This window comes from Micromesistius poutassou (assembly GCF_964030765.1).
Source record: "Micromesistius poutassou genome assembly, chromosome: 13".
Taxonomy (NCBI): Eukaryota; Metazoa; Chordata; class Actinopteri; order Gadiformes; family Gadidae; genus Micromesistius; species Micromesistius poutassou.
In genome coordinates this window covers 10,988,750-11,060,838 of record NC_140283.1, presented here as the reverse complement: position 1 = coordinate 11,060,838, position 72,089 = coordinate 10,988,750, and the positions used below count along the sequence as shown (strand labels likewise).

At 42.5% G+C, this 72,089-nt stretch overlaps 3 protein-coding genes across 4 annotated transcripts; 1 reads left to right on the top strand and 2 right to left on the bottom strand.

The window, feature by feature from the left end:
* Positions 1 to 3,727: 3,727 nt before the first annotated feature.
* cry2 (cryptochrome circadian regulator 2) lies at positions 3,728 to 15,787 on the bottom strand. 2 transcript variants are annotated; one of them, XM_084476742.1, is made up of 13 exons: positions 15,517 to 15,787; positions 14,776 to 14,884; positions 13,907 to 14,049; positions 13,197 to 13,381; positions 12,970 to 13,058; positions 10,114 to 10,251; positions 9,837 to 9,962; positions 9,460 to 9,645; positions 9,081 to 9,232; positions 8,411 to 8,613; positions 7,811 to 7,891; positions 6,189 to 6,892; positions 3,728 to 5,140 (listed from the first exon to the last, which is right to left on the bottom strand). In XM_084476742.1, exons 1-12 carry the CDS (start codon positions 15,672 to 15,674, stop codon positions 6,198 to 6,200), a joined length of 2,265 nt encoding a protein of 754 aa, XP_084332868.1. In that variant the 5' UTR covers positions 15,675 to 15,787; the 3' UTR covers positions 3,728 to 5,140; positions 6,189 to 6,197. The 2 variants fall into 2 exon arrangements, with proteins under 2 accessions (XP_084332868.1, XP_084332869.1); XM_084476743.1 differs by having other exon boundaries at positions 6,249 to 6,892.
* Positions 15,788 to 16,705: 918 nt separating this feature from the next.
* LOC311356890 (transmembrane protein 263-A) lies at positions 16,706 to 20,024 on the bottom strand. Its single transcript, XM_084476744.1, has 3 exons — positions 19,856 to 20,024; positions 19,270 to 19,369; positions 16,706 to 18,635 (listed from the first exon to the last, which is right to left on the bottom strand). Exons 1-3 carry the CDS (start codon positions 19,859 to 19,861, stop codon positions 18,355 to 18,357), a joined length of 387 nt encoding a protein of 128 aa, XP_084332870.1. The 5' UTR covers positions 19,862 to 20,024; the 3' UTR covers positions 16,706 to 18,354.
* A 9,199-nt stretch (positions 20,025 to 29,223) lies between these two features.
* On the top strand, positions 29,224 to 66,005 carry LOC311357865 (SH3 and multiple ankyrin repeat domains protein 2-like; the record flags this gene model as incomplete). The annotated part of the gene is made up of 28 exons (XM_084477886.1): positions 29,224 to 29,412; positions 31,077 to 31,280; positions 31,514 to 31,585; positions 31,854 to 31,962; positions 32,228 to 32,271; positions 32,677 to 32,754; positions 33,245 to 33,412; positions 34,678 to 34,794; positions 40,405 to 40,482; positions 42,498 to 42,564; positions 43,714 to 44,113; positions 48,842 to 49,026; positions 49,784 to 49,897; positions 50,323 to 50,404; positions 51,926 to 52,008; positions 52,559 to 52,683; positions 53,309 to 53,444; positions 53,712 to 53,798; positions 54,170 to 54,193; positions 54,684 to 54,808; positions 55,007 to 55,121; positions 55,518 to 55,829; positions 56,487 to 56,601; positions 57,123 to 57,286; positions 57,834 to 58,103; positions 58,224 to 58,617; positions 63,909 to 65,054; positions 65,474 to 66,005. 28 exons carry the CDS (start codon positions 29,224 to 29,226, stop codon positions 66,003 to 66,005), a joined length of 5,535 nt encoding a protein of 1,844 aa, XP_084334012.1.
* Positions 66,006 to 72,089: the final 6,084 nt, after the last annotated feature.

Genomic DNA, 72,089 nt, shown 5'->3' with positions numbered 1-72,089 from the left:
CTACCCCCCACCAGACCCACCACCACAAGACCTACCACCACAAGACCCACCACCAGACCTACCACCACCAGACCCACCACCAGACCCACCACCACCAGACCCACCACCAGACCCACCACCAGACCTACCACCAGACCTACCCCCCACCAGACCCACCACCAGACCTACCACCAGACCTACCCCCCACCAGACCCACCACCAGACCCACCACCAGACCCACCACCAGACCTACCACCAGACCCACCACCAGAGCTTCCACCAGACCCACCACCACCAGACCCACCACCAGACCCACCACCAGACCTACCCCCCACCAGACCCACCACCAGACCCACCACCAGACCTACCCCCCACCAGACCCACCACCAGACCTACCACCAGACCTACCACCACCAGACCCACCACCAGACCTACCACCACCAGACCCACCACCAGAGCTACCACCAGACCCACCACCAGACCTACCACCAGACCCACCACCAGACCTACCACCACCAGACCCACCACCAGACCTACCACCACCAGACCCACCACCAGAGCTACCACCAGACCCACCACCAGACCTACCACCAGACCCACCACCAGACCTACCCCCCACCAGACCCACCACCAGAGCTACCACCACAAGACCTACCACCAGACCCACCACCAGACCCACCACCAGACCCACCACCAGACCCACCACCAGACCTACCACCAGACCTACCACCAGACCCACCACCAGACCTACCACCACCAGACCCACCACCAGACCCACCACCAGACCCACCACCAGACCCACCACCAGACCTACCACCAGACCCACCACCAGACCTACCACCACCAGACCCACCACCAGACCTACCACCAGACCCACCACCAGACCCACCACCACAAGACCTACCACCAGACCTACCACCAGACCTACCACCAGACCCACCCACCACCAGACCCACCACCAGACCCACCACCAGACCCACCACCAGACCCACAATAGACCTACCATCATTCCTACCCATCACCAGAACTACCCAACACTGTGACTGGACCCATCAACCACCAGCCACCACAGGACCCAGCTGTCAGTCTCTTCCCAACCCAACCTACCCATTACATCCCTATGTCCTAGGTTGTTTTGGTTCCTTACTTTACCTGTTTCTGTGCCCCTTTGTGGACTTGGGTTCCTTTCAAATCATTTTGGTCATGATCTTTAGATACAACTAGACTACAACCAAATAAGCTTGATTGGATGGTGTTGAGTGTAACCCTTGATTTGATATCAACATGAGCTATACATTCTGAGTCATGATGTGAGCAGTATAGCTAGGTATTTGTAAAACTGCTTTCAGTTTCAAAGTTCATTGACAGCATGTCCTGCCAAATGGGAGGTCAGAGATGCTATTGTACTACAGCATGTGAGAAAATAGAAACTGCAGAACAATCATTTGTTCTCATGTTTATCACACCATTCAACTTGACCAATATCAATTCACTGGTTTCCAATCCAAAGATAATAAATAAAAAAATGTTTCCCATATGGTTAGAAAGGATAAAGAATGCCTGTGCAATAGTCTTGTAATATCTTCATTGCATGAGAGTATTTGTATCTTGATTAGTATCTGTTGTCATATTTGTATGTACAAGGCTGATTTTGTAAACCTCTTTAATCTTTATGTTGTGATGGGTGATTCTTCGTGTTAATAGTGTTATAATGGTCTAATGGATACATGATATGGCACAGAAGACATTTAGCCAGAGATACATCACTGCTCCTGCTGTCTTCTCTGAGAAAAGATTCACTCATCCACACACTCACTCATGCATGTGTGCACACAAACACAAGCACGACACAGACCCAAACACACACACACACACACACACACACACACACAAACACACAAGCGCACACAAGCGCACACATGACACATGCACATACACGCACAAACGCACAGCGATCATCATTTTACTGACAGACAGCAGAGTGGTCTTGCTGGGTTATTTTCAAGACAGGATTCATCTCGCAAGCCCAACAGACATTTCCCGAACACACACACACACATACACACACACACACACACACACTCACACAATAGACCAAATGGCGTCCCACCTACAGGATCTACTGGTGATTGCTGAGCTGTCAGTAAACAGGCTCCTACCTGGGAGCGGGGCTGGGCCCGATGGGGGAAAAGAGCCAGGGTGGTGGGTCTCTTTGGTCGTCGTGTATCCATAATAACGCTGGGCGATGGATGGCTCCACCCTTAACATAGATGGTAACGCAGTGTCCTTCCTCCGGCTCCTCTCTCCTATATATCTCTCCTTGCGTTTTATATTTCAGGTCGTTTCGGGGTGTGCCTCTGCCTGGACGAGGCCCTCGCCCAGCTCACCTCTCCCTCTCTCTCCCACTCCCTCCTCCTCAGCATCGATCAGCTCTAAAGAGATGAGCAACACACAGACGCACCCTCCTCACCGCCTCTCTGGCTGCCCATTGGCCGCTCCGTGGTGCATCGTCATCATGTTCCTCACGGGAGAGGGAGGGAGAGTGAGAGAGAGCGAGCCGGGGGCGAGCGGAAGAGAGAGAGAAGGAGAGAGGGGGGAGAGAGAGAGAGAGAGAGGGGTGGGGGGGGGGAGAGAGAGAGAGAAGGATAGAGGGGGGAGGGAGAGAGGGAGGGGGAGAGAGAGGTTAAATAGAGACTGGGGGGGAAAGACAGAGCATGCACAGATTAAGAAGGATAGAGAGGAATGGTTCACGGCAGACAGAGAAGACGGGAGGAGGGATGGGGGAAGTCAGGACGGACCAATCACAGAGCGGCATGACATCATCAGCTCATCTGTCTGCGGCTTACATTGAGTGTGGCTAATAGATGCCTATATCTGGTGTATCTTGTGCAATATTCTCTCTGTGTGTTTCAGACGTTTTCCTAACAGTGTATAACATTAATGGACGCTGCCATGTGACAAGCTCATGTGTACGTACACATTATTTGGAGGCCAAGCTATATAAATTGTTTGTATATATTGTTGCTGGTCTAAAAATGGAATTGATGTATTATTAATGTGAAAATAAGCAATGAGCCCACTCTAAAAGGGGTGCAGTTACATGGATGTGCATGGATGCAGCACACATAATGCAATAACAGTCTTCTTGCAGCAGTTATCTTTCAATATTTAGATTGTTTTTTCTGTGTGGGAAAAGTCTTAATGAACTGAGTAAATAATTTAAATTCATATTGAACGCTAAAATTATTAATGATAATGACCACAAAGAGTATATGCCCGATGTTTAGTCACTGTAGCCACAATGTTGCTAAGTAGCACTGTCCAAAATAAATCAAATGGTTTCCGCCAAACCGTATTGCACCATCTCCAGCCAAATTCCAGAATCTCTCAGACACTGCATTTTGGTAAGCTTTAGCTCAATGAATGAGAGCAAATCTTTGTTCTTAAAGACAGTACCTCAGCTGCCTTATCTTTTGCAATGCATGTTCTTAAGAACTTTTCACTATAATTTGCATATTTCATACAAAGGTTAATCAAAATCCACACTAATGGATACATTAAACTCTTCACAGAAAATATGTTTTATATTGACTGGTTCAGTATTCATAACATTTTATTAGACAAATGTTACATTCAATAAATATTTTTCTTTTTTAAATTCAGTTTAAAATTAACTACTTAAAACATTGAACAAAAAAAACACACAAAACAAAAGTACTACAACCACAATTTTAATGCAAAAGTACTGCACAAAACAACACAAATAGAACAAATAGTCTTATCCAAATGACTAAACAAGATACACAATGTAAGTTAGAATAATTCATGTACACAAGCATCTGATGAGACAAGGGAGGTAGTTGGTCTTTGTCCCACAAACTACTTTTGAGCAACCAAACAGTAACTTTCTTATTGTCTCCAATAAAGTGCCTAATAATATACTTTTGCATCCACATTCATTTATGCAGACAATGCTGAAAGTGGTTTGGTAAAATAGATTATGGTGTACATATACTCTATTACATACACCTGATCAGGCCAGTAAACTAAAAATACTCCCTTTGTAAAACATGTATGGCTATTTACAAAGAATACCAAACAAAAATGGCTTTCATATAGATAGATGGATATGGGGGTCAAATAAAGGATATTTTCACAATTAAACACCAAATGCAGATAAAGAAAAAGACCTCAAACATACTACTGTTGACGTTAAATATTTTCAAATGTGTTATCAAACTTTGGTCAAGGTAGTCTTTAGAATAAACATACCATGATACAGTTGAATTTAATAGTGTATGTCTGTGTGTATTTGCGTGTGTGTGTTTACAGATTTACAAATAAATGTTTACATATAATCTATCAAGGTCAGAAATACATTTGAAAATATAAATAAGTACAAGGTGAGTAAAGTATTCATTTTAGATACATTATGAAACAGGCTGTGGTAATACAACAGAAATCCTTTTCTTATTTTACTGATAATAATTTAGACAAACATGTTATCTTACATAAGACACTCAGTAAAAGGTGAGAACTGTCACTGGCAACTACTGAGCGATAGAAAATAGGTTTCTGTTACCCGAGAGCTCTGGATGTGCAGCATTAACTTTTAGCTGCTTAGTAAATATACTTTATCGTAAATACTGTCTTAAGATAAGCTACATTAATAGTCTGTGCTTATAGCTTCACATCCTATAATACTTACATACTAAAGAGAAGCAAAAAGCTTGCTTGTGATACAGAATATTGCCAATGATAAGACAATGTCACCTGCTTATTTCAGTCAAACATTGTCACCATAATACCATTTCTGGCACTATATAAGCACTTTTTGAGTATTCAACCTGAATAAGATTAATACATTTTAATTGTATGGCTATGGAAACATTCCCATCAATCACCATAAGGGTTATTGATTCAAACTATTTACAGTAAACAATTCCAAGTTAAGAACATTAAAAAAGTCCAGATTGTCCATCAAACATAACCGGCTACCCATTCCTCAGAATGTGGCTGATGTTCAATGCTCAGCATTATATTTATTTCAATTATCTGTGTGTAAATCTATATAAAAAGGGCAACAGGAGCTACAGTCGACCTAGCTTTTTTCATATTGCAGCATCTCTCCTTTTGAGTGCTGCCCTCACATTGGAATGACCTACAAAACACAAAAGCAAAGTCAACAAAACCATCAAGAGAATTGTCAACTCTAGAATATGTGTAATTAGCATTTAACATTGAGAAAATAAATAACGTCTAATAAAAAATGAATTTGATATCATAAACAGAATTGTATTTTTTTTTACTTCCAGTATGCTTCAGTAAGTTTCAATAGATTTGCAAATTGTGTTTAGTCATCACACGTTGCTGTTTGGCTTGTTTGGCTTGCTAAATATGTTACACATTCAATTACAAATTAAATAAATATGTGAAATAGTTCAATCAATTCATGAATGTAACGCTGAGGTCATCATCAACCTGAAAGCGGTGAGAGAGCAGAAAGGAGCAGTAATCATTAGGCTGCACACCACAACATCAACTACAGTTTTAATATATACCACCAACTCTGCATAAGAAGAGAATAAGAAATGGATTCATACCAGTATCAAAATGATTTGCTTCCGCAAAAAAAACTAAAGCCAAACAACCACATTCATTGTTATTAAGTATTAACAAGCAAGGGTTGATTTTGGATGACTATTTAAGATTCAAACCTCCAAAGACAACTCCAAACAATTAATTACGATACCAACTGTAGAAGCTAAGAATTAAATTCATGACCAATATCAACTATAGAGGCTGAGAATTTAACTAATTATCACTATCCAAATGTAGAGGCTAAAGTTCAATTAATTATCAATGCCAACTGTAGAGGCTGAGAATTATTAAATCATTACCAATGCCAACTGTAGAGGCTGAGAATGACTAAATCATTACCAATACAGACTGTAGAGGCTGAGAATTATTAAATCATTACCAATACCGACTGAAGAGACAGAGTTAAATCATTACACCAATACCGACTGAAGAGTATGAGAATTAAATAATTACCAATACAGACTGTAGAGCCTGAGAATTGAATTAACTACCAATATCCACAGGCTGAAGATGAAATTGATTACCAATAACAACTGTGGAAAATGATAACTCTGGAGAAAGTGAGAGACAGACTCCCAGACATTCAAACACATCCATTGCCTCATTACCTCCAACTATCACTGCTGATCATTTGGGCTGTCCTGGATCATGTCCTCTTCCATGCTCACCTCCATCCAACACTCCTCTCCCTGGTCTCCCGCTCCGTCCATCGCCTTCGCCCCGTCCACTGGGGCTGCCGGGACCCAGCCCAGGACACCACGGGCCCTCTGGCTGCGCCGGTGCTTGCGGGTCTGGCCTTTCTTCCTCTGGCCCAGAAGCGGAGCGTGTTGGCCCGCTAGCGTCACCGGACGCAGAGAAAGAGCTCCGAACGGGTTTGAGACGGGACTGAGGTTTGGGAAGGGCACGGTGGTGGCGGTGGTGGCGGTGGTGGCGGTGGTGGCGGTGGTGGCGGTGGTGGCGGCGGTGGTGGCGGCGAGGTTGGATGCTGGGTCTCTGGCTGGGGTTTGACTGGTGGTTGGGTTTGAGGATAGGAAGGGAATAGAAGGAGGGTGGAGGAACACCGCAGCGGGTACATCTATGGATAACTTGGTTATGGCCGCCGTGGGGGACAGGACGGGGAATGTGGACGTGTCCGTAGAGGTGGAGGCGTAGGCCTGAGGTGGTGCTGCAGGGCCGACGCCCCCCTGCTCCCGTGTGGATGTGGAGAAGGTGTTTGCTGCAGAAACGTTGAGGCCTGGGGCAGGAGAGGACATGCATGCTCTGGAGGAGTCTGGGACCAGTGGGCAGGCCGCTGGCTCATGGACTGGAGAATCTACGCAAAACACAGCATCATAGTCTTAAATGAGCCCACAATACACAGAGTACATGGGTGAGCTTCAAATGAATAATGTTTACATCGGTGATGCATCATATTATGCAGCAAGAACCTGAAGCAAGAAGTCAGGTTATTCTGTCTTTTAACAGGTTGATTTTACATGTGCATAGTTGATTGTAGTTGTTAAGAGGGTATTCTAGTTAAGAGTGGTGGATTCTAGTTGTGAGTGGTGGATTCTAAGAAGAAAGATTCTAGAAAGGGGAAGATTTGGGTTCACATGCTTGGGGTTGTTTTGGGACAACAGGCTGTAGCTCAGGAAGTAGAATGGTTGACTTGTAACCGGAAGGTTGCTAGTTCAATACCCGGCTCCTTCTAGTGTAGCTGAAGGCTTAAGTGTCCCTGAAGACACCAAACCCTACCTGCTTCCAACAAGCTGTGTGGTTGACACCACCGTCGGTGTGTGAATGTGTTTATGAATGGTTGTGAGTTGCTTTGGACAAAAGCATCTGCTAAATGCCCTTAATGTAAATGTAAATGTTACAAAAATGCATGGCGATGCAGAATTAATTTTGTTGTGTTCGCTGGAACAGTAGTCTGTGGCATTAGTTGTTTGGCGGTCTTCCCAGCTGTTCTGTGTTCCAAAAGGGTGAGGCCGTTTGTGGTTTACCCTGCTTTTGTCCTTCCTGCTATGCAGCAGGTCAGGTTCAGAGCTTAGTTGTTATGGCATGTAAACATGTAACTTTACTCCAATCTTTGGATTTGGAAGTTCCCTGGACACATGACTGCTCAAGTCTAATTCAAAACAAAATACAAGAGATATCCTTCTACCAAAAAAACGAAGCACATTGCAGAGGTATTAATGTTGACGCTCATGTCAGTTATAACTGGTTGGAAGGCCAAGATGCAGGTCCTTACCGGGACCACTGCTAGTCTGGGACTCGTCTGTCATCGGTGGCTCCGCCTCCTCCTGGATGGTTGGCACCGATGCAAGGAGACCTGCAACACAGACAAGATAACAAATACATCAATAGAACTAAATAGAAAATAGAAATGTAGCTTAAAAATAGTTAGTGATTAGCTGTTACAAGCCGTTTTGGAAATCTTCCCCTTATAACATCATAAGGGGCAGAAAGTGGGCATGTCTATCAGCCTTCCCAGTGGACTGTAGCAAACGTTGCTGATCTATCCGTCACACATCTAGGTGGACACGCCCACCTGTGATGTCTTAAGGGGCAGATTTCCAAAACGGCTTGTAACGGCTAATCACACCACACCTGGTGGCATGTCATGGCACCTTTAAGCCTTCACAATCATTAAGATGTATGGTGTCCTGCTTGCAAGGCCCCCCAACCAGGACAGCAAAAGAGTTAAGGTATGAAGAAAACAATTTGCATTACATCTTCTTTTTATTGAATAGAAATGTATGATCGTAAGATACCGGTTTTACTCCATTAAAGACAAGGCGGTCGGTACAGTTGACATTAAATGAGGTTAAGGATCCACTATGGGACTTACTGAGGCCTCTGTAATGGGACAGTTGCTGGTAGACCTGCTTCATCCTCTCTATGTTCAGCCGGCTGGCCTCGGCGTGGTTGATCATGGGTTTGGGGTAGTCCACGCCCACCACGCAGTGGGCGGCCTTCTGGACGGATAAGGGGGCGTTCCAGGGCTCATAGATGTAGCGGTTTGGGTAGTCCTTCAAGATTGGGATGTAATGCCTAAAAGAGCATTGACGTTTGAGGTTCATGGTTTGCTAAATGAATTATTTTCATCAACTCAGCATTGTTAAATACTTGATTCTGATTGGTAAATATTGTTCCAAGGGTGTGCATTATGCCTTGCCTTTCCACGGTTCCAAATCAATGCACAACAAATCCAACGTTTAAAACATCGGTCAAATATAAACAAAACAATAATGTTATAGATGAAAGCTAACTAACTAATATCTCGACTGTGGTATGAGTGGAATAAAACACCTCAGGGTGTTCAGATATTGGAATAGAACATACTTAGTCATACATTATTGTCCAATAACAGGACAGCCTGCATTGGTTTATTCCTTACGTCTTCAGCAATCAAACATACCCTCAAAATACAACCGTACATTGGATCAAAGATCACTTACGGGAAATGACCATACAAATTGCAAATACTGAAAAAACATGGGTATTGGCAGGAGAATAACCTGATATAATCTCCTGATGGATCCGTCCGCCGCCCAAAGCCAACAGGACAGTAGCAGTGGAAGAACTGCTGGAAGAAGGCACTGCATGAAAGCCACATCCAGCTGCCAGCGTTCACGCTCCAGTCAGCATCTAGTAGCAACTCCTCAAACACCTAGATTCATACAAAGACAACCAAAAACAACAACCGATTCATCTCTTGTGTGTGTATTACCTTGCCATAATTCCAATATATTTCTGTGAAATAACTATCTCAATTTATGGAGTCATTGAGTTAAGTTGTGGCGCTTTTATATTGCATCAGAACTGTACAGGGTTCGAAGAGTGTGGTGAAAGTGGCTCCTAGAGTTAAGCAGCTTGACCATGCGTCTAATGATGTACCTTCATGCCGCTCTCCCAGCTGATCCACAGGTCTCCCCGGGTGAGGAAGCAGGCCACGGCGTGCCTGGCCAGGTGATGGATCCAGCCCTCCTGCCGGAGCTGGGTCATGATGGCGTCGATCCAGGGGAAGCCCGTCCGTCCTTCGGCCCATTTAGCCAGCGCTTCTGGGTTCTGGTCCCAAGGTATCTGGGAATATTATGGCTGAATAAACTTCTGAGCAGCAATGAAGTGGTTCACCTTGGTTTATATTTCAAGCAGATATTTAAATAGATATACTAACATTAAATGGACAGTCGGCTGCATTTCTGGTGTTTATGGGTTTGTCATAAAAAGATGCATAATTAATAACCCGGCTCTGACAGCAAGGGTTTCCAAACCTGGACACAGATGGGGTTTCCTTCCATGCGGTCAAAGTTTGGGTTGATGGTGGCCGCCGTGTAGAAAAACTCTCTCCACAGTAGCTGTCCGAACAGGGACAACGGAGGACTGCAACGCTTACGCAGCTGAGAAAGACAAGAGACAGTGAACATACAATGTGTACAAAACGATGAGGAATTATGAGGGTAAACTAATAAGTCTGAGTCTGAATATATGGGGGATCATCCTAGACACCTCCCTAGAGGTGTGCATGCGTTTGTGTCGATCGCTTGTTACCTTCATGTATAGTTCTCTCAGGTTGTAGTAGAAAACCCGGCAGGACAAACAACCGAAGCGCAGGAAGGGACTGAGGCCCGCCGGACTGGCGAATAAAGAGCAGACCCCCCGAGGGTGCTCAAAGTTTGCCACCCACGCCTGCAGAGACAGAGATGTGGACAGAATCAGTCACAGGGTTGTTTCAACATTGAAATTTGTTTGACAGTCGCCTAGATGATTTTATGTTTTGCCAAAGCAAAACTCCAGTGCCAAAGAGAGACTTATAAGAGAAGGTGTCAAATACAATCATCTCTGATTTAATTGATTATGGGTGCAATGTGGGTTTTTGTAGCTGTAAATGCAAACTAAACAAAGAAGGATTCTGGGTAATGTGCCTCCCTTCTCTGGTGACGCTGACGAGCAACCCCCACCCATTGTTGGTTGTGCGTGTGTGGATCAGGTGATACGTTTGGTTATTTTTGATGAAATGACAGTACAGTATAGCCATAGTAACTTATGCAATGAGTACGAATACGTAAATTACTATTAAATTGTTGTCAAACTCAGTTGAATAATCAGTGTGTCTGGTGGATTACATTTTTTAAATGCAGAAATTTGATGGGGAGAAAAGAGGTGAAGGACGGAGAACGAGAGGTGGTTATGGTTATGAATAGCATCAAGGACCTTATATTTGTAAGCACTAAGCCTAACCCATGAGAAGCCATAACAAATGACTATTATGTTATTATTATTTATAAATAGGGACATTTATTTAAATGTTAAGTAGGTGGAGTACCAGGGCCCCGTTTCCCGAAAACGATGGATCCATGCTCGTACGATCCATCGTACGATGGATCTCACGATGCATCGTTAATTTTAGGGGAGCGTTTCCCGAAACTCATCTTAACATGAACGCGCGTGCTCTGCTCTTACGACGTCGTAGGATTGTAGCTGTCTACTGACACGGTGCTGAAATGGGCTCCGTAAGGGGGAGACGCAGGAATGTTGTTGGATTAAACTATATTTTGTGGTAGCAAAAAAATATCTCCCCATCAAGGCCAACAGCAGAGTAGCCTACGAAAAGAATAGACTAATATGAATGCTACAAATATTAAAACACAATTGATTTGGTCTAGGCCGTCATATGCTATATCAGTCCTAATCCCGAACGCACCGTGCGTACATTGTTTCACGGCATTTTCTCCCCTGAAATAATTCCATATTACAAAAATTAAAAAAAATAGCATGTGTCTGTGTGACAACTAGGCCTATAGCATTTATTTAAATGTGCTGAAACATGCTTTGCGCCACAAAGAGGGCAGACTTTCTCTGATTCCTGCATTCCGTTTCATTCATTCATTCAGTGATTGACACGCCGCACACCCTCTAGAAACTTTGGTGTCAACATTAAAAATGCAACGTTTCATTCATTCATTATCATTCAAACGCAGAGGCATTGGCACGGCTATTGCTGTTGCTGGTCTAGATCGATTCCTGCCCATATTGTTGGGCAGGGGTATGATGATGCGGGCAATGTAAGCGGGAATGGCACGCATCGATTCGCAGCACAGTTTCCCACAACAGTCTACGTTCACTGCAGAAACCACCCTCTCAACTTGGCGATTGTGCACTCCACTAAGGTCAGGGATGTTCGTAACTGTCTAGACACGGTCCAATAAATAGTGAACTTCATCACAGCCTCACCGACGCGCCTACAGTGCTTTATGGCAAACAATCGCAACAAAAAACGCCTGCAGAAATTATCCGACACCCGCTGGTCTCAGCATGATTCATGTAGGCTACAGTATGTCTTCTGTCATTGATCAATATGAGGACATTTTAACCACAATGGTTGAATTTAAATCAGAGGGAGACAGCAAGTGCCGCTCGCAAGCGACCTCCTACACGAGCAACGGAATCATTTGATTTTATTATATGCCTTGTGATAGGGTTGCCTTGTGACGTGGCGTTTCATCGGTAGGCCTACATTTCTTTTTGGAATTTTAAATTGCTGCAATAAGTTATATTTTTGTTGACTTCTAACATGTCTCTGTCTTTGCTGTTTAAATCTAACAGTAGTCTACGAGTAATATATATGCGGGAACCACTGTTTTTGGGGTATTGCGAAATAGCGCCAGCTGGACATTCCGTGGTATTGGATGACGTGTTTTAATAAAACACATCCAATACACGGAATGTCCAGCTGGTGACTCCACTGAGGCTATAGTAACGATGCATCCTAGTGCTTAACGAGTACCCTGTAGGCGTCGTTAGGACGTCGGCTAACGATGCTTTCGGGAAACGGGGCCCAGGACCTCTCAATGAAACTGGTCAATTTCAGACCACTGAAACTGCCTGGTGCTTTCAATGTTGTAACACAACACTTAATACAACACTATACAAGCTTTGTTAATGGGGTTTCATTTACTCAAGAATAATAGATATTTCTGTTGATCAAAAGTTAATAGATAACAGGAAAATGCATTGATTTCTGTTAAATAAGTCTCATTGGCTTTATTGCACTCGGACCGATCATGCTTACTGTGGTGCGTAGTCATCCCCAAAGGCCCATTCTGAGCCAGGAAAAACTCAGAGTCAGAGTACAATTTCGATGCATTTCACAATATCAGCGAGTAGGAGTGTCACGATAACTTAAACTAGCCAAGGTATCACACTGCCCAATTGTAAAATAATGCAACACAAGTTTAGATGCGTGAGTGTGTGTGTGTTGTCACGACAACACGAGAGATAGCACGTAAATGCTACTGCTAGGATACTAAGCTTCCAAAAGACATTAACCACAGGAAAAACGCCTTTTTAGGATAGATGTCAATCTAACTCAATTTAAGGATAGCCTGTCCTTAATGAGTTATTTACCTTCCGGTCCAAGTGTTTGTTGAGTCTCTCCAACGCCTCAGACTCGCCCCCTTTCCAGACCGCGGGAGGCAGACCTTCCGTTTTGAAACCTGGCATGTCAAACACACATGCAGAAAGATAACGAGAAGCACTTAGGATAACAACGAAGAAAATAATGTTTAGCGGTAAAAGGTCAAACATTTGTGTCAGAAAAAGCTTATTTCTAACATTAGGAGGGGCCTTCTTACCCAGCTCTTCCAGTGAGGGTACACTGTAATGTTCATCGTGGTCTTTAGCTATGCGTGTTTTACACCTCTCCATTTGCTGCGGGGTGACGGTAGGAAGGGGCCGTCTGGGCAGATCTAGTCTGTTCACGATGGTCTGAAAACGCTTGAAGGTCAGCGGAGGACTGTTGTTGTTCATCTCTATAATCCTGTGAAACATAGAAATATCTTTGAGGTTATATTTTGTATAGGGTTAGTAAGTGTAAGTGTTACGCATGTGCGCTCCTAGACTAGTGGGGGTCAACCTAAGCCAACTGCCCAACTACTACACTAACTAAAAGCATTTTCTTAAACCCCTTACTACTATCTGAGATACTGAAAAGTCGCTATAAAGACGCTTTTGCCACTTAGGACAAAAGCCTCAGCTAAATAAATCTAATGGGACATTTTGCCAACAATTAATTTGAACACATTTATTACGTAATGCTAATTCACATATGGCCTTATGCTATATTCTATTTATTAGTAGGATCCTCTTCATGAACACAATAAATGAAGGCAGAATGTATACTTATTCCGACATCTCACCAGTAGGATGTTTATGTATTATGCGATTGTTTAGACAGGTGTATGCTTGGCAGGGGCAGGGGACATTTGATATGTACTCTCGTTACATGTCTGTGTTTTGCAGTCAGCTCCAACCGTTGCATAAGATGCATGTAAGTCACACAAACCTGTCAAGGTTGTAGAGGGTGTGCAGGTTTCTGACGATGGTCTCAACGCCAAACTCATGAGCCACCTTGATGATGGCCCCATCTCTCTCTTTCCCATAAGGCTCTGGGTCATATTCAAATGTCAGGCGGGTGACATTCCACTCCTTACAAACAGAGACAGAGATAGAGAACACAAATGTAGGTTAGGGATAGGGTCAGAAAGATTTATTGGGTGACTTATAGGGAATGAACTAGAATAAGTGTGTGGATTTTTCAGAATATAGCGAATACAACAATATCCCAGATAAATATTAATAATTAATTGAAATGTTATTTTGGTTAAAGCTAGGGTAGGCAAGTTGGAGAAACCAGCCAGAGTAAGCTTGATTTTTAGTATTCATTCATAAGTATTCAACTGAATAAGTCCCACCCCTCCCTTCACGCCTCCGCCAAAGCCCCTAATACACGTGACTAGCTTGCTAGCTTTAGCAACAGGTCTGCCTAGCCTTGTGGAAGACTGCGGTCATGCTTGATAAGTACATGGGCTGAGTGTGTGTAGGTAGCTGTAAGTAGAGGGACAGGTAGGCCAACCAATCATTTCATGAAGGATGATTTAAATGATTGGACTGGCTACCTACGGCCCCATGTTCCAGATGTATTCATTTTTTTGGACAGGGCATTTGATTTATTGATTGCTGTCAGGGTGTTAAAATAATTTCAACAATTATACCAAAAAAATGCTTCCCAAATAAATTGCCTACCCTTGCTTTAAGAGCAACTTTGCAAAGAAAGGGCTGTCTTCTTAATCTGTCTTTTCACAAATATGAAACCATTATGAACACAGCTACATCATGCCAGGCCGCTTATTAATTTGTGATCATTTGACAAACCTTGAAAAGCCTTGGGAAGACATCCGTGGGCTGTCCTCTAACCACAAACAACCTGGAGTTGAGTTTCCTCAGGCTGTTGTCCAAGTCCTCCAAAGACTCCAATAGAAACCTAAGAAAACACATACAGCTATATTGGGATATATGGAAATTTATGTTTACCAATGTTAGACTTCTAATTTATTTGCTCAATCAATGTACTGCTGAATGTTAATATATAACTAGATGGTCATCGATGATCAGCAAGTGTCTGTGTGTGTGTGTGTGTGTGTGTGTGTGTGTGTGTGTGTGTGTGTGTGTGTGTGTGTGTGTGTGTGTGATTTATTACAGTAACGGAAATGGGTATAATGTAATATACTAGCAGCATGTAATGTAACAAGTCGCAGCATGTTTTTAAATCAATTCAGACATGCAATCAACCCATGAAAGCTAAGTTAATATTCTTAACTCACTTCATTTGTTTTCCTTATTTCATAATGCATGCCATTTAACATTTGTTCAATTACTATTTTTCAATAACGTTACGTTTCAACACGTTAACATACAAAATATATAGTGAGGCAATGGGTATGCATCTAGATCAGATAATTTAGCAAACTGATCCGAGTGGAGTGAGCACATTTAGATTATCGTTACACAAAATGATTACAATATGATCTCAGTCGATCGTATTTAAAACGACATTTCGAGTTGGGCAGCAACTACGGGACAGCAAAGGAGTGGAAATCTTATAAAAGCACAGACCTCCATCGGTTGACTCCTACGTTAGCGGAGCCAGCAAACCACGGATCCAGAATATAAACACAACAAACAGTGTCCGCTCCATTAAGGGCCTCCTGCAATGAAGGATTATCGTGCAAACGCAGCCCTTTGCGAAACCAATGTACAGAATTCACCACCATGATGATTCATTAGTCCATCTTCATAGTACAAAGGCAGAAACGAGCGTAATCAATCAACTGACGCCGTAAAACTGAATAATAAAATCCAAAACACGCACACGTCAGACTGAAAAACTTCCCCGGCTGTCAGTGGATGGCAGCAGCGGGCGAGAACATGTTTGGGTCAACGTCATGTAAGAGGTGTTTCATAGGGCTGTTCCGGTCGCTCCGCTCATTGGCCAGAATGTGAACGTCATCATTAATTTATATCAGGCTCGATGTGCATTGGTTGCTGGCACATGTTTCTAAAGAGTGTCACGTTGTTGTTGTTTTTTTCTTTTTTTCTTCTTATTGATTGAACGATGAGCAGCACCCATTGAATGCTTGGAAAAAACAAGTCGTTTTATTGTGTGCCTCATGGCTGTTGTGTTCATTGAGTGATCTGAACAATCGATTCTAAATAAATGTATACTGCTCTTCAATTAATTCAGAACGATGATATATTATAAAATGTTTAATGATAATTATAAAAAAAAAACGTTATTTTTTTTTAGCTCAATGTATTAGGAAACGTTCTGTTTAGAACTTAAACAATAATCACATTGGACCATTATCCTTATTACTACCCACACATACACATATCATCTGTTCTACATGATCAATGGGAATAATCTACCTGAAAATAGATAATCTACTTTAAAATAATTAAAAGAAATACAAATGTCCATCACTATTTTGCTACTACAGATTATTTTGTTTATTATACTCCCTCAAAGCTTATTTACATTTTAATGTAATCAGTTCTTGAGTCATATGCACCTGTTTATCTAATTTATATTAAATTATATCTCTAAAAGGTGTAAATTCTAGGATGAACACCAAGCATTTTAATAGATAGTAGAGGTAGAATGGTTTAAAAAGAGTGAAAAAAAAAGAGTAGAATGGTTTAAAAAGGCCAAAATTTGTTTGTCCTGCAAGCTAAACTACTCTATATTTTGGTCCCAGTCTCCCACCCAAATAATGAATGACACGTGACAGAGAATACAGCAGTTTTTACTTTATAGAATACAGCATAACTGACCTTCTGAAAAAATAGTTCTATAATAGACAAAAACAGCCTGAAAGATACACGAAAAAAGAAAGAAAAGGAAAAATTGGATTTAAAAAAGATTACAAAACTAAGATATATAGCTGGATGAAGGCCACATTGGGCCTGAAACTTATATATATAATATAACTACCGACATTCACAGAGAAATCAAAACAAAAGCAAAAAAAAAAATCTATGGTAAAAGGGTTTGGTGAAGCTCACAATAGTTTCAGATTGAGAACAACATGCAGATTACTACATTGAGCTCAACACAGCTGAATGATATGTAGCATTTAACTAAGATGTCACATGGATACATGGTGTACTGACACAAGTTTCTTCCTACATTGGCATACATACATGAAAGCAACTGGACTGAATAGAAACGTCAAGATTCTGTTTGAAAACTAAATTTACGAAAAACAATATGAAAATATGGTAACAATTTAGGATTATTTTATGGTTTTACACATCTTATCGATATATTTGTCTTTAGTATTGTTACAAAATTTCGGGAAAATTCATCCAGGTAAAAACAAATGATAATCTAGTACTATTGCTCTCAGCTCACTCGAAAACACACAAAATGAAAAAACTCTCAAATAATATCCTCTATTATTCTATTCTCAAATTATTTTTAAATAAATGAATACAAACTAATTGAGTGATTTTTTTTTCTTTGCAAAACAAGTTTTGAACAAAAACAGCCCAAAGGGATAACATATTATTTGGGGTTTAGTGATGTGTACACACTCCAGCTCAAACCAGTTCATGTTGCAGCCATTAAAAAGGTGTACTTCACATTAATCCAAGACCACATCAGATCGTTGTTGTATCACAGTTTGGATCATAATTGGTTGTCCAGTAAATGAATCAGATCATTTAAATACTATTCTAAGAATTATAAAAAGATTTGAAAGCGACCAATCCTGGTGGAATTCCACTTCGGAATTGTCTCTCCTGTTCAAATGGTCACTGATACTTATTTCCTTGAAAGGAGGTAAATTAACCCACATTTTTGCTTCCATCATCATGGATGAACTGTGAACAAACACAAATCCTTATCACAAGCCATTGCACATGGCACACGTTTTATGCATAAGAGGTTTTAAGGCCAATTTAACTGTTTCAAGGTCATTTCAGGTATGGCTGAAACGTTTTTTTATAGGCCACATCTTAGAGGCGAAAGCAGGTCTTCCAAGGACTAAGATAAAATAAGGACTCAAGTGTATAAAATTAATTTATTATGTATATCTATTCATTTTTAAAATAATTAAGTATCCCTAAACCCATATAAAATAGTTGTTACACTGCTATTTTCCATCCAGGGTTTCTATTATATTTTTGTCAGGAAAGAGATCATTTGTAGTATTTTTGACCAACTATAGACCACTACTGGCTTATTTTTGGATCATTTATCAGGAAAATGCATTTTCACTTCTCCTTAGCATGAAACATCTCAAGCTCCAGCTACGCACATATCAATGATTTTTTTTCACCCATCAGCGTCCCAACCTTTTGTACATATGCAAACAAAACACGCATGGAGAAAATGCACAAGCGCTACACACAAACAAAAAGAAGCGTTCCGCACGCACTCACAGTTGTTCATCAGTCAGCCTTGTCCTTCTTTTTGGTCGTGACTTTGCTGGCAACAGCTGACCCCACTGCTCCGACACCCCCCGTTACCATAGAATAACTGCCTTTGACCAGACCCACGCCAGCCGAAGGCACACTGGTCACTGCAGTCTTGGTGATCTGGAAACTTTTGGTTCCAACCCAGGCCACACTTCCGAGTGTCACCCCCACCACACTCCGGGTCATAGTGAATAGGCCACCTCCCACTTTCCACAGGACTCCGCCTTCTGATTTGGGATGGTCTTTTTCACCGTCTAAGAGAAGAAGTCAACAAAATGAAGAGGGGAGAATAGTTCACTTTAATATGAGTATATAGTGACTATTTCTGTATCACCTCACTTAAAGATTTCTAAGTTGTGTTACATAGGTCCATGGTTCCAAATGTGTACTTATGTGTATACTAAAAGCCCAGTGAGTTGGAGGAACTAATTCAGTGAAAGTATAGGGAACCCAAAGTCAGTTTCACTCACTCACTCACTCACTCTCTCGTGGGAACAAGAATAGAGCTGTGTGTGATAGCCGAACAGAAAGAAAACCATATCTTAAAGTTAGCAAGAATACAAAAGTATGCAGTAGTTGGCAGTTAACTTGGATAATTAAAAAATACATAAGATGGCTAGAATTGTTGCAATGGTGGATTTGCAGGGAACATGTTGTTCTTTAGGATGAAACTTGATGATGGTATACATTTGAAGACATCATCTCTATTCAAAATTCACATTGTAAAGTAGTGTTGTCTTCCGAGTTCAGTCACAGCCAAGAGATATACCTACCTATACGGCAGAACAACATTTGCCCAGAGAATTGCAACAAAATACACCTTTACACATGCACGTGTTTTGTATTACTAGAGTAGTTGTATGAAGGAGGAGGGAGCAGGTGTCTCACCCTCTGGGGGACCGGAAGTCTCTCCCTCATGCTCCTCTGTGTCAACGTTGTCATGGTGTCGGGAGTTGCCCTCTTCATCTATCTCCTGCTCTGTGAGGACCTGATAGGGAAAGAGTACCGATGGTAACAAATTGCAAATATTACAGTTATGATCAACATATCTACTCCAACTATGCTGTGCCTTTCATTAACTGCGGGAACTAATCGTGTATTTCCGCTGCTGCTAACGGAAATAGCACCACTACTAGTTAACCACAATAGTAAACAGCCCTGACCCTAAGCTCTCAACCAAACCCTAAAAGCTAGCATATGCTCAAGTACCATTTTTAAACGATGGAAAAAAACAGCAGAACTATTTCAGCCTAGTGTTTGTATGTAAAACCAACGTACGACTCGTGAACTTAGTACTACTATGCCCTCCTAGACCAAAGCTTGATTATTTGAATATTTTAATGTACAAAAAATGTTTGCAAATGATCAACATGACAACACACGGATATCGAAACGTTGACACGGTCATCATCAGACATGTCATGAGCCTTTTCAAAACGGACTGTCACAAAATCCAACCCCAACCCCCACTCACCTTCATATCATTCACTCGAAAACTACTTAAAAGCAGACAATTCGTCTTTGATAGCTACATTTAAAAAGTAAAGTAAAATCTTAAACTTTGCTTTTAGAATGATATATTTATCTCCCGCGGCGAGTAATTCTGCAGCGTTTCCCTTGCATAGTACATAAGATGCTCTATCGTTTTCCTATGATCACAAATCCTAGAGGACGTGACGCAATGTTTCTATTCTTGGTGTTGGTTCAAAGGCTCTACAGGGCTGCAAACAGCGCCCTCTATTGGATAATAAATATCTTCTTCTTCTTCATGGTGTTTTATGGTGGTTTGCATCCCTATTGTCACACTACCGCCATCGTTTGACCTAATGTATAACTTTTCCAATCCTCTATATCTATAACAAAAAACATTAAAGTGTTTCCTAATTTCTGACACTCCTTCTCCTAGACACTAGTTGATGTTTCCAATAAATCTGTAATGTGATTTTTAATATTTTACTCATTACAACCACCATGTAACCATGTTACCTTGATATTATGACCTGCTCCTTCCTGGTCCTCTCCATTCTTTTCACAATCCCAACTCAATTCATTGTATTGAATACATGTATACTTTTTTATTTCTCTGCCCTAACACTGCTGCCACTTTTCAACTGCTTGCCTCCACACAATTACCTTTTACTTTAGGCTTTGAAAGTACAATCTCTCCATTTATATATTTCCATTATTATATTGTGTTCTATTGTACACATTCTTATGGCACATAATGTGTGCAGGAACCCACATCAAACAGACATCTTGCTTGATGGTTGTTGAATATAATGGGGTTTACAGTCCTGTCCACAAATGATGATAACACCTGAAAGGATTTTGTAAAAGCAGGGTCATGGGGGAGTTCAGCACCATGGAGAGACACCATGGAAACTAGGTCAGGTCATTTATCATCATGCATCTGCTCCTTGATTGCCGATGAAAACATCTGCCAAACGTGAGCCAACCAACATTTCGCCAGCTACAAAGTCAGGAATCTCCCCCTGCTCTCGAGAGGATAGGGGAAAATAAAAGATGGAGAAGACTATCGGAGGAAAAGGTGAATAGCTTTATGCCCCTGCTCCATTTCCTGCATTTCCACCATTTCCCCCATTTCCCTCCCTGTGTGCCTCTCTCAAACTGCCATGAAGCAGTATTGTGTAGTATAGTGCCAAATCTACCACCGGCACTTCCATCAGATCATCTGTTGCTTAGATCCATATGATACTATATACTCCTAGTGCATCTAAAAATTACATGCCTTTATCCTAGATCTAATTACAGAGTCAGTGTGAGACGAAATGAAGATGCGAGCACATATGCAAATATGTGGTACAGCAGACAGAGCAACGTGACAACAATCTGACAAAGAGCACATAGCAGTACAGGCTTACCGTCAGGCAAATCAGCTTAATAGACCAATTCACGATTCTCTCCTCTCCTCCACTGCATCCTGTATTCCTTGCAATGCCTCTCTTTGTCTAGATTTAACATACAAGATATTCCCTGTTTATGTTGTTGTTAGAATGTGTATTGAGTATATACTAATATATATAATAAACTAATATACTCATCAACATTTACCATTTTTACAGAACACTATTTCTTTTCTCACTAATATATTAAGTCAAGGCAAGCCCATTTTCAGTTACAGTCTCATTGTGCTTTACAGGCCATAAATTTATGACCTATCTTAAGCCCTACAAAGGGCAAGAAAACAATCCCTTAATGAACAAGGAAGAACTGTTTACAAGGAACGCAGAGTGGGATCCCACCTTTCAGGGATGGTAAGGAGTGCGATGGGTGCCATAAATGACCAACATGGTAGTAATACAAGCATACATTTGAAATGTAATATACAAAATTAATAATTTGGATTGTCCATGGTGATTGCTGGCTGGTGAGCAAGCTAGTAGGCCAAGAACGTGGGGTGGCCAAGCATGCAGTAATGATCATAGAATCACACTCAAACAGAGATAGCCTTCAGGTTAGATGGGGGAGGGAGGACATGGAACATGTAGAGAACCTCTAATCCCGTACCTATCGGCAGCAGGGGTGGGCAAGTGCTGGCTCACGAGTCGATTAAGCTGTAATGAGAGCCCAGGGACACTCGGCTCTCATTAGCCAAATGCGAGCGTAAAGGGGCTGGTTGTAAGTTTGGATTAGAATTTTTCAGCATAGTCAGCCTCCCTGATTACTGGTGTCAGACAATTTCACAGATTGATAGAGAACATACTTTTTCCTGCTAATTTATTTTGGAATTTAAAGAAGGCCAGCACCTCTGAAGGCAGAGAGGGACAATATAAGGCTCATAAGGCTACAATAAGGACCTTCAGGTAGGATGGTGCTAATCCATGCAGAATCATATAGATAAGCAGCAGCACCTTAAAATCTGACCTGACATCAATTGGAAGCAAGCGGAGGGAGGAGGGAATAGGAGTAATGTGGTCGATCACGCATGCTTTTCTTGTCCCATTGGATTTGACATGGCCTTTCACTTTTATTTTTTTTACACTAAAGGAGAGAAGGGGGAGGATAAATGTCTATGCCCCAGTTCTGCATCCTCTGAACTCTCCCTTTTCTGTCCTCCCTCAGAAAAGAGTTATTCTCTATTTTCTCTCTGTAGATGCATACAGAGAGTGAAACAGGACGTTGTCTATATGTTTGCTATTATCAAGATGTTATTTCTTAATTTATCAATTGTATAATTTATTTTCTATTTTAAATACAAATTATAAAATGTGTTCCCCCATTACATACACAGTTTTCATCACATTCCCTCAGTCCCTCAGACTCAGTCCCTCAGACCCTCAGTCCCTCAGTCCCTCAGACTCAGTCCCTCAGTCCCTCAGACTCAGACTAGTTCACATTCTCCTCTCAGAGCTGTTCCTACTGGTTCAGTGGAGGCCATGATGGCTCCATGGATTCTTTCCATGGCCGTTGCTAGGTAACTGCTGGTTCTGCATTAGCCAGTTTTATACTGTAAAACATGTCTAAGGAGACAGTGCATTGCAATACACTGTCAGTACACTACATTAATAGCAATTAATGTTGCCTAGTGTTTGAATCTGTCCAATGCCCAAACTTGACCAATTCTAAATACTTTATATAACAGCTTTGGATTTGTATGTGGATCATGTGTCTGATTTAGAACATATCCAGATACTGTCAAATACAATCTGTCTTGTATCTAGTTCAACTTTCAGCTGTGTGCATAACTCATAATTCATTGATGGCTTGCATAAATGTTGGTCTATGAATGACAAATGTTAAAAGGTATTGGTCTGGATGTGTGGAGCATGGGAGAGCATTGTGTGATGCAACATTTGAGAGATGCCATTTTAAAAAGCATTAATTTGAATGTAATTCACTTGTATTCTACTTCAATTCAATCTTTTTAGCAGGCCTAAAGGCCAGTAATGGCAGAGGTGTGTATGTAATGGCAGAGGTGTGTGTGTGTGTGTGTGTGTGTGTGTGTGTGTGTGTGTGTGTGTGTGTGTGTGTGTGTGTGTGTGTGTGTGTGTGTGTGTGTGTGTGTGTGTGTAGGTTTCGCTTCCTCACAACAGTCAAATATCTTGAAGTGTGTGTCAAATATTATGAACAGTATTTGGATTTAGTACACAGGTGGATCTTATGGGCACTGCTACTTTATTCATGTGGAAGATCATACATCACAAAGGGATGTATCCACCACACCTTTCAAATAACCTATCTCAAGAGAAATGTCAAAAAGTATATTTATATACATCTCAAAGTCAGTTATACTGTTCCTACGTGGTAACCATTAATATAAATTCATTATTTTTGATTACTTTTTACTTAAAAAAAAAAATATATATATATATATATATCTTTTTTTTAATATATATATTTTTTAAATTCATTTATCCATTTTATTAAATTAAAAAAGATAAATTACTTTTCAGAGCTCTTGGCAGATGGGGAACAGCCACAGGAGTAGGACAAGAACCTGTGCTGTGATGTTTGGCCTCTGAACCAAAACTCAAACCATCCCAAAGACTTCTGAGGCTCTCTACCCGTCTGAGGTGCCAAAGACTAATAGGGTTATAAATACATTCCATAAACACCATGTCACATGTTCACATAGCCACAGTTCCTCCTATACCTCGACCAGCCACACGCACACACACTGCACACACACACTGCGCACGCACACACACACACACACACACACACACACACACACACACACACACACACACACACACACACACACACGGTTAAGAGAGTTAAGCAAATTTTGAATATCTGCTCTGTGAAATAACCAACCCCTTTTAATTTTTCAAGTTTTATTGATACATATTTATTCAAACATATAGAAATGTACGTTTAATATAAAAATGATCGTATTTGTATATTTTTGCCTTATGCCATAATCTTTATCTTACTCCCACCCTCGCTCCCTCGCTCCATCCCTCCCCCCCCTCCCTCTAGTCTTCTCCTCATATCTTCGCCACTTCGATTCTCCTTTCGGTCACTCAAAATTATGGTTTAAGAAAAAGAAAAAAGTGCATACGTTTCCAAAAGCCTAGCTCACGCCTTCATACGCTGTGGGACGTGGTCGTTATGGTAGTACTAAACACGGGTCTTTTAATGCTGTTCCCCCCTCATCAAAAGGCAGGGAAAGCAAGACTCAGTGCGCGCGTCTCGACACTGGTGCTCGCGGCTGAGGATTCTATCCAATTTTCGATCATAATGGTGTCGTTACGCTACTTTTAGAAAGAATACGGGCTTCGATGGAATTTAAAAGAGGTGGTGGACAGGTGCACTGAGGACTTCGCATTCCCACGAAGGTGAGACGCTCAACAACCAACATACGAAGATGCTCTGGTTTAGACGCTAGCCATTATTGATGCGAATACGCCTGTTTCCTTCTCTGTTTGCTTGCTACGTGTACATATGCAGTTGCAGTTATGCAAAATATTCACAAGCTTAACATGTAAAAACTATCCGTTTATTATAGTAAAAAAAACTGATTAGCAGCTGTATGTTTGCAATGTGCTTGCGCGTTCTTGCTTTGATGGGGACAGACGATGAAATCATATGTAGCCTACAGTTATTTACATCCGACCTATATATCTTACTTAATGTGTTATCTCCAGGCTGATTTATTAGCATAGACTTTGTCTATCTAGGCTATTTTGCGGTTGCTCTTCTGATCTTGAAGGTGGGAGTGGCCGATAATAAGAAGCTTAGAGAGGAGAAATTGGAGCAACATCTATACATAATTTACATAACCCTTGAATAAGAATGCTTTAAACTGGGAAAAAAAAAAAAAAAACATTGATAAAAGGAATTAACAGTATATGTTGACAGAAAATATATAAATATCTATTGCACCAATGATAAAATATTAAATGATGTTGCATGCAGTTTGACAGAATGAGTCAGTTTTGGAAAAAAAACGCGCAGGCTACTGGCGAGGAAACATTCCCTTCTACTAAGAGAGACTTGAAAACAAAAAAGTGACGCAATGATGTTTCAATAATTGGATATTAGTAAATAACATGAAATATATCAAGAGACGGAGGGTGCATTGGATTTGGGGCAAGGACCGGCCGCAGGATGGAGCCGCTAACCCGCATGTCTGACTCCTGGAGGCGGGGCAGGAACCTCCCCCTAGCCTGTCCCCCTGGTAGAGGTGGAGCTGGGGTGGTGGCGGGTTACCAGCTGGGAGAAGCGGTGGGAATGAAGACAAGTACTTTGAAACCCAATCCCATCGTAATCCCCAAGATGAAACTCGGATAGGAAGAGGATGAGCTCAATGATGGGGTGCAGGCAGTAGGCGGGGTTTAGGTGAGACCTAGGCCTATGCGTAAAGGTCTCTCAGCAGAACCACCGAAACACTTGGACAGTTATGTGGTCCCCTTTCATTTGTAACTTTTCGATTGATTTCTATTAATTGGGAGCTTTTTGACAAGGTGAAATCTATTTTTCCAAACATGGAAACATGACAAAAAATAAATGTCAAATGTAATGACTATTCATTCCAGTCCAGTTCCATACTAATACAATAAACTAAAATTGTCTGTGGGAAATAAATCCATGTGATCCATGTGGAAGGACCAGTAAGACTAAAAGCCATTTGTCCGGACGAGCAGTGTTCTGGTGTTCATGGAGGTATACCGAGAGTGAGGATCCCACACATACACACACACACACGCACGCACGCACGCACGCACGCGCACACACACACACACACACACACACACACACACACACACACACACACACACACACACACACGCACACGCACACACAACCACACACACACACACACACACGCACACACACACACACACACACACACACACACACACACACATAAACACACATAAACACACACACACACACACACACACACACACACACACAACCCAATTTATAAAATAACAATGCCTTGTGTAAAACTAATTATAGAAATATAAACTAGGGTGGTTCAGTGTACCGATACCAGACAACTACCTACCTACTGCTAATTTGCATAATGTGGTACTTTTGTAATAGCTTAATATTATGGTGAAATGGTGTAAATCTATTGAAAATAAATATGGAGATGTAGTGGGTGTGCATATTGGCCTTTGAGTGCGTCTGTGTTTGCAGAACTGAGCAGAGAAAGCTGCCAGCAGATCAGGACAGCCCACAACTTGCAGAGAAGCAGATCATTATATCACTGCATTTTCCGGCTATCTAAATACTTGTTTGTTCTTAATTTGCCCACACACAATCCATGCCAAATACACTCAGATTTTGGCATTCAAAGTGGCAATTTTCCATTCTTACTGTAATATAAAATGAAAAGGTCAGACTTGGTTTGTGCTTTTCATTGTCTTCTTTATTCTATAGCTATAACATAGCTGCAGCTGTGACAAGTGCTTGGTAAGAGTTTTTCATTTTGGTTATATTTGAGTGCAACAAATAAATGATAACTTCACATATTAATCTGTTTTCAGTTTCAAATGTAATAAAGACTGCCACGTTTTTTGTTAGAGAATACCATTAACCTAGATATGTCAACATTTAAGACCAACTCAAGTTGTCGGAGATGGGCCTGAACTAAATTATAAAGGCAGGCTACCTACTATTACATTAAGTTTGTATTATAATATATAGATGCTATGTGACATTTGGAAAATTGTCACAAAGGCATTGTCACACTTTTTTTTTTACAAGGAGAACAATATGGGCCCAATCATAGAGCCTTGAGGGACCCCCTGAGAGATAGGATAGCCATCTGAATACACTGGGTATAGCTGATACCAAACAAACCAAAGCTTTCCTGCACATGACATGTATGTATATATGTATGTGTGTATAATGTATATTCAACAAAAAGTCCATGCTGTATCACATGCATTTGATGGATCAATAAACAGGGTGGCATACATTTAAATGTTATCCAGTGCCCCAAATTCTAGGTAATTTATCACTACCAAGGGAGGCATAAGTAAGGCATAAGTGTGACAAAATGCCACTGGGGATAAAAAAAATCTGTTAACTGATCGCCAACTAGGTTTTTAAGGACCTTTTTTTGGACACATCATTTAGAGATAGTTTAGAATTTACCAGATCTAGATTTAAAATCATTGTGGTGTGTTCCGGAGTGTTCAGGCAATTTACAACCGTACCAGGGTTGGGTGAATATTGGCTGAGAGTAGGAGAAGGAAAACACTACATTTTTCTTTGGGTATTATGTAGAAGCAATACTATTTTACTGCTAATTTAATTCTCCGGCCCATGGTGGCAATAAGAAACAAGAACCCCTTGGCAGCATTCAAAAGAGGGAGTAGAGAACGTAGTAGCAAAAGAACCACGCTGAAGTGTTGTTGGCTGTGGGGCCAAATAAGAAGTTTGTCAAATCTAGGTTGCGCAGTTTGAATTTGGCCTAGGTATTTTATCCCCCAAACGTAGCGTGGAGGATGTCAATGTAAACATGAAGACTTGCCCAGGGCTGGTGCACAGCATTAAGACATGATGCTGTGGTGATTTACCAGTTAAAAGTGTAATTTTATCACTGTTACCACTGTTATCTGTTACCTGGGTTTTGAGCAAAACATCTTGAGTTGAGTTGAGGGCTGCCCACTTCTTGATTGAAACATTATATGGTGACATTATGGTAACATTATATGGTGACAGAAAATGACAGACATGGCACAACTAAAACCACGGTCAAGTATGTTTGAAATCCCTCTAAATACAGAATAATATATGAGAAGTTTTGACTGGCAAGAAGTCTCACAATTCATACTATAAATTAACATTGAATGCTGGCATGGCTTCGATCTTTCAGAAAAAGAAAATAAACTAATGCCTACCAGGCAAAACTCGGACATAACCCAGACTACACTCTCCCTTTAAGTTAACAGGAACTGTTGTCATGAGTGATGATTGTTAAATATGTTGTACAACGATCTCCGGACACCAACTTCCTTAGACAATGTTTCTGTAAAGAACACAACATACATTTGTTAAAATCGCATTATGAAACCTCCATCTTGTCACTCTTGTATGCGTTTCTGTCCAGATAAATATCTCTGTAACAAAACAGAAATCACTCCGGCTTGACCTTTCCTGAAGAAGGACCTTCTCCAGGAGAACAGGAGGTGGAAGGAAGTGAAAAACCACTACCTTCCACCATGGTCCCCCATGTGTCTAAAATGTATCCAAAGTATGTAATAGGAAATTGAGCCAGCCTGAGAATCTCCCATGTCCCACCTCGTTTAGACTTCCAGATGTAATTTGAAATTAGCCATTTGTTGGAATAAATAATAAAACTATTAAAATATAAACAACATTAGTTTTTTTCAATAAATGGCAAAGGTTACACCATCTCTCAAAGTCAACCTTCACCTTTGATATAAAAGGGAAAAGTTAGCAGATGGTAAAACTAAAACTATTTTCAAGTTAGAGCGATCCCCAGCGAGTCCATCATTCTGCTGAAGTAGTAACAATTCAAAAGCGACACTCTATGTTCCACGCTCACTCAGAGGATGCCCTGAACAGGGTGGAGAGGTCCCCACTGCTCTTTGTGGTTCCTTGGTCATTTTTCTTCATAACTCAACATAACTACAGTATTTTCAAATGTGAATGTTCATTTTGATGTTTACCCAAAGCTGTTAACGTAAGTAAGTGAGCATAATGATATGTGGAGGGGTTGTTTGAGAACAGAGGACCTTACTTCACCACTTTGAGTAATGGTACTAACTGGATTTAGTTAGATAATATGATTGTTTTATTTAGATGACCATGCCAGGTACTACACTGCTCGCATGTGTGAAAGACAAAACTCTTATTTATTGCAATTGTTTTGCCCCCTCTCACAGTGATTCAGCCATGACGTGCAGTCCTACATCCAGTGAAGAGGAGATGGCCCTGTCCCTATCTGAGGGGTCAGGGGGCGACGACAGTGGGAGTTCCCGGGAGGAAACACGGGGCCCAGGGGCCACGACAGTGGTCTCCAGTAGCCGGGACACGGAGACCTCCCTGGTCATCTGTGTGGTCATACCAGACCTGCAACAGTCGGTGGGTGAACTCATGTGACAATGATTGGAGACAAAACAACGTTCTTACTCTTCTTAAACAACACAATGAGCATAATTTGCATGACAAAAAGCATCTTTCAACTTGTGAATTTCGCAGGAAAAATCATAAGCACAATTAAGAGCCGCTGACATTCCTTCACGTTCCCCCAGTCTGACACAAAACTTTGTTGTGTCTGAAAACAACAAATCCTTTTTCACTTTCAAAATCTTCAGTAGAAAATGCAAGTTAACTTTTGACAGACATTTGACAGCGGAGCTAACACAACATTCATAGAACATAGTTTGTTATAATTCATGAACAAAGCTGTGATTGGCTTGGCAGCATGTGGGACTGTTATTTATGTTTTATGAATAACCAAACACCATGTTCTTCTATTGTCAGACTAATAATGGATAATGGAGGATAATGATGCAATGTGTTCAGATTGCGGTCCCTGCAGTCGCGAGGTGAAATTGGTGAAAACTGTGGCTGAGAACAATCAAAGCATGTGCCCAAAATTGAAGTAACTGCACAATAACTGCTGCAAGACCGACTTAAGTATAAAAGAACAGTGCAGAGAAGCTTTTTTTAAATCTATATATTTTCTACTGGGGGTGCTGCAAAATGGCTACATTAGAGATGGGTCATTTCAACAAAATGCATTCTAAATTCCACAGCTAGTACATCTCAATGTTCTAGATTGAACACTAGAGCTTATATAATTCAATCAACATAAGTGCACAAGTAGGTTTCAGAGACTTTCCTTGAAAATGTGTTTTTTTATGTTTTTGGAAGATGGGGACGGATGCTGCAGAACATTCAGGGCTCTGCAACCCATTCCACCTCCAAGAGAAGAGTCTTGGACCCCCATAAATCTAGCATAAAATATGTTGATTAATCTGATTTCGCCAAACACATTCAAATCCAGGTGTAAATCTAACCAAGATGCACAAAGGATGGGATCTGTCACACCATATCAGTAGGTGTTCTGGGACACATTCGGAACACATCGGACACAAGTGTGAAAGCATCTGACTTCCCAACACGCATGCATAACGTTCTATTTACAGATCAGGGGCGGGAAATGGATGAACGTCTTCCTATTTCGACTTTTGCTTTCTCATCTTTTATTTTTCAAAAGCGTCCTGGCCTATATAAAACAGAAGAATAAGTCACATAAAGGTTCCACAGACAATAAATAATAAATGACAGCATGAACTGATTATTGAGAGCAGTTATCAGATTCGTAGAGATACACCAGGAAAGGTCATATTAAAAACATTTGCAGGCTTGATAGGCTGACTCTGAACCCTTGATGAATGTTTTCAAAGCATTTATAGAAACAAGTGCATTTTGAGGTCAGTCAACGTCCAAAGGCTTGAAGGGGCAAAACAGCCTAACTCTTTTCCTCAGCTCTATGCTTACATTGGTAACAGATAAAATGAGATAGTCTTGGAAACTAAGCGAATGGCCAAAAGAGTCACTCCTACATAGGTTGATAAATATGCTGGTAAAAGGCCAAGAAGACCTTTATAAATATAAACCTGCAAGTGGCTGACTCTGTGCCCGGCTAGTGAGGGCAAGCTAACGTTGGCGTAGAAACCACAGTGATGTGTCAGAGCGCTTGAATTAGCACTGAAACCTTTACTCTTTTGCTTCTCCAGATTGTCCTGAACTTTGAGTCCGATGCCACAATATGGTCAGCTAAGCAGCAGGTTCTGTGCACACTGACCCAGCCATTGAGGGACGTCTTGAATTATGGCCTGTTTCAGCCTGCGTTCCAGGGGCGTGAGAGTGGGTTTTTGGATGAAGAACAGCCACTGAGACAGTTCTCTATACCAAAGTGTCAGGGTGTCCCTACACTAGAGGTATAGTACATTATGTTGTTGTGTCGGAGGACTATTTTACAGGACTACTCGCTCAATTACCTGTTGATAAATAGATAAATTACAGATAAAAGTGGGGAAGCATAAAATACTCATGAATAGTAACTCAAGGGTATGAATAAACGTAATGCATCAGAGAGGGGCTAGCATAAAACGGATTGTCATTGTCTGCTTTTCATCAGATTTTTACGATGTTTACTCTTGTGCCTCTGCAGTTCCGCTATAAGAGTCGCGTCTACAAACATACCAATGTCAATGAGATGTTGATTGCAAAGATAAACATCCAGGTGAGTATTAAAAAATGTTTTATCATAGAATGAGCATCTGGCGAGAAGGTTTTATTCTAATAATAAAAAATAAAAAAATAAAAAAAGTAGTGGTATATTTCAAGAAACCATCCTCTGTCCTGGGGTCTCTTCAATAATAAAAGGTTTAGGACAATGATTTAACGAAAATAATTTACATACAAATAACTTTGAAACCTGCGTCAGTGCTAGAGTGACACTAATGAGGTGTGAACGTAATGTGCTCTCTATGTTCCTATTTCTAATACAGACTAATTTACGACGGTTTATCGAGTGTGTTCAGCAGTTGGAAACAGACAAAGTGGAAAAGATGCTGGATAGAGGCCTCGATCCTAACTACCATGACCCAGAGAATGGAGGTAGCGCAACTCAACCATCAAATGGGATTAAATTCAGATGCGTCATTTTATTTGGAATTGGAAATGAAGACCAAATCTGAATGAAATGGCACAAAGTGCTATACATAGATACATAGTGTATGAGCCATGTTTGATTTATATTTATAGATACCACCCATAGACACCCAAGACTGTAGGTAGTCTAGATACTCTTATTTTGTAGGGCTATAACGAACCTTAAAGGGGATTCAGCATATCTGCCTCTGTTGGCTTGTTTGTTTGACAGGGGAACACATTAGAAGATGGAAGATGGTTACAGAGATCAGGATGGTCTGAAGCGTGTAGATGAATTACTAGGAAAGCTATAGTTAAACACTGAAAGGACTTTGAACATTTTTGATATATTAACTTTGTTGGCCTGGACTAATATCACCTGATGTTGCATTTACATGGCTTCTATTTTGGATTCAATGTTATTCTAAATATGTGGATTTTAGTTAATCTGCTCGTACAAGCGATTTCAGATCAAATCTGTGTTTTTTTTTTACAATATTTGTGTATGTCTGTTTGTGTTGTGTGTGTGTGTGTGTGTGTGTGTGTGTGTGTGTGTGTGTGTGTGCGTGTGTGTGTGTGTGTGTGTGTGTGTGTGTGTGTGTGTGTGTGTGTATAGAAACTCCACTAACATTGGCAGTCCAACTGGGGGCTGGTTCATCATCTATCATCATTGCTTTGAAGAATGGGGGAGCTCATATGGACTTCAGATCTCAGGACGGTCTGACTGCCCTCCACAAAGCTGTCAAAGCCAATAACCATGTGGCACTTAAAGTTAATAACATGCAAATACATTCAATAACACAATATGCACTGCACAAAGATTGAATGCACTTTTCTAATGCTCGTCAGGGAAAGGGGATATGCATCTTGTTTGATACATTCTCAAAAGATGGCTCATTAAATAAGCTTTTAACACCAATAAAAAGAGTACTGGCCATTCTCAAATGGCATTGTTAACTTTCTCTGCTCTTCCATATTTGGTGTAACTCTGTTTATATGGGTGCTGGAAGCCAACATATAACTGGCTGTTTGACTTGAATTAATATTACATATATTCAATTTGTATGGTCTATATTAACTGGTATGTATAGGCTGCTAATTGGAAATGGTTTGCATTGTCATGATGGAATTGCAGTCCAATAGTTTTAACCCAGGTTATAGAATGGTAAACACTTCTAAACACAAAAGGTTTTGCATAACATTTCCTTTTACTCGATTTTCTTTCATTGTTTTCTCTGTTTTTTCCCAGACCCTGCTGGACCTGGGCTCGAGTGTGAATTATAAAGACAGCCAGTCACTCACCCCTCTGTACCATAGTGTGCTGGAGGGGGGCGAGCTGTCCTGCTGCCTCCTACTGCTCAGGTACAGCGCCACACTGGGCTGCAGCGACGAGAACGGCTGGACAGAGATGCACCAGGTGGGTGCCTATAGTGCAACGCTCACATGTGCTTTTGAAGCCTCCAATTCTGTTATGCTTTTATAAGGGGTGCACCGTGTGGAAATTTTGCTGTATTTTTGGGCTGCAGGTGGTGCTGGTTACATTCGGTGGATTTGGGGTTTCATGGTCATGATGCAAGATAAATATGTTACGGATAAAACAAACCCAACAAATTCCAACCAAAGATGTGTTTTCATAGGCAAAACAATGTATGATACAAAGCACTGTGTTTATTTTGTCGATTAAGTCCCTCGTTTTTTAAAAATCACAGCTTTTCAATCTTACCTGCAATATGCGTATTGTGAAATCTAGCTTATTTGGCAGGGAAGACATAGGAGCAGTGTGCCTTGAAGCAGGGAAATACAGGCAATGCTATTCACTCCCCCTACAATGAATAATTCAATGAACTACAGTGGCTAAAAAGAGCAGGGGTTCAACACCCACTGAGAACTGCTGTTGGTATAGGAAGATTTCAGGGCTGGATTGCACATTACAGAGAATGGATTGACTACATTTATTTTAGTATATACTTCAGAAACATTGTATTAATCTTTTTTACAAAAATAAGTGGATTGTGTCAGTGCAAGCATCTGCCTATGCGTATAAAGCCTATTCAGCCTTCTTGACTATAAAGTGAATAACAATCAGGATTAGGTAAAGTGCTGACCTCGAAATCCTAAGATCCCTTATAGGCTTTTTGTGGCATGAGCTGCTCAGAGTGTGTGAACTGCCTGTTTCAGCTTGAACTCAAACACTGAGACAAAAAGAAATGCGTTTTGAGCTGTGAGTTCTCATGGTTACGACCCACGGCAACTTTGTGATACTTCTTTTCCAGTACAGCCGTAGAGTATGAGCGTTATACTGAGCAGTGTTATATATGAAATGGGCCATACACCGTTGCAGTCAACATAGAGTGCTGCTCTGACCGAGGTCCATGCATCCACCACACACACCTCGCCGCCACAGTGTATCTTTGTCGTGCCTTGGAAAATTCAGAGCAGGGTAGAAATATTACCACTTTTTAAAAAACAACAAAAAATATTTTGGGTCACCACCCCTTTAAAAAAAATGAATTTGATCCAATGCAAGTTAATTATGAAAAAGTATAGTAAAGTAATAGTAGTAGTAAAGTAAAGCATTAGTAGTGTTGGGGTTAGTATTACCAGTATTGTGGTACCAGCTAATAATGTATTGCATGTTTTAAAAGCCACAGCTGTATCTAAGATGCCCCACTGTGTTTCTAGGCCTGCCGCTACGGCCACCTGAAGCACCTGGAGCAGCTGTTGCTCTTCGGAGCTGACATCTCATCCCAGAATGCAACAGGAAACACAGGCTTGCACATTTCGGCTCTCCACAAGCAGGTAGTGCACAGCACACACATTTACAAATGGACAATTACAGCAATACGCCAACCTAATATAAACACAGTCACATGCACATATATGTCTTGCTATTTGTTTTGCTATTTCATTTTTAGGACACTAAAACATTTTCATGCACAACTACAAGTGATTGCATTTTAGCAATATTATACGCATTTCAGGCACAATCCCATTTAACAAGCCAAAGCCCTGCTCAGGCTCACTTTCACTCACTTGCTTCTTTCACCGTACATCACCACCCTTCATGTCAACATCAGCAATGTCTACAAACCCCAAGAGAGAAGTCTGGAACTTCTTTTCTACTATACCAACAGAGTTGTCCCTCTTATCATCACCCGGGCTTGTGCAATGAGATATATAACCAATTATATAACGATACAAACACATGTTGCATAGTAACATTCATAGTAACAATCATTTCATTGCAGTTCACGATGAAGGCCGCCATGTTTGATCTTGTGTCTGACGTCTAGTCTGACAAGTAATGCTCTGAAATGATACACAAAGTTTCAGACCTGTAATTCTGAGTTGGACAACCATTTAATTCATTTGTAACAGGTCTGAGCTTGTTTTTTTCTGTTTTACGAGTTGTCATGAGCGCAGTATTAGTCTCCACTGTTAAGTCAGTCAGAATAGGCCTATATGGGATAATAGCTCAGGCCAAAATAATAAGTAAATCTACATTACACACAATTTATCAAGCATGTGAATGCAATGTTACTTTCTATTCCTAAATGTTCCCAGTGTGTTCTGCTGGTACCCATGGGTCAACATCTCTTCCTCACTGCCACTCAGCAAAGAAATGGTATTTTGAAAACATTGATGTATAAGCTTGGCAGATCTTTCCTAGACTGAAATGTATTTAATTTGACAGAACATTAGTGTGTCAAAGACCATTTATTAGATGTAAACGAGTGAAGCCTGGAGCAGGTCAGTCAGGGGATGCTGTGAGCTATAGTTGGTAGATATGGGGAGGAGGATGGAGAGAGACTCCTGCCTGTTAGTATCACCAGTAGATGAGCTGCTGCTCCTTTGTTGGAAACAATGTGAACATTGTACATGGGGGCGCAGGTTTTTAAGTTATCGAAGAAAATATTTTTTGCGTGGACATTCCATATTGCGGCTGTCTAGCAGTGTTGAAGCCGGCCTGCTTTGCACAGCTTCTAGCCTGAGGAAGATCTGCCTGGTCCAGGACTGTTTTTCTCTTCTGTCATGAGATTTGACTGCACCCTTCAGGACAACATTGGTCACTGCAAAGCTGTGTTTACTTTGTATGCTGCCAATGACTGCTAATGAAAACTACTTTGAGCTCAACCAGCCTGCCTATCATTGCTTGAAGACCTGGGTTTATTTTAAGTGATTGGTTTATATTTGTTTCATCGGAGAGCAATGCCTGCCTATTTTAGATTATGTGGCTAACTCATCTCTAAAAGCTTTGTTATATCTTTAACTAAACTAAAAACCCTCGTGTTCTGTGACTTCACTTTGTGACTTCACATTTGTATTGTCTACTACATGCATGCTTGAGTTCACATTCCATATTAGGCAGGCAATGCCCCTTATTCCAATCTTAGCCTCCATATCGATTTGCTCAGTGAGATCATATTATCCCGGGACATGCGTTTTTTATTGTTGAGTAATGTTCAACATTGACTGTGTTGCAACATTTTAAATCAAGCAATGTTAAAGAAGTGCATGATGTAAGGATTATATAGATATTATATAGATTATATAGAACTTTAGTGGGGGAATTCATAATTGGGGTGCAATCATTGAACAGTAAATCACTATACCTCAAAACAAGAGCAGAAGGCCTAGATAAAATTTGCATCAAGAGAGAGTAAGAGAGAGAGGCTGAGAGAGAGAGTTTAAGGTGGGATAGAAGGGTTCTAAAAAATGAACACAGAGCAGCGCAACAGAAACAGAAGGAGCTCACTAAAGGGGCTGAAAGTGGAGAATTTAAATACAGGTGCCACACATTTGACTAATGACCTACTATTCTTGGCGATACCCACAAAGCATTTGTACATAGAAGACAATAACGACAAGTCGCAGGTGCTGGTTAAATCCCAATCATTCGAACCACAAAACCCCCAAAAATCATAATAACCCCATGCCAGTTCAATGAACAACTCTATACATAACCTCATAGGAGAATTCATCAATCAGCTTCAGTAGCGACTCCCGGTACTGTGTTAATCAGAGGATCACGATGAATTGTAATTACATTTTTAACATCCACAAAACCACCTGCACCAATGCTGTGGCCACCTTTCCTTGTCATTGATGTGTTCAGCCTTATCTTAGCTGGGTCAACCACATGCTTTCTGCTGAGCCTCAGGCAGGATCATCCTGAGAGATCTGTGGTTCATAGCCATGCTCACGTAAACACCAGTCTTGTGCCAAGCTCCAAACACACATATACACATACACACATACACACACATAATGCACACTCATATAAACTCAAATGTGTGTGTATATGTATTGTTCAAGGTATTTGTGTTGGCTAAAAGTACATGTCAAACATTGACTATGACTGTCTGTATTTAAACAGAAATACAAATACAATGTACTGCATGGAGGGATGGCAGATATGTGCAGCTTTGAATGTGTAAGCTCACGTGCAATAGCTTCCATCTGTTCAACATGCATGTTACTGCTTGCGTCTTTGCCTGACTGTGTTTTATGTGTTCATGTGGGCAAGCTCTAATGTGTGTGTGTGTGTGTGTGTGTGTGTGTGTGTGTGTGTGTGTGTGTGTGTGTGTGTGTGTGTGTGTGTGTGTGTGTGTGTGTGTTGATTGCTGTGTGCGCATGTATCAGCCGTGGGTGGAAGGCAGCTTTGGTTGTGTTAAGTGGGTGGTAGATTGTCAGAAAGCTCCTCTTCTCTCAATGTTGCTTTCTATCATGCTGCCTGCATTAGCTTTCTATCTATATTTGCTACAACCAGATTACAGCACATTCTGTTCCTCACATTAATGGAAGAGACAGTCATTTGTGCTTGCCCGGGAGACTCTTTCATCTTTTTGTACGTTTTTATTACGGTTTCTTTGAGCGTGAGAAGGACGCATAGAATTTAAATCCCCCCAAGAATATTTTAATACTCCATAAAAGGATAGAAGATTCTGAACACAGATCCTAAGAAGTGCTTAAATCAAGAACAAATCCAAATTTTTTAGGATTCTGGACTCAACCCTTCCAGGTGAGGTACTTTTATTTGTAAATCATATGATGTAATTGGATTTGAGGATACAACTATTGAGATAAGATGAGTGACAAATTAACACTATAGTGATTTAAAAAGGAGTCTCATTGAGGATTGTGTAGAGTGAAAAGGTGCCTCAGAATGAGTAATTGTATGTATGGTGTCTGATGTGCAGATCTATCCTATCCTACTACTATAATTGGGAAATGGCCTGTTTGTGTGTTTGTGTGTCCGGATTTACATCGCACACCGTTCCTGTGATCACCTCTTACAAAAAACTGTTCAAGGGTCGGGCCTCACTCAGAAATTCCTGAAATGCCCCAAAGAACTCAACATCGCACATACGGGAGGTTATCTTTCAAAAAAGAATTATGTGCCACAGCCAAGAAAACTCACAGAGGGGGAAAAGCTGACTAATAGGTCGGAAAGATTCAACAAAGAGGAGATAAGAGAAGTTGCCACACAGTTCTACAGTTGCTCAGTCTTAAGCTGGATAACAAACTGAAATCTGTGAGGATGTCTATCAGGCAGCCGATGCAGAAAAGGAGGAAACCATTCTGAATTCTCCTGGAGGCTGCGGAAATAGCTTTAATTTAAAGGGGATCACAGCTTAAAGCAGGGCAGAGGTTGGCATTGTGCTTTGTGTTGACAACACAGACTTGGCTGCTCACAACTTCAAGGGAGGTAGGTTTAGATTAAGAGTTAGGGTAAGGGTTAGGGTAAGAGTTAGGGTAAGGGGTTGGTAGGGTTAGGGCTAGGTAGGGTAAGGGTAAGGTAGGGTTATGGCTAGGTAGGGTTTTGGTAAGAGTTAGGGTTAGGGTTAGTTAGGGTTAGGGTTAGGTAGGGTTAGAGTAAGGGTGAGGGCTAGGTAGGGTTAGGGTCAGGTAGGGTTAGGTAGGCTTAGGGGTAGGGTTAGGGGTAGGAAAGCAGGTTCCGGTTCAAGATCCTGATTATAATCATTGAAACTCTGTCTGTGCCATCAAAGCTGAATCCACACCCTGACCCTGACTCTGGTAACCAGGGTTATGCTGATCAGAGAGAGCAGGTTGATCATCTCGGTTGAGATCTTCAGTTTCCACAGCTTTAATGTGGAGTGTGTGGAAATAACTGAGGGAGTCAGAGCACCCTTGAGGCGCCAAACGCTGCCTCAGATGTCAACCCGCTAATCTCATGCAGGACCACAGGCTAAAGGAGAACATGAGGACAGACACAGGGGAAATGAAGTTCAGGTCCAGATTCGGTTTGAAGTGGACTCGGTTCTGCAATCACAAAGACGCGGTGCCTGTGGAGTTCATAAACTCACTGACGCCCTCTGAAGTGCCTGATCATGAAATATAACTGCGGGTCCTGACCGGCCACTCAGAAAGGGCACCAGGAGGGTGGTGGTGCAGATGCTGGACAAGGTGTTTGAGTGTGAGATTTATTTTTGTAGGGACAAACATGGGTCGAAGGATCTTCCTGCCCAGAATCCCTCACCATAACAGAAATGATGAGCTTCCCTTTGTCAGGAGGCAGTTAGGCTGGCTTTCTCAGTTACCGTCAACAAAGGTCAGGGACAAGAGAATAAGTGAGTTTGGCATCTAAAGGTCTCGTCAGTGTTCACTTATCACCAGCTCTACTCCGGGTTCTTCAGGTGACAGTGAGACAGCGGCCGCAGCCGCTTACTCTAATAAATACATTCACACCACTCAGCAGCGTGAATGTATGAGTGATGAGGAGGGAATAACTGAACACATAACTGCTGTAATTATATTTCCATAGCAGTATTTTTGCATCCTACTCTATCCTATATAGATTATATAATAATAATAATAATCATAATATGTATGATTATTATGATAAGACTTTACATAAGGGAACCTAGCACTTTATGAGCTATAAAGTGCTGTGAGACGTGTGGTCTGTTGATTCATGCTGTGAGATGTGATTCGGTGTGTCTGTTCGGTGTGGATTATTAGTTGTTGTTCTGATGTTGTTGTTGTTGCTGCTGAGGAAGAATAGTCAGGGTGAGGCTAGGGGAGGGGAAGGGAGCTCGGGGGAGGGCTGGGGTGACAGGCCAGAAAGAGGCTGTCATGGCTGAGTCAGAGGGGAAAGGCCAGAAGAGCTTTGTTCTGGTGCTCTTACTGAAAGAACAAAGACAGTAACAGGGTTATGAGAATATAGACTATTAATTGGCAGGGTTAGGGTTGGTGGCCACATTCTAGTGGCTAGGGTCAGGGTTTACCCCAACCCTAACCCCAACCCTGCCAATTAATTGTCTATATTTTCATGTTCTTTCAGTACCTTTCAGTGACCTCCATTATCATCTGTTGCTCATTCATTCATTTGACTTTTATCAGCTATCTTGACTTATTTACTTCCTCCCATTGTTTCATTCTCCATAGGAGCCATGTGTGAGACTGCTTCTGTCTATTGGTGCATGTAAAGACGTGAAGAACTACAGAGGGCAGACTCCTTTCCAGGTAGGACCAATAATGTGTGTTCTACTATGAGCTCTTGAATAGATGTAGACATTGGATCTATAGGAGTTGCTACCAAAGACTGCATAAATCTAGCAAACCATTTAAGGGAAAGAGAGTTTTGGTCCTAAAAATGAACAAAACAACTTTAAAAACAAAGATGTTCGTTGAATTTATTTTGTTTCACTGAGAAATTGTATGGTTATTAAGTTGAATAATGCTTAATAACCATCAGATGGTCATCATTTGCACGAGTGATGCAATTTTGACCATTTTAGGACACAATTCAATTTAAAGACCGGGTAAACCAAATTCAGTATTTTTCTTCTTATCATATTAATTAGGCCTTAAATGTGTCCCTCAAAACATGTAAAAAATATTTTTCCCATTCATCATTTCCTTGAGGAGCTAGGCCTCAGAGAATGTTCTGTGTGCAGGTTTAAAATGGGCGGGTCTACATCGATGACCGCTTTACGTAAAGCGGTCATACTCACATAAACCCGCCCCCTGCTGCCCTCTAGGTATAAATACATTAACCGCGCACTAGCATTCTGTGGTTTCACCCGTCTATGGTTTTACCGCTCACGAGTCTGGTTTGAATTGTCAGTTTTTAAATTACCATTCTGTTACACATGAGCGACGACTCTCTGACCGTTCGATATGTTGAGGTTCTTCTTCCTCTTCTGGCTCTGGTGGCTCATACATGTAGGGCTGTACATTGCCTATGAAACTTCCAGACAGGGCGTCCATTTTCAGCTTTGAGATTGGGAGGGGCTGGACCTCTCCGGTGATGGGCGTGGTTTCCTGGCCTGCAGCGCACACGCCCCCACCGTCCTGAGCCAGGGATTACTGCTCATTTTTCATCAACTTTGAAGCATAATTTTATATACTTTTTTTTTAGTCCTTCAAATTTGGCAGGGTGGTTAATAATATATTTTCCTGTGGTATTATAAACTCAAAACCCATAATTATTCTTGGTTTACCCGGTCTTTAAAAACAAGACCCTTTCCACTTTATGCCTACAACTAATTCATCAGACTTTTATACATATATGATGTTTATGATGGCTAAACAAGTACCAACTAAAAGAGTGCCTGAGATTAAATTTCAGGAAATGATAGGTATTGAAACCACTATTGTATAAAATATGGAGAATACAGCTCATTAGAGATATTTATATTTGAAGTACTTCAAAAAATTTGGTGTCAATATCTACACACTACTATCAGGCAGACACACACTACTGAGTCAACTTCTTTGACAAGGATTTGTCTTTAAGTCTGAAAGGAAGACACTTGCAGGTTCTTTTTTCCAGCAGCTTAAGGCGCACATCTAATTGAATTGAATGTTCCATCAGTGATAGGGAAGGACTCTGTACATAGAGGAGTATGTCAGTAGTTAAATCCAGCCAAAAGCAAGCTGTGCCAAGCTGATCAGGAGTTTGGTTAAGCATTAAGTCTTTAGCCAGTCTTTCTTGGTCACCAGAACAACTACAGTCCATTATGAACCCTCACCCTAACCCTAACCTAGTCAACAAAGAACCCTAACCCCAACCTAGTCCACAACAAACCTTAACCCTAACCTAGTCCACAACAAACCCTAACCCTAACCTAGTCCACAAAGAACCCTAAACCTAACATAGTCCACAACTAACCCTTACCCTAAACTAGTCCACAACAAACCTTAACCCTAACCTAGTCCACAACAAACCCTTACCCTAAACTAGTCCACAACGAAACCTAACCCTAACCTAGTCCACAACAAACCCTAACCCTAACCCCCCCTAGTCCATTATGAGCCATAACAATAACCCTAGCCTAGTCCATTACGAACCCTAACACTAACTCTAACCAAGACACAAATCCTAACGCAAACCCGTACCCTAACCCCCCCCTATATAAAGCCAACCAAAAACATTTTGTGCAACTTGGATTTGTGTTAACCTGTTTAATATCCTCAAATAATCAAAATGCAACACTTTTGAATTAACACTACTTTTATCCACCTTCAAATACCAGGTGGCCATCACTGCTGGGAACTTCGAGCTCGCAGACATCATCAAGAACTACAAGGACAATGAAAACGGTGAGTTGATTATACTACTAAACCCAGAAAAATATACTAATTATCTGAGATAAATATACTACTAAACCCAGAGAAATATACTACCAATCCTAGAGAAATATACTACTTAACCCAGAAAAATATACTTCTAATCCTAGATCAATATACTACGAAACCAGATTCACCAGATACATGTGAGAATGGTGAGTTGATTATACTACTAAACCCAGAAAGATATTCTACTAATCTTAGATAGTTACAGCTAAACCAGATTCACCAGATACATGTGAGAATGGTTAGTTGACTTAACCCAGTTAAATATGAGATGGCAAGTTGATTAGTACAAATATACCTAAATAAAAATATATTTGTTCAAGCTTAACATAATGTGTGTGTGTGTGTGTGTGTGTGTGTGTGTGTGTGTGTGTGTGTGTGTGTGTGTGTGTGTGTGTGTGTGTGTGAGTGTGTGAGTGTGTGCGCACACGTGCATGTGTGCGTGCATCAATCATCATCGATATAACTATTGTTTATACATCTTTGTGTAGGCGGGTCTAACATACAGGAACGGATGCATGTGGTTGCCATGGGCACCAGTTCTATGTACTGATTGGTTGCAAGGCAATGTACTGTGCCGTTGGGAAGAATACGTAGGCATGTGAGAAACGGCAGACAAGGATAAAAATGGCAGTCAGTGACGATGAGAAGCAGGAGAAAAGGATTCGAAGCAGCAAACAGCTTTTCAAACTCTGTTGCTTGTTTGACCAGGAGCAGAGAAACTAAATCCTAGCCTTTAACTACTGTTTATTTTGGGATAATGCATCGTGATATTTTTCAAGATTTTGTACAAACCCTTACTTGATTTTTGGATTGCCGATTGCCGTGGTAGGTAAACGTAAGTATGCTAAAAGAAACGTATTATGTACACATAGGGCAGATTAGAAAATGACACACACACACAAACACACACACATGCACAACACACATAGTTTCAGATGGTCAAGTAAGTTGTATGGTCTCTTAGTCCTTAGTTATGGTCAACTTTGTTGACGTAAACCTCTGTACTTAACCAAAGACGGGATTGTTTCTCCTTGACTTCCAGCCACATCATTGTTTGTCCATCACTTAAATTTGTTGCTCCGTCCATCTCACTGCATTGTTCTCCCTCTCCAGTCCATCTGAGGGAGAGCCCCCGATGCGCCTCTCCCTTCCGGGTGAACCACGCCTCGCCCTCCAGCCACTGGGTGCCTTCCTCCAAGCAGCAGCTGGAGACGGCCCCCGTGCTGCTGCGCTCCAACAGCGAGGACAACAATCTCGACCCCAGCCCGGGCCCCAAGAAGTCCCACTCGTCGACTGTGGTGTCCACCCCCTCAGCCTCCCCGTCCTTCACCTCACGCCGCAGTCCGTCCCCGTGCCACCGGAGCTCCTCGCCCACCATGCCCTCTCCGGCGGTCAGCACCGTGAAGACGGTGGGAGGGGTGCGAGGGGGCCGGCCCTCCTCCCGGAGCAGGTCCCCGTCTCTGGGCAGACCGGCAGCGGAGGACGTCCGTCGACAACACCAAAGACACACAAGGTTTGGCTGCTTTTTGTGTTTTTTTTTGCGTCTTGGGCCCAAGAACTGCACTGTTTAAGGAATGATTTGACTGTAGGTCAGAGTTGAGAGCTGTGTTATCAGTTGGAAATGGCATAGCCGTTCCTCAACTGTTGGCAAGTGAAATGCGCATATCTGTGTTGAGTTGACTGCACCTGCCTCTGTACAAGCCCATTTAGATTTGAGACCGCACTCTGATCATTTCTGACCAATCAATCCTTCCGGTGCTTTCCAAGGGTGGAATCGGTGCCGGTAGTGCGAAGCTTTCAGTGTGTTTCTGTTCGGAACATAAGCCCACCAACAACAAGGGCATGTAATTTGCATCTTTAAAAATGTGTTATGTGTTGGTATGGAGGGCAAATTAATGCGTAGCGTTTGGTCCCAGCCTTGTGGGAGCAAATTGATAGAGTGATGATCAGAGAGCTCCTTGTTATAGCCAACCCTCTGAGGGTGTTTTGTGAAAAACTGCTTGGCTTGCCTCTTCTTCCATGTCTTCTGAAGGCTTCAGCTAATTTGTATTTGCATTGTATTAAAAGCAGATCTAATATCAATAGATAAGACAAGTCGAAAGCAGGTACTCTTTTGCCAATCTTTTTATTACAAATTTACTGAAACTATAAATTTTAGCACATTTTTCTAAATCAATAATAATAAAACAGGAGTCATCTTTGAATCATAACTTGTTTCAATAGTAAAAAAAAAGGGGACAGGATTTAAGTATTTTCTAAATTCAGAACAATTATAATAAAAAACACATTTATAATGTTCCACAGGATAACCGAAGCCTTAGCTTTTGGTTACGCTAGATCTCTACCATGGATTGCATAAGAGAGATGTCAATGGAGAACACAGAGTTTGATCTATTTTTCATGTTCAGCCACGTGTTGAAAACGCTTGTTCAATAATTCAGAGCTCGTTCTGGCGTTGGCATGGAAGCTGTGGAAACTATCATTCCAAAGTCACCATGGTATTAGTCATGGAAACAAGCTTACTTGCATGTTTTCTTTAATACGTTCGATGAACAATGTGGCTGTTTTTTTATCCTAATACATCCTAATATCCTAATATAAGATAAAGGATGATGGCCATTTCCATCAAGAGAAGAAATAAAACACATATAGTGTCTATTGATCGTATTATATGTTGTACAGCCTGGCACTTAAAAATAGTAGTTAGCATTGTGTAGCATCTTATCCTAGCTATCTTTTTTGTATACAGTGAATGGGTTAACCTAGCAATTGTTAGTGCTTGACACTTGTTTCTGTGAACATCCTAACTGTACCAACAGCGATATATTGTTGTTTCTCTTTCTTCTGACAAATGTACTTATTGTAAGTCACTTTAGATAAAAGCGTCTGTTAAATGCCCTAAATGTAAATGTAAATATAATCAAGATGGTATCTTTAATTCTGAGATTAGCTGAGTGAGTTAAGTCATTACATTTGTCTTTAAGGGCATCCAAGGCCTTCTGTAACTGATATAGGTTGGATCAACCATTACTAGAAGTTATTACATAGCATGAACTGACAATGGAACACCAATGGAAAAAGGTATACAGATGATGAGTGATGCATTACTGCTGTGTGTGCTGCAGCTTTCTAACGACACTTTAATGGCTACAACATCATGAGGTTGGGGTTAAATATGGGAAATGAAACACTCGTGACAAGAGCACTCCTGATGTGCTAAACAACATCAAACCTCTTTATTTTTGTCTGTCACATTTTGCCTTAAAATGTAATATATTAACAACAGATATTTTGATCGGTGTGCAGGGTCCAAGTTCAGATAAGTCCATCTCACAATACAGCAAAACTGAACCAACATGCGACTGCAGGATTGAATTTGGTGTGAAAGACATGACTGGGCATGATGTAGCAAGCTACATCGATGCTGTTGTGAACGTCAGCTTTTGACATGGACAAAACTGCCTACCCCTGTACACATTGAGTTCATGAAATTAAACTATGAGCTGCACCATCCCTTGGCTCTTTATATCAAGGCCTCAATCTTATTAGATTATTATACATTTGCATTCATAGGGAGCTGCCCAGTACCACCAGTCATCCGTCATCTAAATATGGTCACTTAGCAAGTCCACTGGAACAGTTGTTGGTTTTGTAGCTTGCTAAAAGTCTCTTCACAGTTGTGAATTTGTGGTTGCTCAGGGCCATTTTTCACCTGCCACAAATAGCTGCCTATAATTCAACACGATTCATGCCAGGGTTGAGAGGTTTTTCTGCAGTATACCATTTTGTACAGGAAGTGTTGGTGTACTGTACTTTGCAATACCTTTCCTTTGGGGATTTCCATGAGGTAATGTTGTTATATGACTTATGGCTATACAGAAAACTAAAATGCATTGACACTAGTGAATAAGTGGTGCAATAATCATTGAGTTTAACAACTGCAAAATCAGTATGACAATACTGATGTGGTTTGCACCGTTACATGCACAACATCCCATGAACTGCTCATGCACACACTGCAGCCATTTACAGTACAATGTTTAAAATGGGACGACCTCCCTAGATGGATGATGTGTTGCTATGGTGATTGCCTGTGCGACTCATGAGCTGTGGATGGAAGCTCTGGTCTCGTCCACCGAGGATTAGATAATACAATGCACAAGTGGACACACACACAGCACCCACCTACACACACACACACACACACACACACACACACACACACACACACATATACACACACACACACACACACAAATACACACACAAACACACGCCATCTCTCTCGCTCTCTCTCTCTCTCTCTCTCTCTCTCTCTCTCTCTCTCTCTCACTCTTTCTCCCTCTCTCTCTCTCTCTCTGTCACTCTCTACGTATCTCTCTCTCTCTGCAAAGGTAGCTACAGGAATAACGTCTCGTTTGAAAATGTAGTAGAGCCTGAAATTGTGAAGGAAACATTTTCTGTTGTGTGAAAACTAGCTAGGGAGACTTAGTTAGACTAAGTAGACTAAGTTTCTTATATCTCTTTATGAAATCAATTTAATAGGTCATTTGACTTACCTTTCTGCTGACTGCTCTGACCTTTATAGTCCAGTGGGTGGCTGACACTATAGGAGTGTGTAGAGCTACCACTGAGTTGGGGTGTTGAGCCAATGTAGTTTGCTGTAAGAAATATAAGCTACTTGATTTTTCACGTTGGCTCAAAAATGTAAGTGTGTGTGTGTGTGTGTGTGTGTGTGTGTGTGTGTGTGTGTGTGTGTGTGTGTGTGTGTGTGTGTGTGTGTGTCAGAGTCTTGCTCTGTAAGTGGAGTTAAAGAGGTGTCAAATCAAACACACTTGACTACAGGAGAGCCATCACCATTGGTGCTGCAATCACCATGGTGGCACCAATGGTGATGGTACTCCTGTAGTCAAGTGTGTTTGCTTCTAAAAAGGTTTCAAAGCAAACACACTTGACAGGAGTACCATCAACATTTGTCCTAACCAGTCCTAACCAGCAGATGCAGCAGTCCTACCAAACAAGAAACTGAAAGGGTGGAGTTACTCCTTGTATTCTGCTTTGTTACGGAGATTTGTGTAAAAGTATTTCTATCGTGGGCAGTTTACGCAGTGTCGATTTTAAACCTGCACATTAACTGTCTTACAGTTTACTCCTGAGTGTGAGTTTCCAATTCTGCGCTTACAGATCCCTAGCCTGATGCATCAGCCGCTTACTTCATTACATTTCATATAGCGTCTGAACACGAGCCGTAGAGATTCGTTTGCTTCCGGGAGGCGGTTGCTTCCGTTTGCTTCGACTAATCGCTGCTGCTTGGCGGTGACGTATGCTATGCGTTTATTTATTTCCGTTTATTATGTCCTGGTCATCACTAACGCCAAGCTGGCCTGCTGTTACACCCAGTATCCCTGCCTCCTTAATCTGGTCTTCTATCAGGGCAAGCAGGGGGGACACAACGATGACAATAGGGTTAGCATTAGCGTTTGGCTTGCATAATGTCTTCGCCACTAACGGGGCCAGCTGGTAAATTAAACTTTTCCCAAACCCGGTAGGAAGAAGTCCAAAAACGTCTTTGGCCTCCAAAAAATTCGTCAAACATGCTTCTTGTTCTGGCTTTAAGTCTTCAATATCCGGAATAGTTTCAAGCACAGAGCGTATAGCTTCGCCGACATCCATCTCGTCAACTGTTTACCGCAGCTTGGGAACTACACCGGTATTTCAGTTTGGGCGCTTCAGTTCGACGTCATCGCCCGTCATCGCCCGTCATCGCCACATCTGCTCGCTGATTGGTCCGTCCGCTCTGGCGGACGGAGCAAACCGAAACGCATTGCTAGTTCCCTGACTATATGGTTGAGGCAAATTAAATTTGCCGGAACCAGTAGGCGGCGCTAGCCTGGCTAACAGATCCCTGCCTTCCAGCAACATGATTGGTTGAAACAAATATGTATCGAAAGAAAGTGAAACAGCCCATACGTCCAGAGTTGAGCATGTCTGCCATAAAATATATATATAAAATATATATTTAAAAAAATATATAAAAATATATATATAAAAATATAATTGATGATACTAGGCTGATTGATACACAAACCCTAATTGACCGCTAGGTACGGTGCAGGTCGGGCTTTGGCATCTTGCTCAAACACTAGACACTAGACTTTGGCATCTTGCTCCTAAAACGTGCACCCTTTCGTGTGACTATACTGTTACGATATTGAGACGGTTCTCCCACTATGTTCTCCAGCCCCCATAGTGGAGGAGGCCGTGTTGGCCCCGAACCGGCCCATCACAGGACCCGCGAGGAGGTGGAGAAGCCGCGCAACAATAACCAGTACAGCGCCATCCCTGCCAGACAGTTTGTGGTCATCACACCTTACCACCCACAGGCTGAGGGGGAGATTGCACTGTGTAAAAATGACCGAGTCAAAGGTAAGTCTGTTGGGTGTGTCAGGTGGATTCGTTTTAGAACTGTACTGTAAAGGATTTACAAGAACAAGGGTTGGGGACTTCTAACAGCAATTAGTTTGTCTCTCGGTAAATGTTTATTGTTCTTTTTTAAATGTTTCGATTTGGCAATGTATTACATTTTTGCGTATATAAAATGGTTGGAGTTAGCATTTCAACTTTGCACCTGTTGTTTGTTGTTTGTTGTTTGCATTGTTTTTTAACAATGCATTTATGGGGTCCTACTCATTACCTTAATCAGCCTAAAATGGAAAGCATCCACTGAACAACCATACAATTCTGCAAAGTAATCACCCGCAACCTACCCCAAAACTAGCATGAACTATCCCTGTGGACGTGGAATTACACAGCGGATTACGCTTGGAAATCTACTGATCCACAACATGACAATAAATGCTGAACATTTCATTCATGTGTTTTGTCATGCTGTAGGATGGGACGAGATGTACTGTATATCACAGATCAGATAATATCATTGTTGGTATTCTTGTGAGCTGCCTCTATGCCAATGCAACATGGCTCTAGGCTGATGCCACCTATCTTTTGCCACCTATCACTTATACTATTTGAATACATGATTTCGGTACAGTTCAGTTGCTGTACTTTTATAATGTTGTATGTAGTTCTAAAATGTGGAATGGAGGTTTTAAATGCATGGTACTGGTGAAGACCTGAAATGGTATTTTAATCCTAACACCTTTACGTGGATCTCTGTCTCTAGTGCTGTGTGTTGGAGAAGGGGGTTACCTGAAAGGCAGCGTCCGCGGTAGTGTTGGCTGGTTTCCTGCTGAATGCGTAGAGGAGGTGCCGACACCGGCTCAGGAAGATAGACCCTGTGAGTGCACACAAACACACAAGGACCGAAACTCACATCACGTGATGATGTTGCCATACAAGCACCAAAATACAGCCTTCAAAGAATGTGTCAATGAAGTCCATGATTTGCTCTTTTTACCTTTAAGGAATGTAAACAGTCAGTCAGTCAGTGATAATCTTTTTGAGCCTTATTTGGCCCACATTGTTTGACCAAGAACCCATCCCCTCCCCTGTAACAAGCCAAGTCAAGGTGTCTGCTATTTATGTACTTTAATGTTGATAAAATTAATTAATTTCGGATAAATGCGTGACAGCGCAGACATGGATTTCCTCCAATCTCATGGACGTGTTGTAAAGATGGAAACGGCAGATGCCAGATACAAGCAGTAGAACAAATGCCTAAATAAAATATGATTCAATAGTGGATCTTGCATCTCGTTTCAGACACCAGGCATGACCATGCAGAACGAAGAAAGCTCTTCAGGAATTACACCGTTGGCTCCTATGACAGCTTTGAGGCCGCCAGGTAAGCACAGTCATAAAGTTTTCACTTGTCAGGCTGAAAGGTTGTAGAAGGTATAGGAAGGTGTGAGGTATATTCCACACCTCAGGTCCCAAACACAATCCCCCTTATTATATTACATTATTTAGCAGATGCTTTCATCCAAAGCCACGTACAGCAAATGCCTTCAACGACACAGACATAACCAAAAAAGTGCAAGTCATTAGAGTACATTAAAATTCCTATTTTATATTCAACAAGATGCAGTCTGAACAGATCGGCTTACAGCCTGCGGTGCGAGACGGGTTGTTTCAGCTGTGCTGATGTCAGTGGGGAGCTCGTTCCCCCATTATGGAGTCAGAACTGCAAACAATCTGGCTTCTATTTAGTGGCTGCTGGGGTTCCGACGTAGTAAGGGAGTAGCACGACGTTTGGCACTCATGGAGTGTAGTGGACGGGCTTGGGTGTATAGATAGATAGATGGGAACTGTATTAATCCCTTGTGAAGGTTCCCTCAGGGAATTGCACTTCCAGCAGCAGCAGACACCATGTTACAAATAGAATAAGAGTGAAGAACAACAAATATAAATGTGCAAAAGTACAAAAATTCAAAATACTAAATGCTAAATGCTAAATGCTAAATGCAAAAAATAAAAAATATATAATATTTATTTTTTATTTTGCATTTTGCATTTTGCATTTAGTATTTTGCATTTTTTTACATTTATATTTGAATAATTATTATATATTTATATTGTTTGCATGCTCTGCATATATTATATGCAGAGAAACAATATACAAGAAGAATAGTAAACTTGTCACAGTGGTTGTGGTATGGTTTGACCATGTGATGGATGAGCCAGAGCCGTTCACATCCCGGTAGGCAAGTACCAGTGACCTGGATCGGATTCTGGCAGCCAGCGGTAGCTAGTACAGGGTGCGGGGGAGGGGGGTAGTGTGGGAGGGGTAGCCCCGAACCCCCCACTGAATCTCAAGCACTCCACATGCTTGTTAACCAGTGGAATCAAGAGCAGGAGGCACACCACCAGCGTGTGTATAAATAGATGATATTAATATATAAATAATCCACTTTCAGCTGTACAGTGTGCAAATTTAACCAGTTATGTAAATGCAAGTACATATCCCTACCTCGCGACTGCATTATGCTGCCCATTGTTATAAGGGACAAAGAGAAATAACAAATCAGGGACAGGGACAGATTGGGGTTCGAACCCAGAACCTTTCGGCGAGGAGCAAGCAGGGAATCCGAATGGGTTCCGAGATAGCTGCATTTCTCTGGGAGAGTGATGGGTATCTTCAATGATGCTTTATTTTGCTGTCCTTACATTGTTGTTTGGGTTTCGTTGTACCATTCTGGGCCCATACACAATCTGTATTTTGCACACCATCGACAGATGCCTGTTTATTGGCATCTTTCCTCCCCCCATACAGTCCAAGGGTTAGGATAAAGGGCATAGTTCAGGCCACAGAGGCCATTGGTTAATATGAATGGCTGACGTAACACTCTGATCACAACGTCCACAGCAACCGTATAATTGATGAGAAGACTGTGGTGCTGCAGAAAAGGGACAACGAGGGATTTGGATTCGTGCTGAGAGGGGCAAAAGGTACCAGTGGAGCAGTTTTTTTTTCAACGTCATCATTTTCCTTGTGCTTGTCCCTCACTGCTCCTGCTTCCCAGCTCATTCTTGGTCCACCGTTGTTTGTCAAAGCCTTGTAATAAGAAGCTCAAAATGCAAAAATGGGAGGAGAGAAAATGTTACACGGGAGATGTTGATGCCACACTCTATTGTTGACAGAAAAGCATCTGCAATGCTTACAGCATTGTGATTCTGTGCTCATCCTGTCTTTGCCCAACACCCCTCTAGGTATGAGCATAGTACCTCTCCTACAATAGGGTGAATTCATTATAACGACTTTGCTGACAAATTCATTTTAGGACAACAAGGAAAGCGATACAGCCATTTATGTTTCATCTGTGACATTGACCTAAGACCAACACGGATTTAGATTGACCCCCTCGTTTTTTTTTACGTTTACGTTACCATATCGCATCATACAACTAAGGTCGCTCTGCAGATCCATCTCCATGTTACCAGCCCATGTTTACATGACACAGTGCAGGAGTCTAATACACTCGTCATGTGTGGTCCATAGCGGACACGCCCATCGAGGAGTTCAGCCCGACGCCGGCGTTCCCGGCACTGCAGTACCTGGAGTCTGTGGACGAGGGTGGTGTAGCGTGGATGGCTGGCCTCAGGACCGGGGACTTCCTCATTAAGGTCTGTACCCTAAAAAAACATACACGCCATGGTCGCTATACTCTGGAATCTTCTCCCCGACTCTCTGCGATGAACACCAGCCTTGCCGTATTCAAAGCATTGTATTTTTGCTATAAACACGACCCCCTGAACCACACATAGTCCTCAAATTCCTGTCCAACTTCCTGTCTGTGTGTATGTACCCTGTCTGTGTGTATGTACCCTGTGCGTGTGTATGTACCCTGTCTGTGTATTGTGTATTGTGTTGACATTATTGTATCGTATACTATTATTTAATTTCTGATACCTATGGCAACTGTACCACTCTTCCCAGTTATATTAGTTATATTAGTATTTAACTAGGTTGTACTATTACTGTTGTTGGAGCTGCAGCTGCTACTCCAATATTGACCGATGGCGTGCCTCGGTTGTTCTCAGCCTCACTTGTCACCTCGGATGAAGCGTCCATTAAATGACTCAATGTTTTGTGCGTAGCGATCCGGGCGGAAAATGTTGTCTTTAGACAAACATTGTAGCTGGATTGCAAAATAAGATTGTGTGAATAACACAGGCAGAATGTATTTAGCTCGCCTGGGGGTTGTTGGTGGTCAGAAGTGATCACAATGTCTTCCTGGCCTGTGTATAGGTGAACCAGGACAACGTGGTGAAAGTGGGACACAAACAGGTGGTGAACATGATCCGACACGGAGGGAACCGGCTCATCATCAAGGTGGTGACCGTCAGCCGCACCCTAGACCCGGAGAAAACAAACCCTAAGAAAGGTGCTGCTCAGTCTCCCCTTTTTTTTCCCACCCATATTTTTAGCCTTTTCTCTTCCTCTTCAATCCATGCTGTGTTCACAATGGATGCCTATATCATTGCATAACACATCACCTCGTTGTTATCTGTGTTCCTAACACTTGCTTGAAACAAATGATGGGGGCTAATATTTCACGGAGAGCTACATCCATGGAACCTGGTAACGTAATGATTGAGCTCGTAAGCATTGTTTTTTTGATGAGAATCTTTTGACTTGAATGTCCTTGTAGTTGTCCCTACCCCGAGACGAGGCCCCTCCACCCTGCTGTCCATGGCTATGAGGTCCAAGTCCATGACTTCAGAGCTGGAGGAATTATGTAAGACCAACATATTGAACATTACCAACCATTATAACAGTCCCATGCTAGATACTTTTCATCGCTGCTATGGAGAGGTAAACACACACAGGCAAATAGACATATTGCTGGATCTGTTTTTGTGTTAAGTGTGTGTTTTTGTGTGTGTGTGTGTGTGTGTGTGTGTGTGTGTGTGTGTGTGTGTGTGTATGTGTGTGTGTGCACTTTTGTGCGTGCATGGGATAATATTTCCAGGGATCTTTTATTTTCAGTGTTTTCGTTACAATTTGCAAACAATGTTGTTTTTGTCACATAATTCATCTCGACTGCATTATCCAAATAAATAATGTTAGAAATAGTTTATTCATCCTCTGTGTGCTTTCTTTGTCTAGCTACACTGAAAAGGAAGAAGGATGGTAAGTCTTTATCTTGTCTGTTTTAATGTTGTCAAAAAGTATTACCATCCCAAGTATGTTACTATGCAGTGCATGTTGAATGATACTCCCAAAAGTCTTTAGTTATTTGAAGGTAGAAGCTTTACTCTTCAATAACAGAAACACAACAAATCAAACAACCCTAACCAAAATATATTCTATACAGGAAAATAAAGTTGTGTCTCTTGGGTAATTAGTTTCAGTCAGTCCCTCTAGATGTATCAAACTGTTCATTAGCATTAACAAGCTCATTGCCATTTCTCCTCAATTATTTCTGTGAATCTGAACCATAACAATTCAGTATTTTATATGCATTGCACGTTATGTACATTGTTCATCGCCTGTTCATTAGCCATACTTTTGTTAATTGTGTCCGGTGTGTGTGTGTGTTTGTGTGTGTGTGTGTGTGTGTGTGTGTGTGTGTGTGTGTGTGTGTGTGTGTGTGTGTGTGTGTGCGTGTGCGTGTGTGTAGATGACCATGCAGAGAAGCCAATGTGGGACAGTAATCGTAACAGCACACCTAACGTAGAGAGCAGAAAACCCCCACCAAAGACGCGCTCATCCAGTCGCTACTCACCCTTCAATCCTGAGATCAATGTAAGCACATTCTCATCCACTAAGTAGGCTAAAACTCAGCATAAAAACTAGGCTACATCTCTGCTTTAAAGTAGGCTGAAACTTTATGTGACGTTGTCCCCTGAGGCCAACTATTACATTTTTACGTGGTGGTGATTCCAGGGCAAGTGTCTACCTTACTTTTCACTTTGTGCTTTTCTGATTCCTGTCTCATTGTAGTCCATTGGCGATATCCAGGAAGTGTCTCAGCCGAGCCGGGCAGGACCAACGAACGCCAGAGCAGCTTACCTGGGAATACCTAAACAGGGAATCATCAGGAGACAGAAATCCATCGGTGAGGACAGTGCACTGGTTCACTGACGAAATACACATGACACATACACATGACAAGACCATGATGCTTTAAGGTACTTGATCTTTACATTTCATTCACTTGGTAATTTAGTTTTATTTTGTAATAATTATGTTTGATATTTATAATTATACAAATAATAATCATCACCTCATCATCATCATCATCAGATACCATTTTTATAAACAAAATTCCACTACTGTGCTACTGTATAATTCCCTTGAATTTCCGGTTTACTGCTGCAAAGTAAGTGAAGCAAACACTACTTTGCAGTGCAACACACATCAGTTCTGCCACGGTCGTGACCTTAATAAATAAATAAACCAACTCAGCATCTTAACACCAATGTCCCATCGCCGCGTGCGTCTCGCCCCCCAGGGGTCACCGAGGAGGAGAAGACCTTCCTGTCCCCACCCATGCTGAAGCTGGCCAGGAGCCTCTCCATGCCCGACACCTCCGAAGACATCCCCCCGCCGCCGGCCGTCTCCCCCCCCTCGCCCCCGTCCCCCTCCCCCTACACCTCGTCCCACCCCCAGGCCCCGGAGCCTGAGGAGCGGGTGCTGTACGGCGGCGCAGTGTACCCCCGGTTCCCTCAGAACGGAGCCGCCCCCGGGAAGGTCTGCCCTCCTGCCGCGGAGAAGGCCGAGGACAGCGAGGACACGGCGTGGAAACGGAACGCTGGGGGAACAGGTAATTCTGTGTGTGGTGATTTAACGATGGCCTGGTTCATTACATTATTCTTTTCCAAATGTTTTTCCAAATGTTAACAGTCATTCAGTTTGGAAACAGGCGGGTTCATCTATGTGACGTCATGAGCATTTATGGGGAATTTTTTTCCATCTTTTGTTTTTCTAATCAAACACAATTTTCATCCTTACCACAAGTTAACATATTGAAGAATAAACAATGCATGAAATGTACTTTGTGATTACAGTAAGGAGTATTTGTAATGGGAAATGAACTGTGACAAAGACCAATATGGTTCTCTGTACCAGATGTGAATACACCACACAGGGTGTGAATATACCACAACTGAATATAATATGTACTGAGTTAATTCCCATTTTGAAATGTTAATCGAAGCCACCATCACCTTTAGAAGTGCTGCACTTGCCATACAGTAATTCATTTCAGTGCTATTCAAGACCTTTCTGTGAGACCCATTTCAGAGCTTAGATGTGGCATTTCTTCAAGTACTTACTTCCGTTTTTATGTACCATATCCATTAAGTGTTTACATTTCAGAGGCAGACCTGTAGCTGTCTAGACTCCTCTGTCTAAGGGTCATTTATGATTCAGCTTTAATAACCACACCACAGTAACAGCAACCCATACACCCATCCTACAGCCCAGCAGAGTTTTCTCAACCGCTGTACCCCAGCCCAGATACCAGAGAACCCGTACTCTGACCGGGCGAAACTCAGCTCCAACATGGGCTCCTTCAGCGTGAGCAAACAAGCAAGGTACTCTTGTTGTTACAATCTTTATTATCACTCCGTTTGTGTTACCAGCTCAATATAGGTGTATCGCCGTTACCAATGAGTGAAGGGAATCAGTTTGGACTGACATAGTCTGAATGACCTGGCCGAATAGTAGCAATCACGGTAGGTACCTGGTACTGAGTACTTAGTTAGTAATTCCATCAAATGATTTTATGGGACATTTTTTACTTGTGCATATCAATTTTTGTCTCAATGAATAAAGCACAGTTTCCCAGGCACCAGTGCTGGCAGTGACTGCGTTTGAAAAACACACGCAGATGCCGACGTACAAACCAGATAGATATTAGATATTTAGCTTAGATATGTAGGAGACGCTTAGGTTCAGATAGATTTAAAAAATGATGGACAATTCTCTTCAAATCCCTCCTTGTGTTGGTTTTACAACAACAACATCCAATTTTCCTCACCATTGTGACTCCCCGACCATTTCAACCACCACCACCACTACCACCAACAAACCCACCATCATGTGCCATCCTAAGGAAAGGGATGCTGATGAAGCAGCCCAAGGTGGAGGACAAGCCAGAGAAGGGGTCTTCCATCTCCATCCCTACCATCATCATCAAGGAGCCGTCCACCTCCAGCAGCGGTAAGAGCAGCCAGGCCAGCAGCATGGAGGTGGAGCCTGGAAGTCAGGATCTGCCAGGTAGGCTGGGAACATGGTGCTGTATGGATATAGCAGGGGCTCTAAATATAGCAGGGTGACTCACACTCCTTCATGCAATGTTTAAAACAAGGGGTCTGCCAAGTCTAGCGACCGTCCCGAGGTCATATTTTTTGCATTCTGTCAAATGAAAATAGAGCGTGTCATCGTGTACACTAGACATGCTATACCTGTATCTATGCTGCTGTACACAGTTTATGTAAGCATAAATATGTATACAGTTGTTTATCATATATTTTGTTAATTTGCATCGTCAATCTTTTAGCATGGTATGGCTTAAACATCAGAAGATTTGGTCTTTTCAAAAGTCAGCTTTATTGTCAATTACAACAAATGTACAAGACAAATAGTACCGAAAAAAATTAGTCTCTGACCCACGATGCATTCAGTAGGATTCAAAGGATAACATTTGGTAAAATGAAATAAAATAAGATAAGTAACATTTACAATACATAAATTCTAAAATTCTAAAGTGCAAAAATAGTCTGGAATTTGATGGTATTTGATGGTTTCAAATCTCTGCTTTTAGGCCAGCTCCGACCCGACACCACCCCAGACACCAGCAGTGTCTTTGTGGTGCCCACCATACGGTCCCGGCGGCTGGCGGACCTCCGGAACTCGGTCTCCTTCAGGTCCACGGACCTGGGGGACGAGGAGCCCGCCGCCCACGCCCCCTCCCGCCTGCGCCAGTCCCGCTCCATCGACGAGGGCATGCTGAGCAGCGACGAGCACTTCCGCCGGCTGGTGGTCAACCCCCTGTCCCTGCTTAACATCCCAGACTCCAACGGCGGTGGCGGCGGTGGCGGCGGCGGCGGAGGCGGCGGTGGCGGCGGCGGGGGCGGCGGCGGGGGCGGCGGCGGGGGCGGCAGCGCGGCCCACCTCATGGACCTGAACTCCCCCGAGCCCTCCATGCTCAGAGCCCCCCTCAACACCAGAACCGGCCTGCACCACTCTCAGCAGCACCAGCACCACCTCAGCCCTCTCAGCCTGCCCGTCAAGACGTACACGCCCTCTCTGTCGTCGCTGTCCTCGCCGGCCTCCCCGTCCATGGGATACGGACACTACCTGCACCCGGTCACCGGGAAACCCTTGGACCCCAGCTCTCCTCTAGCCTTGGCGTTGGCCGCCAGGGACCAGGCCATCAGGGGACAGAATCAGCCGCAGCCGCTCAAGACTCAAGAGTCGTCCAAGTCGGACCTCAACATGCCGTTGTTTATCGACACAAAACTGGCTCGTCCGAGCGCGGAGTCGTCCTTCGGCAGCGCAACGGTGACCCCGTTGGCCCGCACTGGGCCCAGGGGAGCCCTGCGAAGGTAAGGCTTCCTCTGATCCCAGCTCAGTTCCTACCAAGGGTTTACATTCATACCAGGACAAGGGAAAGGCTGGTGTGATTTTGTCATCGCCAGCATGTCTTCCCTTGTATCATCTGTCCAGTGTTTGGCAAGTAGTCGACAATCTCTGTATTTAGTTATTCTATCTGACTCTAGCTCTTACTCAAAGCTGACTTGCACTCCTATGTGACTGATCGCTTAAAAATGTATTTTAGGAAAAAGTATGAATGGCCAAGTCATCATAGGTGTTCTGCTGACCAGGCAGTTTGCTCTGTGGCCTGTTTTTAAATGTGTGAGACAAATGTGATGATCCGTTTTAGACAGCCAGGGAGCCCCGTTGCAAACATGCAGAACAAATCAAAGTCCCCCCTAGATTTCACATTCATCTCCCCTAGATGTGGTAGACCTCTGATTGGTGTATTGACAAGCTGTTCACCAGTTACTGTCAGATTTTTTTTCTTCAAATGATCCCGTATTGGGTTTTATAGTTGGGTGATAAATCCCCCCCCAGTGTACATTTGGTGTAAGGACATGAATGCATGTTGCGCAGAAGTATGAATTGAAAACTGTTTACAACATTGCAGCCTGGCATTTTCACAAAGGATTCATATACACCTCTCATGGAACCGTCACCTTATCGTGGTGGAGAGGTTTGCGTGTCCCTGTGAACCTGAGGGCTGTGTTGTCTGGAGCCATGTGCTCCTGGTAGGGTCTCCCATGGCAGAGTGGTCTCAGGTGAGGGGCCAGACTAAGAATGAGTCAAGAAGACCCCATGAAAAAACGTAATAGAGGAGGAGAGACCCTGCCCGGAGGAAGCCCGGGACCCCGTCTGGAGCCAGGCCCAGACGGAGGGCTCGTCAGCGAGTGCCTGGTGGCCACGGAGCCCGGCCGGGCACAGCCCGAAAGAGCTACGTGGCACCCCCCCCCTTCGTCGTCCTGTGGGCACACCACCTGCAGGGAGACCCGCTGGGGTTGGGTGCGCTGCCACATGGGTGGCAGTGAAAGTCAGGGGTCCCGACGGACCAGACCCGGGCGGCAGAAGCTGGCTCTGGGAACGTGGAATGTCACCTCACTGTGGGGAAAAGAACCAGAGCTTGTGAGGAAGGTGGAGCGCTACCAGTTAGATCTGGTGGGGCTTACCTCTACGCACAGTCTCAGCTCTGGTACCGTACTACTGGATAGGGGTTGGACTTTACTCTTCTCCGGAGTTGCCCAGGGCGTGAGGCGCCAGGCTGGTGTGGGGATACTCATAAATCCCCGGCTGGGCGTTGCAGTGTTGGAGTTTACCCCGGTGGACGAGAGGGTCGCCTCCCTATGCCTAAGGGTGGTGGGGGGGAAAACTCTGACTGTTGTTTGTGCGTATGCATTGAACAGCAGTTCAGAGTACTCTGCCTTCTTGGAGACCCTGAATGGAGTCCTGCATGGGGCTCCAGTAGGGGACTCCGTAGTTCTGCTGGGAGACTTCAACGTCCACGTGGGCAATGGAGACGGTGGTTGATGGAGACACCTGGAGACGCGTGGTGGGGAGGAACGGTCTCCCTGATCTAAACCCGAGTGGTCGTTTGTTACTGGACTTCTGTGCTAGTCATGGATTGTCCATAACGAACACCATGTTTGAACATAAGGGTGCTCATAAGTGTACCTGGTACCAGAGTACCCTAGGCCGAAGATTGATGATCGATTTTGTGATCGTGTCATCTGATCTGAGGACTTATGTTTTGGACACTCGGGTGAAGAGAGGGGCGGAACTGTCAACCAACCACCATCTGGTGGTTAGTTGGATCAGGGAATGGGGGAAGATTCTAGACAGACCTGGTAAGCCCAAACGGGTAGTGTGGGTGAATTGGGAACGTCTGGAGGAGGCCCCTGTCCTAGAGCTCTTCAACTCACACCTCTGGCGGAGCTTTTCTAGCATTCCTGTGGAGGTTGGGGGCATTGAGCCGGAGTGGGCGGTGTTCAAAGCCTCCATTGCTGAAGCTGCGGCAGGGAGCTGTGGCCTCAGGGTCTTCCTCAAGGGGCGGTAACCCTCGGACACCGCGGTGGACACCGGTGGTCAGGGAAGCTGTCCGACTGAAGAAGGAGGCCTTCCGGGGTATGTTATCCCGGAGGACTCCTGACGCAGTTGAAGGGTACCGGCGGGCTCGAAGGGCTGCAGCTGCTGCCGTGTCGAAGGCTAAGCAGTGGGTGTGGGAGAAGTTCGGAGAGGACATGGAGAAGGACTTTTGGTCGGCACCAAAGTGTTTCTGGAAGACCATCCGACACCTCAGAAGGGGGAAACGGGGAAACATCCAAGCTGTGTACAGTAAGGGTGGGACTCTGTTGACCTCGACTGAGGAGGTAGTCGAACGTTGGAAGGAACTCTTTGAGGAACTCCTGAATCCGACTAACATGCCCTCTATGATGGAGGCAGAGCTCGAGGTTGATTGTGGTTCGTCGTCAATTTCTGGTGGAAGTCACTGAGGTAGTTAAACATCTCCGCAGTGGCAAAGCCCCAGGGATTGATGAGATCCAGCCAGAAATGCTAAAAGCTCTGGGTGTTGAGGGGCTGTCATGGTTGACACACCTCTTCAACATTACGTGGGAGTCTGGTACAGTGCCAAAGGAGTGGCAAACCGGGGTGGTGGTTCCCCTGTTCAAAAAGGGGGACCAGAGAGTGTGTGCCAATTACTGGGGTATCACACTTCTCAGCCTCCCTGGGAAAGTCTACTCTAAGGTGCTGTAAAGGAGGGTTCGGCCGATTGTCAGATTTAAGAGGAACAATGCGGATTCCGCCCTGGACATGGAACTACGGACCAGTTCTTCACTCTCGCAAGGATCCTGGAGGTGGCCTGGGAGTATGCCCATCCGGTCTACATGTGTTTTGTGGATTTGGAGAAGGCATATGACCGGGTCCCCCGGGAGAAACTGTGGGAGGTGCTGCGGGAGTATGGGGTAAGGGGGTCACTCCTCAGGGCCATCCAATCTCTGTATTCCCAAAGCGAGAGCTGTGTCCACGTTCTCGGCAGCCAGTCAGTTCCGTTCCCGGTGGGTGTTGGCCTCCACCAGGGCTGCGCTTTGTCACCAATCCTGTTTGTGATATTCATGGACAGGATATCGAGGCGTAGTCGTGGTGGGGAGGGGTTGCAGTTCGGTGATCTGAGGATCTCAACACTGCTCTTTGCAGATGATGTGGTCCTGATGGCATCATCGGCCTGTGACCTTCAGCACTCACTGGATCGGCTGGCAGCCGAGTGTGAAGCGGCTGGGATGAGGATCAGCACCACTAAATCTGAGGCCATGACTCTTAGCAGGAAACTGGTGGATTGCCTTCTCCGGGTAGGAAATGAGTCCTTAGCCCCAGTGAAGGAGTTCAAGTACCTCGGGGTCTTGTTCGCGAGTGAGGGTACGATGGAGTGTGAGATTGGCCGGAGAATCTGAGCAGCGGGGGCGGTATTGCGTTCGCTTTACCGCACCGTGACGAAACGAGAGCTGAGCCGTAAGGCAAAGCTCTCGATCTACCAGTCGATCTTCGTTCCTATTCTCACCTATGGTCATGAGGGATGGGTAATGACCGAAAGGACGAGATCACGGATACAAGCGGCCAAGATGAGTTTTCTCAGGAGGGTGGCTGGCTGGCTTCTCCCTTAGGGATAGGGTGAGAAGTTCAGCCATCCGGGAGGAACTTGGATTAGAACCGCTGCTCCTCTGCTTATAAAGGAGTCAGTTGAGGTGGTTCGGGCATCTGGTAAGGATGCCCACTGGACGCGACTGGTCGTGCCTGGAGGTGTTCCAGGCACGACCAGTGGGGAGGAGACCCCGGAGAAGACCCAGGACTAGGTGGAGAGATTATATCTCAACACTGGCCTGGGAACGCCTCGGGATCCCCCCCGTCAGAGCTGGTCAATGTGGTCGGGGAAAGGGAAGTCTGGGGCCCCCTGCTTGAGCTGCTGCCCCCGTGACCCGACCCCGGATAAGCGGATGACGAAAGATGAGGATTCATATACACCATGCAGAAGCATGTTGCGGGCTAAAGGGTAGAAACAGGAGCATGGAGAATGAAGCATGTCCAAAAAACTGCCCAGCTGACCAGCTGATTTATGATGGATCATAAATTACAATCTCCATTTTAATTGGGCCTATAATATGAATAGCATGGTGAGGGCAGGGCAGGGCGGGCGTAACTACTCCCTTGTTAAAAAAGAGTCCCAGTATCTGTCAGCTAGCTTTAGTGAACCTGACCGGAACAATGAAAGCCAAAACCGGGTACGTTACCATGGTAACCATGTTTCAACTGTTTATGCATGCAATAGCATGTGTTTAACCTAGAGAGAGAGAGTCGTCTACAATGAAAAGCCAATCTGCAAGTGGTGTTGGGGTTTGGTTCTATTTTAAATACACAGTATCAAATAGTTATTTATTATTGCAGCTTAACAATACAGACACCAAAGCCCTCCCACAGGCTGTGCTTCAGTCCCCACTCTCTCCCTCAAAAGCCTTGTTAAATAAACAATCACCAGGGTGAGCTGCAGCTGGCCTCAATTGGTGGTTGCCTGGTTGTTGTAGTCTTTAGTTGTAGTCTTTGGTGCCAAAGCTATCTTCTTTCCACCTTGAGCAGAACTACCTTCCGTCTATGTGTGATGCCACACGACCAGCATTGCCAGTTGTACGATAATTCATAATTTTGCCCTCTGTATGACGTAGGATAAATAATGCAATAAGTCTTGCATCAAATATGGTGATTTGTAGGTATAATGTTGAATTAATAGCAATGTACTATTTAATCTGATGTCTGTCCTTACACTCCACATCTAGAATGACCAGTTTAGTCCACTTCTGTATGGTCCACTCTGCTGAATTATGCAGCTTTTAACATGGGAAATCAGCCCTAACCCTAACCCTAAGTACAATATTGTTAATTAGAATAATTTCTTCAACCTAATAACTTCAACCTAATATTACTTAAAATCTCCATGTTTCATATATATCGATAGTTCATGTGGGAGAGTATCCTTGACCCTGAACTGAACTGAAACTGAATTGTTTCATATGAAGTTCTGAATCTATTATCATAATATTATTTCTAATTAACAATCTCTCTCTCTCTCTCGCTCTCTCTCTCTCTCTCTCTCTCTCTCTCTCTCTCTCTCTCTCTCTCTCTCTCTCTCTCTCTCTCTCTCTCTACACACACACACACACTATTCAGATTTCAATATTCAATATTCAGAAAAACACACTTGAGAAAAACACTGTAAAAAAAACAACTCTCATCTGAAACATGTGTCACCGTTCCCCAGGCAGATGACTGAATCCAAGTACGAGACGGACACCAAGTACGAGCACCCTCTGGCCAAGGACAAGAAGAGAGTGGAGCAGACGCAGCGAGACGAAGACCTGTCCCAGCACAAGCGGGCCGGCCTCCTAATGGTGCACACATCGGACCGCACACGCCGCGGCTCCTCGGGGGGTCTCCTTGGTGGGGAGGAGCGGGGCGCCAAGCACGCCGCGTCCAAGGACCACAGCCAGCCGGCCTCCGCCCCTCCCTTGTCTCATAATCCGTCTCACATCCACATCTCCCCGCACAAGACCTTCATCACCGTCAGCTCGGCCGAGGAGCCAGTCAAGCTCCCGTTCGGCATGATCCCGCCCCCGCCGCTGGCGTCCGTGGACATCCCCGAGGACGAGCTCTTCCCAGAGTCCCTCCCACCGCCGATAGAGTTCGCCAATAGCTTTGATATCTCCGAGAGCCAGGCCAGCAGCATCGCCGAGCTGCTGAAACAAACCAACAACCTGTCCTCGGACCAGGCCCTGGCCATCACCGAGATCCTGAAGCAAACGCAAAACGCGTCGCCGGGCTCCGCCTCCGCGGCCCGCCAGAGTTCTGTCTCCCCGTTCTATCCCTCCTACTTCCTGCCCACAAACAGCCAACATGAGATCAAGTGTGCACCAGCTGGCCTGACCAACACCATGCTTCCTATTTATCCAGAAGTTTCCCTCGACAGCTTTGGTCCGGTCGGCGATTCAGGAATAGAGGTGGAGGTGGACAGCAGGTCGGTCGGCGGGGACCCCCAGCTGGAGACCACCGGCACTGCGTCCAACGTCTCTTCCATGTCCACCCTGTCCTCGGAGGGAGGGGGCGAGGGTCTGGACGCGTGCGCCGTCTATGCAGATGGTCAGGCCTTCACCGCCGCCGCCATGATCAACAAATCCAACAAGAGCACCAAGGTGAAGACGCACAACGTATTGCTGCACCACAGGAGCGGGAAGGAGATGGGACACGAGGGCATGATGGCACATCGGGACGAGAGCTCCTACAATGGAGGAGGACCTCCCTCTTACATCCCAGCTCCTCCTGCTTCTGGGGAGGCCCCGCGGACGTCCCGGGACGGAGGAGAGGGGAAGCACCCTCACATGTCCAAAGCTGGAGAAACAAGGAGATCCAGGTAGGATACTTCACGCAGGCTTTCTTCTTGCACATGTTGCCACTCATCGTTTTCATTCAGCTGGGAAACATGGCTATAGTAATCAATGGAAGGTGCAATGATGACGTAGTGTTTTCAGTGGAGCCCTGGGGTTAGAGGCTGTCACACTGTTCACTGCATACTGTAGTCACAGGCTCACCAAGAGTGGCTTCTGTCTGACAACATACATGTCAGTCTATATGTGTCTGTAATTTGTCTGTAATTTGTCTGACCTTAAATTAATAGGTAGTGGTTCTTGGGTGTCTTTTGTTTTGTCACATATTGGATCTACCTAGGCAGTTTGCTAGAAGCTCTGAGTGGATCACTAATGTACATTTCATGCATTCTCATCTGCATGTTCTTCATGAATTCAACATTTGTGTTCTCTTATGTCTCTCCAGAAACGCAGACTTCTCCTCTGGCGTCCCGCGCAGGAACACAGTCACCTTCGCTTCCACGACTGTCTTGTCCTCGCTCTCGTGCCAAGAGGTCATCACCAACTCCAGCGCACTGTCCGGTTCCATCCAAAGGTCCCCCTCCCCGAGCCTCTCACCTCCCCCTGACACGGGCCTCAGGCATCCCCCTCACGCCTCCAGCTCCTCCCCCTCCTCTCCTGCCCTGGCCGACCTCTACGTGCTTCCGCCTCTGGGCTCTGGGATCTCCCGCTCGTCCTCCCCTCTGCTGTCGTCGCCTTCCGCCTCTTCCAATAAGCCCTTCGCCTCCAAGCCGCTGGTCCTCTGGAGCAAGGAGGACGTGGCCGATTGGCTGGACCACCTGAACCTGTCAGAGCACAAGGACGCCTTCTTGGACAACGACATTGAGGGCAGCCACCTGCCGTCGCTGCAGAAGGACGACCTGGTGGACCTGGGAGTCACTAGGGTGGGGCATCGGATGAACATAGAGAGAGCTCTGAAGGACTTGATGGACATGTAGCTAGGTCTGACCGCACAGGGAGGAAGGAATCCTGCTGCACACTGCACAACATTGATGGCTTTAGAACGTGGTGGTATAATGCTGTAATGTTTTACTGTATGACTGTTTAAAATACTGAAAGACTTTATATATATATATATATATATATATATATATACATATACATATGTAGATATAGTACATTAGTTTATCGATTCAACTAGATTTGTTTGAAAAAGTACTGTTTCAAAAAGTAGTGAGAGAAATCCAACAGAACTAATACTGAGTAATAGTTGAATATATTTAATTGATATCCCAGGTTGAGATATAACTGCACACCAAGCTTGAAGAAACAAACATGGAATAGACATAGTCGTTTTGTGGAATATGTCATTTTTTAACAGATGACCGTAGATTAGTGTAATTTATAGGTTTAAAGTGTGGACATTTGAACTCTTAACACGTCTGTTGAATGTAAAAACACCACCTGCTGTGTGGTGTATGTGTCCGTGCAGTTTTCTACTTTCAGGACTTTTCACCTTAAGTATTTGGTTAAAAAAGAACTTTTGGGATTTGCTGCTATTCCAGTCTTCTTACATGATAATTGTAAACAGATACAGACTGTATTTTATCAATTGTGGCCATTTGCAACCTTTTTGCTAATGATATGAATATAGAGCAATGTTGAATGAGATGTACTGCCCATATACATAATCCTGGCCTTAAGGGAAGTATAACTTTACAAACATATTATATCAGATTATATCATCTCTTCTTTACCAAACATTATCATTTTTTATGTTATACATGGGTATGTTGCCATCTGTAACATAATATGTACAACATAACATTTGATCTAAAGATAACCATTCACAAACATATCTAACTAAGCATTTCTAAAACAAATTTTACAAAAATTAAGTAATAAATATAAATTGTCTACTTCACATTAGGCGTATTATGTTCATGTTACTTTCATTTTTATGAGGCCTAAAATGTATTTATTTATGTTTGGGTCTTGTTCTAGATCGAGTGATGCATGTTTTAATAATTAGATGAAGGAAAAACAAGGAGAATATGAGAGAACTATAAATAAATTGTAAATCATAATCAAAGCTGCAGCATACAGTTCCCACACTTAGAGCCATGCCATGTGTAAGTGTACCAATACTTATAATCTAATAGAATAAGATGGTCATTATGAATCCAGGGATGTTTTTTTTTCCTCCCATTTCATCATGTAGGTAGGTGTCCATGGCAGCATGATTAGACACAAATATGCAATTCACACACAGAACCACACCATATATTCAACAGTGGCAGTTAGGCCTACTGTCCAACATTAAATATTTTTTAATGTATTTTACATTGTATTGCTGTATTAAACAATATCAAGTCCATAAACACTATGGGGTGTGGAAAATGTACATACTTTGTCGTACGTTCGCTGACGTTATCATTGACTATTTTATCTTCACTCTCTTTTCGGATTTCATACCACAGAGCACCGATCTCATTCCACGCAACGATGCCAACTCATACTCCCACCTCTAAACGAGAACATTACAGCCCAGCACAGAGACGAAGGCTGCTCGCAACGACGCATTAACATCACATGAAAGGACCGCTGGGTTGACAAATGCGTGCATCGCCAAGTAAAATATCCATCTTAGAATTGTGCAGTTGCTAAATGCGATGCCACAAACATGTGCACTTTCTAGAAAAAGGGTTTCCTCAGGAAACCGTTTCCTCAGGCAGAAGTAAGTAGAACTGAGATGCCAGATACGGTCAGTGCTCATTTGATCATATGCTCCACAGGACTGTGTACACACAAAAGTATATAGTGCTAGGTGGATTTACTCTAGATTTATCCAGAGTAACATTGACCTCAAATGCAGAAGTAGTGCATGGTGGTATTTTACATTGTGAGGAACTTTTTTGGGCCATTTAAATAAATACAAGTGAACAGGAATATTTTATTTTGTGCTATTTTGAAAAATAAATTCTGTATTTTGTGGATGGTAAACATCTGGAGGCTGATATCAGCAATGTGCCAAAAAAGGAAATCCTGCTGAATCAACTATTCCTTTATATTCATGAAACCATTTTGACTGCCCATTATTTTTCTATAAGGTACGCAAACCTTGTTATGCATGTATGTGCAAAGAAGCTGCATATTTTTTTTTTTTTGACTACTACAGAATAACAACAACTGATATTTGTTATTTTGATGACCACAGTTAAAATATTCTTTAAATATTGATGATTGATTCTTGATGCTGATATGCATTCCAATGTAAGTGATAAGTAATGCGAATGAAGATCAATAATTGAATTGTTGGGGCAATGGACAACATTTCCTTGAGTTATATTGTGTTTTTATATTAATCTAAAGCATGGGTTGTAACACATGCACACAAAGAGGGAAATGATCTAAGAAGCAATATGTATTTTTTTGTTTGTGTGACAACTGTTCCATGGTATGTCTTTGACATAGTTTTATGAACAGCTGTGAAATGTGTTCAATGGGTAGTATGTGGATTTTCAGTTCAGCCAACTGTACTGCAGCTGCCCACAGGTTGGGACGCTCATCCATAACTGTGTATCAGTTAGCCTGAGTTTAGTCTCTGGACTAAACCTGACACATCATCGCAGTGGTATGGTCAGGTGGGGACTCAAAGACCACTTTTTTTTTACATATTGTCACAAAATCATAAGATGTTTACAAAGTTATTTACAAATATTTATTATTTACAAAGGATACCTAAATGTAATCGGTTTTTTTCAATATAGATATTAGTAAATTGTCTTCAAATCCAGACCTGCCTCACCACTGCATTGAGTATAGGATTTTTTTTTTTTACTTTGTTGTAGAACAAAACAAAAAACATTGTTGGAAAGGTCTCTGCTTGGAGGGTAACATATGTAAGTTTGAGAGATGAAATCTGACCAGGGGTCATGTCTGTATCTCAATAAAAGGTTAACAGATAACTGTTTTGGACAGCTCTGGACATCTACTATTAAAGGGGCAGTACCATCATGCCCTAACATGTCAGCACTTTGTCTTGTACATATATGAAGCTATTCCCTGACAAAATGAACACCTAGTAACACATAATGTCAATTTTCATTCATTCCTTCTATATGAAATGGCTGGGAGTAAATATCATGCAACTATCATGATGGTTCGCTTTTGAGTTTAACTTGAGAATTAGTTCAACATTGATTGAAGTAAGGTATAATTAAGCAAAATATGCACAACATTATGTGGATTCATTCGGCTACCTAAAGGCACAGAACATATTTGCCATCAACTGGCCGAAAGACCACGTTGCAATCTGGATATGTTTTTGGGTGGATTTTTTTTTTCTTAATTATTCAGGGCAGTCAAGATTTCCCTTTGGCAGTCCATGAAATCAGCCAGCTTTGGAGCCACTCAATTATTTATATGTAGAATTTTTATTTTTTTAATGAAGGAATCCTTTTATCAAGACGCGGGAGTGAGCATTCTGTTTCAAGAGATAGTTTCTCAAATGTGTACTAAAACAAATGGATGACACTTTAATATAGTAAGGATCAAGCAAAATTCCTAAATGCTTCCAATTCCTTTGAGCACTTTGTAATCTTGTTTTTTATATCTCTATAGCAAAATGTACAATTTAATCACATGATTTTTGACTTTATCATAAATAGTGTGATCTTGTCGTTTGCCTTGAACATACACATTAGTTGCTCTTTTAGCCCACTAGACCAATGGTTTACTAGAGTGTTTTGCTGGTTGATCTGATGTATTTATTATATTATATATTGATCAGTTTATTTAAATTGTTATTATTTACCTTCAAATTCTATAAATTCGAAATTCATGCAATGTAATTACATTAAGTTTGCAATCCCACTGAAAATATGGCTAATTAACAGAAGATTTTTGTCTTCCACATTCCCTTCTCTTGTGTCCATAAAGGTTTCAAATCAACAATGTGTAGATTGGCCATTGTAGAAATACACTTATTGCAAGCTTCATCCACTCATGCAAATCATTTTCTTTTCATTAGATAATCTCTGCAGCATACAATGTGTTACTCCGCCCCTTTCAGTTTGTGGTTTCCGGCATGCTCTGTGTCGTCTTCCCCCAGAAGTTCTGCTATAACATAGTAAGACCGCTGGATCTGAGAGTACAAGACAATGACCAGACAATGTATAATATGATACAATCTGTAGTGGTTATAATGAATGTAACATTCAATTGTATTGAATGAATTGATGAAAATAAAGAACTGTATACCGTGATTCTTCATCACGGTATACATACATATATTCTACACTTAGACAAATTATAGAATAATAAAACAACTTATTTTGTGTAAATGATAAGGCAAGCCTTTTGCTACGTTTTATATAAAGTTGCATCCTGGATATTTTTCTGAGTCTTTGTGGTACTTGTGATTATACTTAATAAAATAACCACAATTGCATAGGTGCATTCATCAGAGAAATAATTTAGTAGATCAACTTGAAATACATATTGTCTATTTAATGTTACATATATATACTGTATATACTGTATATATTTATATATATATATGTGGTATCTGTGACATCGGCAAGCTACCGAACACTTTTTTTTATTCATCTATTCACCACTTCTCAAAATGTTGGGACACAATTCACACCACAACCATTATATTTTGGAGCTCTGCTAGCTATCCATCATTTATCCAAATGTCCAAACATGAAACATGATTTACAACTGACATGAGGCTGAGTAATGAGTATATGTCATCATTTCGAAATGATGTGCCTCATAGGACCAGCCAGGAAGATAGTAACGCTGTGAGTACCAGAGAATAGGCACACTTTGCTGGAGGACCAGCAGCAGCTATACCACGGTGCAGAACGTTAAGGCTGTTGCAGCAGAGATGATGCATTACAATATTTATATCATGATATATTGTTATTTTCATACATGATTATATTCATATATGAATGCAGTTGAATATAGAAATGTTAAGGATGACCATGTTTGGTTTGGTTAACATAGAATTACAAACATCAAATGGTTTTCTATGGAATTTGAGCAAAACAATGATTTTCTTTGTCTGCTTTATCTCAGTGTCAGGGTTTCTCAATAACACAGACGTTCTCACCTCTGCATTGGAAGTAAAAGCAATAAACAAACGTGACAGTTGTTAGTAAGTGTAAAGGTCCCTTCCTCTTAGCTGGTGCACTGACCTTATTCCCCTAGTGATAAGGGAGCTAGAGTTTTCATTAGAGTTTGGTGGACTTTTAGTTCAATCTTCTTTCATGGTCTCACAGAGGGCTTTAGTTTGTGTCATAAATGTAGGTTATTCTGATGGTCTGGCTGACTGCTCATTTTATTTGGCAGTTTCTTGTATTTATGTCATGTCAAGACGAGGGGGGAACCGATTCGCAGGGATAGGCCATTAGCTCAAGAAACTATCCGGGTCAAAAACAGCAAACACGAGGAAGATATGCTATACACACCCAAATACAATACAGACAGAAACAAAAATATCAACATGGGAAGACACAGTTGAACATAATCGGTAATTGAAAGAGTTGTCAGACAGTTGTCAGTTGGCGTAAGGAATGGGGTTGGCGATTGGGTTAGGATTGAGGCAGGATCATGAAAATTGAAAGAATATAACCATCCCCACCATTATTGTATGCTACATTGTTTCGCATGGTAGATGACTCCCTCTCTAGGTTAATAGGTGCTATTGCATGCATCAACTCTTATTGGCTAATGAGGTTTCCCGGTAACTGCTGATTGATGCGACACACCTCTTATTATCGAAACTGAAATGAATGGGGGTTTATGGGCCGATTAATATTTTATAAAGGGTGAATATAGCCCCCACTTAGGCCTACATAATAACATTATAGTTGAACATACACATGTAAAGTGTTTTGGATTGCTGTTCAAGTTAATTATGTTTCTATTTGCTTTCATGTCAAACAATGTGTAATCTTTTCTAGGGTTGATCAGAATGTAGGTCTACCTATAATGTAATACATCCTGAGACATTGACAGAACTGGTATGGTCCTTCTGTCATGACCACCACGTGAAGGCGAACGCGTAT

Coding starts and splice junctions, on each gene's coding strand:
- cry2 (XM_084476742.1), bottom strand. CDS start 15,674: ATGGTGGTGAATTCTGTACATTGGTTTCGCAAAGGGCTGCGTTTGCAC. Junction 14,885..15,516: donor GTAGGAGTCAACCGATGGAG/GTCTGTGCTTTT, acceptor GTGTTTTCTTAG/GTTTCTATTGGAGTCTTTGG. Junction 9,646..9,836: donor GAAACCCCATCTGTGTCCAG/GTTTGGAAACCC, acceptor TAATATTCCCAG/ATACCTTGGGACCAGAACCC.
- LOC311356890 (XM_084476744.1), bottom strand. Junction 18,636..19,269: donor GACTTCCGGTCCCCCAGAGG/GTGAGACACCTG, acceptor TTCTTCTCTTAG/ACGGTGAAAAAGACCATCCC.